Source organism: Zea mays, chromosome 6 (assembly GCF_902167145.1).
Source record: "Zea mays cultivar B73 chromosome 6, Zm-B73-REFERENCE-NAM-5.0, whole genome shotgun sequence".
Lineage (NCBI taxonomy): Eukaryota > Viridiplantae > Streptophyta > Magnoliopsida > Poales > Poaceae > Zea > Zea mays.
In genome coordinates, this window is record NC_050101.1 from 4,941,328 (window position 1) to 5,013,416 (window position 72,089).

Here is a 72,089-nt window from a genome sequence, read left to right on the forward strand (position 1 = left end):
TCGATGATCAATGGCCACACAACCCCCATTTTTGTCGGAAATAGCCATGAACGACCATTTTCAATGACACTGAAGGCTAACACCTACGGATTTTTGACCAAGAACTGGTCTCCACCATAAATCCAAGAATGTCATCTATGGCAAGGAAACATATGTGTAGTGAGATGTATGAGCCTCTGGTCAAAGATCAATGGCCACACAACCCCCATTTTTGTCGAAAATAGCCATGAATGACAATTTTCAATAATACCGAAGGCTAACACATTCAGATTTTTTCCCAAGAAATGGTCTCCACTAGAAATCCAAGAATGTGATCTATGGCAAGGAAACATATGTGGGGTGAGGTGTACGAGCCTCTGGTCGATGATCAATGGCCACATAACCCCCATTTTTGTCGAAAATAGCCATGAACGACCATTTTCAATGACACTGAAGGGTAACACCTACAGATTTTTGACCAAGAAATGGTCTCCACCATAAGTCCAAGAATGTGATCTATGGCAAGGAAACATATGTGGGGTGAGGTGTATGGGCCTCTGGTCGTTGATCAATGGCCACACAACGCCCATTTTTTGTCGAAAATAGCGATCAACGACCATTTTCAATAATACAGAAGGCTAACACGTATGGATTTTTGACCAAGAAATGGTCTCCACCAGAAATCCGAGAATGTGATATATGGCAAGTAAACATATGTGGGGTGAGGTGTACGAACCTCGGGTCGATGATCAATGGCCACACAACCCCCATTTTTGTCGAAAATAGCCATGAACGACCATTTTCAATGACACTGAAGGCTAACACCTAAGGAAATTTGACGAAGAAATGGTCTCCACCATAAATCTAAGAATGTGATCTATGGCAAGGAAACATATGTGTAGTTAGGTGTATGAGCCTCTGGTCGAAGATCAATGGCCACACAACACCCATTTTTGTCGAAAATCGCCATGAATGACCATTTTCAATAATACCGAAGGCTAACACATTCAGATTTTTGCCCAAGAAATGGTCTCCACCAGAAATCCAAGAATGTGATCTATGGCAATGAAACATATGTGGGGTGAGGTGTACGAGCCTCAGGTCGATGATCAATGGCCACACAACCCCCATTTTTGTCAAAAATAGCCATGAACGACCATTTTCAATGACACTGAAGGCTAACACTCACGGATTTTTGACCAAGAAATGGTCTCCACCATAAATCCAAGAATGTGATCTATGGAAAGGAAACATATGTGTAGTGAGGTGTATGAGCCTCTGGTCGAATATCAATGGCCACACAACCCTTATTTCTGTCGAAAATAGCCATGAACGACCATTTTCAATAGTACCGAAGCTAACACATTCGGATTTTTTACCAAGAAATGGTCTCCACCAGAAATCAAAGAATGTGATCTATGGCAAGGAAACATATGTGGGGTGAGGTTTATGAGCCTTTGGTCGATGATCAATGGCCACACAACCCCCATTTTTGTCGAAAATAGACATGAATGGCCATTTTCAATAATACTGAAGGCTAACACGTACGGATTTTTGACCCAGAAATGGTCTCCACCAAAAATCCAAGAAGGTGATCTATGGCAAGGAAACATATGTGGGGTGAGGTGTACGAGCCTCTGGTCATTGATAAATGGCCACACAACCCCCATTTTAGACGAAAATAGCCATGAACGACCATTTTCAATAATACCGAAGGCTAACACCAACGGATTCTTGACCAAGAAATGGTCTCCACCAGAAATCCAAGAATGTGATCAATGGCAAGAAAACATATGTGGGGTAAAGTGTATGAGCCTCTGGTCGATGATCAATGGCCACACAACCCCCATTTTGTCGAAAATTGCCATGAACGACCATTTTCAATGACATGGAAGGCTAACACCTACGGAATTTTGCCCAAGAAATGGTCTCCACCATAAATCCAAGAATGTGATCTATAGCAAGGAAACATATGTAAGGTGAGGTGTATGAGCCTCTGGTCGATGATAAATGGCCACACAACCCCCGTTTTTTTACGAAAATAGCCATGAACGACCATTTTCAATAATACCGAAGGCTAACACCTACGGATTTTTGATCAAGAAATGGTCTCCACCAGAAATCCAAGAATGTGATCTATGGCAAGGAAACATACGTGGGGTGAGGTGTATGAGCCTCTGGTCGATGATCAATGGCCACACAACCCCCATTTTTGTCGAAAATAGCCATGAACGACCATTTTCAATAATACCGAAGGCTAACACCTACGGATTTTTGACCAAGAAATGTTCTCCACCAGAAATCCAAAATGTGATCTATGGCAAGGAAACATATGTGGGGTGAGGTGTACGAGCCTCTGGTCGATGATCAATGGCCACACAACCCCCATTTTTGTCGAAAATAGACATGAACGACCATTTTTAATGTCACTGAAGGCTAACACCTACAGATTTTTGACCAAGAAATGGTCTCCACTAGAAATCCAAGAATGTGATCTATGGCAAGGAAACATATGTGGGGTGAGGTGTATGGGCCTCTGGCCGATGATCAATGGCCACACAACACCCATTTTTATCGAAAATAGCGATCAACATCGGCCCTTCGGTATTATTGAAAATGGTCGTTGATCGCTATTTTCGATAAAAATGGGCATTGTGTGGCCATTGATCATCGGCCAGAGGCCCATACACCTCACCCCACATATGTTTCCTTGCCATAGATCACATTCTTGGATTTCTGGTGGAGACCATTTCTTGGTCAAAAATCCGTAGGTGTTAGCCTTCGGTATTATTGAAAATGGTCGTTCATGTCTATTTTCGACAAAAATGGGGGTTGTGTGGCCATTGATCATCGACCAGAGGCTCGTACAACTCACCCCACATATGTTTCCTTGCCATAGATCACATTTTGGATTTCTGTGGAGAACATTTCTTGGTCAAAAATCCGTAGGTGTTAGCCTTCGGTATTATTGAAAATGGTCGTTCATGGCTATTTTCGTAAAAAACGGGGGTTGTGTGGCCATTTATCATCGACCAGAGGCTCATACACCTCACCTCACATATGTTTCCTTGCCATGGATCACATTCTTGGATTTATGGTGGAGACCATTTCTTGGGCAAAAATCCGTAGGTGTTAGCCTTCCGTGTCATTGAAAATGGTCGTTCATGGCAATTTTCGACAAAATGGGGGTTGTGTGGCCATTGATCATCGACCAGAGGCTCGTACAGTTTACCCCACACATGTTTTATTGCCATTGATCACATTCTTGGATTTCTGGTGGTGACCATTTCTTGGTCAAGAATCCGTTGGTGTTAGCCTTCGGTATTATTGAAAATGGTCGTTCATGGCTATTTTCGTCTAAAATGGGGGTTGTGTGGCCATTTATCATCGACCAGAGGCTCGTACACCTCATCCCACATATGTTTCCTTGCCATAGATCACATTCTTGGATTTTTGGTGGAGACCATTTCTGGGTCAAAAATCTGTATGTGTTAGCTTTCGGTATTATTGAAAATGGCCATTCATGGCTATTTTCGACAAAAATAGGGGTTGTGTGGCCATTGACCATCGACTAGAGGCTCATAAACCTCACCCCACATATGTTTCCTTGCCATAGATCACATTCTTTGATTTCTGGTGGAGACCATTTCTTGGTCAAAAATCTGAATGTGTTAGCTTCGGTACTATTGAAAATGGTCGTTCATGGCTATTTTCGACAGAAATAACGGTTGTGTGGCCATTGATATTCGACCAGAGGCTCATACACCTCACTACACATATGATTCCTTGCCATAGATCACATTCTTGGATTTATGTTGGAGACCATTTCATGGTCAAAAATCTGTGAGTGTTAGCCTTCAGTGTCATTGAAAATGGTCGTTCATGGCTATTTTTGACAAAAATGGGGGTTGTGTGGCCATTGATCATCGACCAGAGGCTCGTACACCTCACCCCACATATGTTTCATTGCCATAGATCACATTCTTGGATTTCTGGTGGAGACCATTTCTTGGGCAAAAATCTGAATGTGTTAGCCTTCGGTATTATTGAAAATGGTCATTCATGGCGATTTTCGACAAAAATGGGTGTTGTGTGGCCATTGATCTTCGACCAAAGGCTCATACACCTCACTACACATGTGTTTCCTTGTCATAGATCACATTCTTGGATATATGGTGGAGACCATTTCTTCGAAAAAATTCCGTGTTAGCCTTCAGTGTCATTGAAAATGGTCGTTCATGGCTATTTTCGACAAAAATGGGGGTTGTGTGGCCATTGATCATTGACCAGAGGCTCGTAAACCTCACCCCACATATGTTTCCTTGCCATATATCACATTCTTGGATTTCTGGTGGAGACCATTTCTTGGTCAAAAATCCTTACGTGTTAGCCTTCTGTATTATTGAAAATGGTCGTTGATCACTATTTTCGACAAAAAATGGGCGTTGTGTGGCCATTGATCAACGACCAGAGGCCCATACACCTCACCCCACATATGTTTCCTTGCCATAGATCACATTCTTGGACTTATGGTGGAGACCATTTCTTGGTCAAAAATCCGTAGGTGTTACCCTTCAATGTCATTGAAAATGGTCATTCATGGCTATTTTCGACAAAAAATGGGGGTTATGTGGCCATTGATCATCGACCAAAGGCTCGTACCCTCACCCCACATATGTTTCCTTGCCATAGATCACATTTTGGATTTCTGGTGGAGACCATTTCTTGGTCAAAAATCCGTAGGTGTTAGCCTTCGGTATTATTGAAAATGGTCGTTCATGGCTATTTTTGACAAAAATGGGGGTTCTTTGGCCATTGATCATCGACCAGAGGCTCATACACCTCACCCCACATATGTTTCCTTTTCATAGATCACATTCTTGGATTTCTGGTGGAGACCATTTCTTGGTCAAAAATCCGTAGGTGTTAGCCTTCTGTATTATTGAAAATGGTCGTTCATGGCTATTTTCACCAAAAATGGGGGTTGTGTGGCCATTTATCATCGACCAGAGGCTCGTACACCTCACCCCACATATGTTTCCTTGCTATAGATCAAATTCTTGGATTTCTGGTGGAGACCATTTCTTGGTCAAAAATTCGTACGTGTTAGCCTTCAGTATTATTGAAAATGATCGTTCGTGGCTATTTTCGACAAAATGAGGGTTGTATGGCCATTGATCATCGACCAGAGGCTCGTACATCTCACCCCACATATGTTTCCTTGCCATAGATCACATTCTTGGATTTCTAGTGGAGACCATTTCTTGGGCAAAAATCCGAATGTGTTAGCCTTCGGTATTATTGAAAATTGTCATTCATGGCTATTTTCGACAAAAATGGGGGTTGTGTGGCCATTGATCTTTGACCAGAGGCTCATACACCTCACTACACATATGTTTCCTTGCCATAGATCACATTCTTGGATTTATGGTAGAGACCAGTTCTTGGTCAAAAATTCGTAGGTGTTAGCCTTTAGTGTCATTGAAAATGGTCGTTCATGGCTATTTCCGACAAAAATGGGGGTTGTGTGGCCATTGATCATCGACCAGAGGCTCGTACACTTCACCCCACATAGGTTTTCTTGCCATAGATCACATTCTTGGATTTCTGGTGGAGACCATTTCTTAGTCAAAAATCCGTTGGTGTTAGCCTTCGGTATTATTGAAAATGGCCGTTCATGGCTATTTTCGACTAAAATGGGGGTTGTGTGGCCATTTATCATTGACCAAAGGCTCGTACACCTCACCCCACATATGTTTCCTTGCCATAGATCACATTCTTGGATTTCTGGTGGAGACCATTTATTGGTCAAAAATCTATACGTGTTAGCCTTCAGTATTATTGAAAATGGTCATTCATGGCTATTTTCGACAAAAATGGGGGTTGTGTGGCCATTGATCATCGACCAAAGGCTCGTACACCTCACCCCACATATGTTTCCTTGCTCTAGATCACATTCTTTGATTTCTGGTGGAGACCATTTCTTGGTCAAAAATCCGAATGTGTTAGCCTTCGGAACTATTGAAAATGGTCATTCATGGCTATTTTCGACAAAAATGGGGGTTGTGTGGCCATTGATATTGGACCAAAGGCTCATACACCTCACTACACATATGTTTCCTTGCTATAGATCACATTCTTGGATTTATGGTGGAGACAATTTCTTGGTCAAAAATCCGTAGGTGTTAGCCTTTAGTGTCATTGAAAATGGTCGTTCATGGCTATTTTCAACAAAAATTAGGGTTGTGTGGCCATTGATCGTCGACCAGAGGCTCATACACCTCACCCCACATATGTTTCCTTGCCATAGATCACATTCTTGGATTTCTGGTGGAGACCATTTCTTGGTCAAAAATCCGTAGGTGTTAGCCTTCGGTATTATTGAAAATGGTCGTTCATGGCTATTTTCGACAAAAATGGAGGTTGTGTGGCCATTGATCATCGACTAGAGGCTCATACACCTCACCCCACATATGTTTCCTTTCCATAGATCACATTCTTGGATTTCTGGTGGAGACCATTTCTTGGTCAAAAATCCGTAGGTGTTAGCCTCTAGTATTATTGAAAATGGTCGCTCATGGCTATTTTCATAAAAAATGGGGATTGTGTGGCCATTTATCATCGGCTAGAGGCTCATAAACCTCACCCCACATATGTTTCCTTGCCATAGATCACATTCTTGGATTTCTGGTGGAGACCATTTCTTGGTCAAAAACTCGTACGTGTTAGCCTTCGGTATTATTGAAAATGGTCGTTCATGGCTATTTTCGGCAAAATGGGGGTTGTGTGGCCATTGATCATCGACTAGAGGCTCGTACACCTCACCCCACATATGTTTCCTTGCCATAGATCACATTCTTGGATTTCTGGTGGAGACCATTTCTTGGGCAAAAATCTGAATGTGTTAGCCTTTGGTATTTTTGAAAATGGTCATTCATGGCTATCTTCGACAAAAATGGGGGTTGTGTGGCCATTGATCTTCGACCAGAGACTCATACACCTCACTACACATAAGTTTCCTTGCCATATATCACATTCTTGGATTTATGGTGGAGATCATTTCTTGGTCAAAAATCCGTAGGTGTTAGCCTTCAGTGTTATTGAAAATGGTCGTTCTTGTCTATTTTCGACAAAAATTAGGGTTGTATGGCCATTGATCGTCGACTAGAGGCTCATACACCTCACCCCACATATGTTTCCTTGCCGTAGATCACATTCTTGGATTTCTGGTGGAGACCATTTCTTGGTCAAAAATCCGTAGGTGTTAGCCTTCGGTATTATTGAAAATGGTCGTTCATGGCTATTTTTGACAGAAATGGGGGTTGTGTGGCCATTTATCATTGACCAAAGGCTCGTACACCTCACCCCACATATGTTTCCTTGCCATAGATCACATTCTTGGATTTCTGGTGGAGACCATTTATTGGTCAAAAATCTATACGTGTTAGCCTTCAGTATTATTGAAAATGGTCATTCATGGCTATTTTCGACAAAAATGGGGGTTGTGTGGCCATTGATCATCGACCAAAGGCTCGTACACCTCACCCCACATATGTTTCCTTGCTCTAGATCACATTCTTTGATTTCTGGTGGAGACCATTTCTTGGTCAAAAATCCGAATGTGTTAGCCTTCGGAACTATTGAAAATGGTCGTTCATGGCTATTTTCGACAAAAATGGGGGTTGTGTGGCCATTGATATTGGACCAAAGGCTCATACACCTCACTACACATATGTTTCCTTGCTATAGATCACATTCTTGGATTTATGGTGGAGACAATTTCTTGGTCAAAAATCCGTAGGTGTTAGCCTTTAGTGTCATTGAAAATGGTCGTTCATGGCTATTTTCAACAAAAATTAGGGTTGTGTGGCCATTGATCGTCGACCAGAGGCTCATACACCTCACCCCACATATGTTTCCTTGCCATAGATCACATTCTTGGATTTCTGGTGGAGACCATTTCTTGGTCAAAAATCCGTAGGTGTTAGCCTTCGGTATTATTGAAAATGGTCGTTCATGGCTATTTTCGACAAAAATGGAGGTTGTGTGGCCATTGATCATCGACTAGAGGCTCATACACCTCACCCCACATATGTTTCCTTTCCATAGATCACATTCTTGGATTTCTGGTGGAGACCATTTCTTGGTCAAAAATCCGTAGGTGTTAGCCTCTAGTATTATTGAAAATGGTCGCTCATGGCTATTTTCATAAAAAATGGGGATTGTGTGGCCATTTATCATCGGCTAGAGGCTCATAAACCTCACCCCACATATGTTTCCTTGCCATAGATCACATTCTTGGATTTCTGGTGGAGACCATTTCTTGGTCAAAAACTCGTACGTGTTAGCCTTCGGTATTATTGAAAATGGTCGTTCATGGCTATTTTCGGCAAAATGGGGGTTGTGTGGCCATTGATCATCGACTAGAGGCTCGTACACCTCACCCCACATATGTTTCCTTGCCATAGATCACATTCTTGGATTTCTGGTGGAGACCATTTCTTGGGCAAAAATCTGAATGTGTTAGCCTTTGGTATTTTTGAAAATGGTCATTCATGGCTATCTTCGACAAAAATGGGGGTTGTGTGGCCATTGATCTTCGACCAGAGACTCATACACCTCACTACACATAAGTTTCCTTGCCATATATCACATTCTTGGATTTATGGTGGAGATCATTTCTTGGTCAAAAATCCGTAGGTGTTAGCCTTCAGTGTTATTGAAAATGGTCGTTCTTGTCTATTTTCGACAAAAATTAGGGTTGTATGGCCATTGATCGTCGACTAGAGGCTCATACACCTCACCCCACATATGTTTCCTTGCCGTAGATCACATTCTTGGATTTCTGGTGGAGACCATTTCTTGGTCAAAAATCCGTAGGTGTTAGCCTTCGGTATTATTGAAAATGGTCGTTCATGGCTATTTTTGACAGAAATGGGGGTTGTGTGTCCATTGATCATCGCCAGAGGCTCATACACCTCACCCCACATATGTTTCCTTGCCATAGATCACATTTTTGGATTTCTGGTGGAGACCATTTCTTGGTCAAAAATCCGTAGGTGTTAGCCTCTAGTATTATTGAAAATGGTCGCTCATGTCTATTTTCATAAAAAATGGGGGTTGTGTGGCCATTTATCATCGACTAGAGGCTCATAAACCTCACCCCACATATGTTTCCTTGCCATAGATCACATTCTTGTATTTCTGGTGGAGACCATTTCTTGGTCAAAAACTCGTACGTGTTAGCCTTCGGTATTATTGAAAATGGTCGTTCATGGCTATTTTCGGCAAAATGGGGGTTGTGTGGCCATTGATCATCGACAAGAGGCTCGTACACCTCACCCCACATATGTTTCCTTGCCATAGATCACATTCTTGGATTTCTGGTGGAGACCATTTCTTGGGCAAAAATCCGAATGTGTTAGCCTTTGGTATTTTTGAAAATGGTCATTCATGGCTATTTTCGACAAAAATGGGGGTTGTGTGGCCATTGATCTTCGACCAAAGGCTCATACACCTCACTATACATATGTTTCCTTGCCATAGATCACATTCTTGGATTTATGGTGGAGACCATTTCTTGGTCAGAAATCCATATGTGTTAGCCTTTAGTGTCATTGAAAATGGTCGTTCATGGCTATTTTCGACAAAAATGGGGGTTGTGTGGCCATTGATCATCGACCAGAGGCTCGTACACTTGACCCCACATATGGTTTCTTTCCATAGATCACATTCTTGGATTTCTGGAGAAGACCATTCCTTCGTCAAAAATCTGTTGGAGTTAGCCTTCGGTATTATTGAAAATGGTCGTTCATGGCTATTTTCGACTAAAATGGGGGTTGTGTGGCCATTTATCATTGACCAAAGGCTCGTACACCTCACCCCACATATGTTTCCTTGCCATAGATCACATTCTTGGATTTCTGGTGGAGACCATTTATTGGTCAAAAATTTATACGTGTTAGCCTTCAGTATTATTGAAAATGGTCATTCATGGCTATTTTCAACAAAAATGGGGGTTGTGTGGCCATTGATCATCGACCAAAGGCTCGTAAACCTCACCCCACATATGTTTCCTTGCCATAGATCACATTCTTTGATTTCTGGTGGAGACCATTTCTTGGTCAAAAATCCGAATGTGTTAGCCTTCGGAACTATTGAAAATGGTCGTTCATGGCTATTTTCGACAAAAATGGGGGTTGTGTGGCCATTGATATTGGACCAAAGCCTCATACACCTCACTACACATATGTTTCCTTGCCATAGATCACATTCTTGGATTTATGGTGGAGACAATTTCTTGGTCAAAAATCTGTAGGTGTTAGCCTTCAGTGTCATTGAAAATGGTCGTTCATGGCTATTTTCGACAAAAATTAGGGTTGTGTGGCCATTGATCGTCGACCAGAGGCTGATACACCTCACCCCACATATGTTTCCTTGCCATAGATCACATTCTTGGATTTCTGGTGGAGACCATTTCTTGGTCAAAAATCCATAGGTGTTAGCCTTCGGTATTATTGAAAATAGTCGTTCATGGCTATTTTCGACAAAAATGGAGGTTGTGTGGCCATTGATCATCGACCAGAGGCTCATACACCTCACCCCACATATGTTTCCTTGCCATAGATCACATTATTGGATTTCTGGTGGAGACCATTTCTTGGTCAAAAAATCCGTAGGTGTTAGCCTCTAGTATTATTGAAAATGGTCGTTCATGGCTATTTTCGACAAAAATTAGGGTTGTGTGGCCATTGATCGTCGACCAGAGGCTCATACACCTCACCCCACATATGTTTCCTTGCCGTAGGTCACATTCTTGGATTTCTGGTGGAGACCATTTCTTGGTCAAAAATTCGTAGGTGTTAGCCTTTGGTATTATTGAAAATGGTCATTCATGGCTATTTTCGACAAAAATGGGGGTTGTGTGGCCATTGATCATCGACCAGAGGCTCATACACCTCACCCCACATATGTTTCCTTGCCATAGATCACATTCTTGGATTTCTGGTGGAGACCATTTCTTGGTCAAAAATCCGTAGGTGTTAGCCTCTAGTATTATTGAAAATGGTCGCTCATGGCTATTTTCATAAAAAATGGGGGTTGGTGGCCATTTATCATCGACTAGAGGCTCATAAACCTCACCCCACATATGTTTCCTTGCCATAGATCACATTCTTGGATTTCTGGTGGAGACCATTTCTTGGTCAAAAACTCGTACGTGTTAGCCTTCGGTATTATTGAAAATGGTCGTTCATGGCTATTTTCGGCAAAATGGGGGTTGTGTGGCCATTGATCATCGACCAGAGGCTCGTACACCTCACCCCACATATGTTTCCTTGCCATAGATCACATTCTTGGATTTCTGGTGCAGACCATTTCTTGCGCAAAAATTCGAATGTGTTAGCCTTTGGTATTTTTGAAAATGGTCATTCATGGCAATTTTCGACAAAAATGGGGGTTGTGTGGCCATTGATCTTCGACCAGAGGCTCATACACCTCACTACACATAAGTTTCCTTGCCATAGATCACATTCTTGGATTTATGGTGGAGACCATTTCTTGGTCAAAAATCCGTAGGTGTTAGCCTTTAGTGTTATTGAAAATGGTCGTTCATGGCTATTTTCGACAAAAATTAGGGTTGTGTGGCCATTGATCGTCGACCAGAGGCTCATACACCTCACCCCACATATGTTTCCTTGCCGTAGATCACATTCTTGGATTTCTGGTGGAGACCATTTCTTGGTCAAAAATCCGTAGGTGTTAGCCTTCGGTATTATTGAAAATGGTCGTTCATGGCTATTTTTGACAGAAATGGGGGTTGTGTGGCCATTGATCATCGCCAGAGGCTCATACACCTCACCCCACATATGTTTCCTTGCCATAGATCACATTTTTGGATTTCTGGTGGAGACAATTTCTTGGTCAAAAATCCATATGTGTTAGCCTCTAGTATTATTGAAAATGGTCGCTCATATCTATTTTCATAAAAAAATGGGGGTTGTGTGGCCATTTATCATCGACTAGAGGCTCATAAACCTCACCCCACATATGTTTCCTTGCCATAGGTCACATTCTTGTATTTCTGGTGGAGACCATTTCTTGGTCAAAAACTCGTACGTGTTAGCCTTCAGTATTATTGAAAATGGTCGTTCATGGCTATTTTCGGCAAAATGGGGGTTGTGTGGCCATTGATCATCGACCAGATGCTCGTACACCTCACCCCACATTTGTTTCCTTGCCATAGATCACATTCTTGAATTTCTGGTGGAGACCATTTTTTGGGCAAAAATCCGAATGTGTTAGCCTTTGGTATTTTTGAAAATGGTCATTCATGGCTATTTTCGACAAAAATGGGGGTTGTGTGGCCATTGATCTTCGACCAGAGGCTCATACACCTCACTATACATATGTTTCCTTGCCATAGATCACATTCTTGGATTTATGGTGGAGACCATTTCTTGGTCAGAAATCCATAGGTGTTAGCCTTTAGTGTCATTGAAAATGGTCGTTCATGGCTATTTTCGACAAAAATGGGGGTTGTGTGGCCATTGATCTTCGACCAGAGGCTCGTACACTTGACCCCACATATGGTTTCTTTCCATAGATCACATTCTTGGATTTCTGGAGGAGACCATTCCTTCGTCAAAAATCTGTTGGAGTTAGCCTTCGGTATTATTGAAAATGGTCGTTCATGGCTATTTTCGACTAAAATGGGGGTTGTGTGGCCATTTATCATCGACCAGAGGCTCGTGCACTTCACCCCACATATGTTTCCTTGCCATAGATCACATTCTTGGATTTCTGGTGGAGACCATTTATTGGTCAAAAATCTGTACGTGTTAGCCTTCAGTATTATTGAAAATGGTCATTCATGGCTATTTTCGACAAAAATGGGGGTTGTGTGGTCATTGATCATCGACCAGAGGCTCGTAAACCTCACCCCACATATTTTTCCTTGCCATAGATCACATTCTTTGATTTCTGGTGGAGACCATTTCTTGGTCAAAAATCTAAATGTTTTAGCCTTCGGTACTATTGAAAATGGTCGTTCATGGTTATTTTCGACAAAAATGGGGGTTGTGTGGCCATTGATATTCGACCAAAGGCTCATACACCTCACTACACATATGTTTCCTTGCCATAGATCACATTCTTGGATTTATTGTGGAGACCATTTCTTGGTCAAAAATCAGTAGGTGTTAGCCTTCAGTGTCATTGAAAATGGTCGTTCATGGCTATTTTCGACAAAAATGGGGTTTGTGTGGCCATTGATCATCGACCAGAGGCTCGTACACTTCACCCCACATATGTTTTCTTGCCAGAGATCACATTCTAGGATTTCTGGTGGAGACCATTTCTTGGTCAAAAATCCGTTGGTGTTAGCCTTCGGTATTATTGAAAATGGTCGTTCATGGCTATTTTCAACTAAAATGGGGGTTGTGTGGCCATTTATCATCGACCAGAGGCTCATACACCTCACCCCACATATGTTTCCTTGCCATAGATCACATTCTTGGATTTCTGGTGGAGACCATTTCTTGGTCAAAAATCCGTACGTGTTAGCCTTCGGTATTATTGAAAATGGTCATTCATGGCTATTTTCAACAAAAATGGGGGTTGTGTGGCCAATGATCATCAACCAGAGGCTCGTAAACCTCACCCCACATATGTTTCCTTGCCATAGGTGTTAGCCTTTAGTGTCATTGAAATTGGTCGTTCATGGCTATTTTCGACAAAAATGGGGGTTGTGTGGCCATTGATCATCGACCAGAGGCTCGTACACTTTACCCCACATATGGTTTCTTTCCATAGATCACATTCTTGGATTTCTGGAGGAGACCATTCCTTCGTCAAAAATCTGTTGGAGTTAGCCTTCGGTATAATTGAAAATGGTCGTTCATGGCTATTTTCGACTAAAATGGGGGTTGTGTGGCCATTTATCATCGACCAGAGGCTCGTGCAATTCACCCCACATATGTTTCCTTGCCATAGATCACATTCTTGGATTTCTGGTGGAGACCATTTCTTGGTCAAAAATCTGTACGTGTTAGCCTTCGGTATTATTGAATATGGTCATTCATGGCTATTTTCGACAAAAATGGGGGTTGTGTGGCCAATGATCATCGACCAGAGGCTCGTACACCTCACCCCACATATGTTTCCTTGCCATAGATCACATTCTTGGATTTCCGGTGGAGACCATTTATTGGTCAAAAATCTGTACGTGTTAACCTTCAGTATTATTGAAAATGGTCATTCATGGCTATTTTCGACAAAAATGGGGGTTGTGTGGCCATTGATCATCGACCAGAGGCTCGTAAACCTCACCCCACATATGTTTCCTTGCCATAGATTACATTCTTTGATTTCTGGTGGAGACCATTTCTTGGTCAAAAATCTAAATGTTTTAGCCTTCGGTACTATTGAAAATGGTCGTTCATGGCTATTTTCGACAAAAATGGGGGTTGTGTGGCCATTGATATTCGACCAAAGGCTCATACACCTCACTACACATATGTTTCCTTGCCATAGATCACATTCTTGGATTTATTGTGGAGACCATTTCTTGGTCAAAAATCCGTAGGTGTTAGCCTTCAGTGTCATTGAAAATGGTCGTTCATGGCTATTTTCGACAAAAATGGGGTTTGTGTGGCCATTGATCCTCGACCAGAGGCTCGTACACTTCACCCCACATATGTTTTCTTGCCAGAGATCACATTCTAGGATTTCTGGTGGAGACCATTTCTTGGTCAAAAATCCGTTGGTGTTAGCCTTCGGTATTATTGAAAATGGTCGTTCATGGCTATTTTCGACTAAAATGGGGGTTGTGTGGCCATTTATCATCGACCAGAGGCTCATACACATCACCCCACATATGTTTCCTTGCCATAGATCACATTCTTGGATTTCTGGTGGAGACCATTTCTTGGTCAAAAATTCGTACGTGTTAGCCTTCGGTATTATTGAAAATGGTCATTCATGGCTATTTTCAACAAATATGGGGTTGTGTGGCCAATGATCATCAACCAGAGGCTCGTAAACCTCACCCCACATATGTTTCCTTGCCATAGGTGTTAGCCTTTAGTGTCATTGAAATTGGTCGTTCATGGCTATTTTCGACAAAAATGGGGGTTGTGTGGCCAGTGATCATCGACCAGAGGCTCGTACACTTCACCCCACATATGTTTTCTTGCCATAGATCACATTCTTGGATTTCTGGAGGAGACCATTTCTTGGTCAAAAATCTGTTGGTGTTAGCCTTCGGTATTATTGAAAATGGTTGTTCATGGCTATTTTTGACTAAAATGGGGGTTCTATAGCCATTTATCATCGACCAGAGGCTCGTACAATTCACCCCACATATGTTTCCTTGCCATACATCACATTCTTGGATTTCTGGTGGAGACCATTTCTTGGTCAAAAATCCGTACGTGTTAGCCTTCGGTATTATTGAAAATGGTCATTCATGGATATTTTCGACAAAAATGGGGGTTGTGTGGCCATTGATCTTCAACCAGAGGCTCATACACCTCACTACACTTATGTTTCCTTGCCATAGATAACATTCTTGGATTTATGGTGGAGGCCATTTCTTGGTCAAAAATCCATAGGTGTTAGCCTTCAGTGTCATTGAAAATGGTCGTTCATGGCTATTTTCGACAAAAATGGGGGTTGTGTGGCCATTGATCATCGACCAGAGGCTCGTACACTTCACCCCACATATGTTTTTTTGACATAGATCACATTCTTGGATTTCTAGAGGAGACCATTTCTTGGTCAAAAATCTGTTGGTGTTAGCCTTCGGTATTATTGAAAATGGCCGTTCATGGCTATTTTTGACTAAAATGGGGGTTGTGTGGCCATTTATCATCGATCGGAGGCTCGTACAATTCACCCCACATATGTTTCCTTGCCATAGATCACATTCTTGGATTTCTGGTGGAGACCATTTCTTGGTCAAAAATCCGTATGTGTTAGCCTTCGGTATTATTTAAAATGGTCATTCATGGCTATTTTCGAAACAAATGGGGGTTGTGTGGCCATTGATCTTCGACCAGAGGCTCATACACCTCACTACACATATGTTTCCTTGCCATAGATCACATTCTTGGATTTATGGTGGAGACCATTTCTTGGTCAAAAATCCATAGGTGTTAGCCTTCTGTGTCATTGAAAATGGTCGTTCATGGCTATTTTCAACAAAAATGGGGTTGTGTGGCCATTGATCATCGACTAGAGGCTCGTACACTTCACCCCACATATGTTTTCTTGCCATAGATCAGAATCTTGGATTTCTCGTGGAGACCATTTGTTGGTCATAAATTCGTAGGTGTTAGCCTTCAGTGTCATTGAAAATGGTCATTCATGGCTATTTTCGACAAAGATGGGGGTTGTGTCGCCATTGATCATCGACCAGAGGATCGTACACCTCACCCCACATAAGTTTCCTTGCCATATATCACATTCTTGGATTTCTAGTGGAGACCATTTCTTGGTCAAAAATCCGTAGGTGTTAGCCTTCGGTATTATTGAAAATGGTAGTTCATGGCTATTTTCGACAAAATGGGGGTTGTGTGGCCATTGATCATCGACCAGAGGCTCGTACACCTCACCCACATATGTTTCCTTGCCGTAGATCACATTCTTGGTTTTCTGGTGGAGACCATTTCTTGGTCAAAAATCCGTACGTGTTAGCCTTCGGTATTATTGAAAATGGTCGTTCATGGCTATTTTTGACAAAATAGAGGTTCTGTGGCCGTTGATCATCGACTAGAGGCTCATACACCTCACCCCACAAATGTTTCCTTGACATAGATAACATTTTTTGGATTTCTGGTGGAGACCATTTCTTGGGCAAAAATCCGAATGTGTTAGCCTTCGGTATTATTGAAAATGGTCATTCATGGCTATTTTCGACAAAAATGGGGGTTGTGTGGCTATATATCTTCAACCAGATGCTCATACACCTCACTACACATATGTTTTCTTGCCATAGATCACATTCTTGGATCTATGGTGGAGACCAGTTCTTGGTCAAAAATCCATAGGTGTTAGCCTTCAGTGTCATTGAAAATAGTCGTTAATGGCAAATTTCGACAAAAATGGGGGTTCTGTGGCCATTGATAATCGACCAGGGGCTCGTACACCTCACCCCACATATGTTTCCTTGCCATAGATCACATTCTTGGATTTCTGGTGGAGACCATTTCTTGGTCAAAAATCCGTAGGTGTTAGCCTTCGGTATTATTGAAAATGGTCGTTCATGGCTATTTTCGACAAAAATGGGGGTTGTGTGGACATTTATCATCGACCAGAGGCTCGTACACCTCACCCCACTTATGTTTATTTGCCATAGATCACAATCTTGGATTTCTCGTGGAGACCATTTCTTGGTCAAAAATCCGTACGTGTTAGCCTTCGGTATTATTGAAAATGGTCGTTCATGGCTGTTTTCGACAAAAATGGGGGTTGTGTGGCCATTGATCATCGACTAGAGGCTCGTACACATCACCCCAAATATGTTTCCTTGCCATAGATCATATTCTTGGATTTTTGGTGGAGACGATTTCTTGGTCAAAAATCCGTAGGTGTTAGCCTTCGGAATTATTGAAAATGGTCGTTCATGGCTATTTTCGACAAAAATGGGGGTTGTGTGGCCATTGATCATCGACCAGAGGCTCGTACACCTCACCCCACATATGTTTCCTTGCCATAGATCATATTCTTGGATTTCTGGTGGAGACCATTTCTTGGTCAAAAATCCGTAGGTGTTAGCCTTCGGTATTATTGTAAATGGTCGTTCACGGCTATTTTCGACAAAAATGGGGGTTGTGTGGCCATTGATCATCGACCAGAGGCTCATACACCTCACCCCACATATGTTTCCTTGCCATAGATCACATTCTTGGATTTCTGGTGGAGACCATTTCTTGGTCAAAAATCCGTACGTGTTAGCCTTCGGTATTATTGAAAATGGTCATTCATGGTTATTTTTGACACAAATGGGGGTTGTGTGGCCATTGATCTTCGACCAGAGGCTCATACACCTCACTACACATATGTTTCCTTGCCATAGATCACATTCTTGGATTTATTTGTGGAGACCATTTCTTTGTCAAAAATCCATAGGTGTTAGCCTTCAGTGTCATTGAAAATGGTCGTTCATGGCTATTTTCGACAAAAATGGGGGTTGCGTGGCCATTGATCATCGACCAGAGGCTCGTACACTTCACCCCACATATGTTTTCTTGCCATATATCCCAATCTTGGATTTCTCGTGGAGACCATTTGTTGGTCAAAAATTCGTAGGCGTTAGCCTTCAGTGTCATTGAAAATGGTCATTCATAGCTATTTTCGACAAAAATGGGGGTTGTGTCGCCATTAATCATCGACTAGAGGCTCGTACACCTCACCCCACATAAGTTTCCTTGCCATAGATCACATTCTTGGATTTCTGGTGGAGACCATTTCTTGGTCAAAAATCCGTAGGTGTTAGCCTTCGGTATTATTGAAAATGGTCGTTCATGGCTATTTTCGACAAAAATGGGGTTGTGTGGCAATTGATCATCGACCAAAGGCTCATACACCTCACCCCACATATGTTTCCTTGCCATAGACCACATTATTGGATTTCTGGTGAAGACCATTTCTTGGTCAAAAATCCATAGGTGTTAGCCTTCAGTGTCATTGAAAATGGTCGTTCATGGCTATTTTCGACAAAAATGGGGTTGTGTGGCCATTGATCATCGACCAGAGGCTTGTACACTTCACCCCACATATGTTTTCTTGCTATAGATCACATTCTTGGATTTCTGGTGGAGACCATTTCTTGGTCAAAAATCCGTACGTGTTAGCCTTCAGTATTATTGAAAATGGTCGTTCATGGCTATTTTTTGACAAAATAGAGGTTCTGTGGCCATTGATCATCGACCAGAGGCTCATACACCTCACCCCACATATGTTTCCTTGACATAGATCACATTTTTGGATTTCTGGTGGAGACCATTTCTTGGGCAAAAATTCGAATGTGTTAGCCTTCGGTATTATTGAAAATGGTCATTCATGGCTATTTTCGACAAAAATGGGGGTTGTGTGGCCATTTATCTTCAACCAGAGGCTCATACACCTCACTACACATATGTTTTCTTGCCATAGATCACATTCTTGGATCTATGGTGGAGACCAATTCTTGGTCAAAAATCCATAGGTGTTAGCCTTCAGTGTCATTGAAAATAGTCGTTCATGGCAATTTTCGACAAAAATGGGGGTTGTGTGGCCATTGATAATCGACCAGGGGCTCGTACACCTCACCCCACATATGTTTCCTTGCCATAGATCACATGCTTGGATTTCTGGTGGAGACCATTTCTTGGTCAAAAATCCGTAGGTGTTAGCCTTCGGTATTATTGAAAATGGTCGTTCATGGCTAATTTTGACAAAAATGGGGGTTGTGTGGCCATTTATCATCGACCAGAGGCTCATACACCTCACCCCACATATGTTTAATTGCCATAGATCACAATCTTGGATTTCTCGTGGAGACCATTTCTTGGTCAAAAATCCGTACGTGTTAGCCTTCGGTATTATTGAAAATGATCGTTCATGGCTGTTTTCGACAAAAATGGGGGTTGTGTGGCCATTGATCATCGACCAGAGGCTCGTACACCTCACCACAAATATGTTTCCTTGCCATAGATCATATTCTTGGTTTTCTAGTGGAGACGATTTCTTGGTCAAAAATCCGTAGGTGTTAGCCTTCAGAATTATTGAAAATGGTCGTTCATGGCTATTTTCAACAAAAATGGGGGTTGTGTGGCGATTGATCATCGATCAGAGGCTCGTACACCTCACCCCACATATGTTTCCTTGCCATAGATCACATTCTTGGATTTCTGGTGGAGACCATTTCTTGGTCAAAAATCCATAGGTGTTAGCCTTCGGTATTATTGTAAATGGTCGTTCATGGATATTTTCGACAAAAATGGGGGTTGTGTGGCCATTGATCATCGACAAGAGGCTCATACACCTCACCCCACATATGTTTCCTTGCCATAGATAACATTCTTGAATTTCTGGTGGAGACCATTTCTTGGTCAAAAATCCGTAGGTGTTAGCCTTCGGTATTATTGTAAATGGTCGTTCATGGCTATTTTCGACAAAAATGGGGGTTGTGTGGCCATTGATCATCGACCAGAGGCTCATACACCTCACCCCACATATGTTTCCTTGCCATAGATAACATTCTTGAATTTCTAGTGGAGACCATTTCTTGGTCAAAAATCCATACGTGTTAGCCTTCGGTATTATTGAAAATGGTCATTCATGGCTATTTTCGACACAAATGGGGGTTGTGTGGCCATTGATCTTCGACCAGAGGCTCATACACCTCACTACACATATGTTTCCTTGCCATAGATCACATTCTTGGATTTATGGTGGAGACCATTTCTTGGTCAAAAATCCATAGGTGTTAGCCTTCAGTGTCATTGAAAATGGTCGTTCATGGCTATTTTCGACAAAAATGGGGGTTGTGTGGCCATTGATCATCGACCAGAGGCTCGTACACCTCACTACACATATGTTTTCTTGCCATAGATCACATTCTTGGATCTATGGTGGAGACCAGTTCTTGGTCAAAAATCCATAGGTGTTAGCCTTCAGTGTCATTAAAAATAGTCGTTCATGGCAATTTTCGACAAAAATGGGGGTTGTGTGGCCATTGATAATCGACCAGGGGCTCGTACACCTCACCCCACATATGTTTCCTTGCCATAGATCACATGCTTGGATTTTTGGTGGAGACCATTTCTTGGTCAAAAATCCGTAGGTGTTAGCCTTCGGTATTATTGAAAATGGTCGTTCATGGCTAATTTTGACAAAAATGGGGGTTGTGTGGCCATTTATCATCGACCAGAGGCTCATACACCTCACCCCACATATGTTTAATTGCCATAGATCACAATCTTGGATTTCTCGTGGAGACCATTTCTTGGTCAAAAATCCGTACGTGTTAGCCTTCGGTATTATTGAAAATGATCGTTCATGGCTGTTTTCGACAAAAATGGGGGTTGTGTGGCCATTGATCATCGACCAGAGGCTCGTACACCTCACCACAAATATGTTTCCTTGCCATAGATCATATTCTTGGATTTCTAGTGGAGACGATTTCTTGGTCAAAAATCCATAGGTGTTAGCCTTCAGAATTATTGAAAATGGTCGTTCATGGCTATTTTCAACAAAAATGGGGGTTGTGTGGCGATTGATCATCGATCAGAGGCTCGTACACCTCACCCCACATATGTTTCCTTGCCATAGATCACATTCTTGGATTTCTGGTGGAGACCATTTCTTGGTCAAAAATCCGTAGGTGTTAGCCTTCGGTATTATTGTAAATGGTCGTTCATGGATATTTTCGACAAAAATGGGGGTTGTGTGGCCATTGATCATCGACCAGAGGCTCATACACCTCACCCCACATATGTTTCCTTGCCATAGATAACATTCTTGAATTTCTGGTGGAGACCATTTCTTGGTCAAAAATCCGTAGGTGTTAGCCTTCGGTATTATTGTAAATGGTCGTTCATGGCTATTTTCGACAAAAATGGGGGTTGTGTGGACATTGATCATCGACCAGAGGCTCATACACCTCACCCCACATATGTTTCCTTGCCATAGATAACATTCTTGAATTTCTGGTGGAGACCATTTCTTGGTCAAAAATCCATACGTGTTAGCCTTCGGTATTATTGAAAATGGTCATTCATGGCTATTTTCGACACAAATGGGGGTTGTGTGTCCATTGATCTTCGACCAGAGGCTCATACACCTCACTACACATATGTTTCCTTGCCATAGATCACATTCTTGGATTTATGGTGGAGACCATTTCTTGGTCAAAAATCCATAGGTGTTAGCCTTCAGTGTCATTGAAAATGGTCGTTCATGGCTATTTTCGACAAAAATGGGGGTTGTGTGGCCATTGATCATCGACCAGAGGCTCGTACACCTCACCCCACATATGTTTTCTTGCCATAGATCATATTCTTGGATTTCTGGTGGAGACGATTTCTTGGTCAAAAATTCGTAGGTGTTAGCCTTCGGTATTATTGTAAATGGTCGTTCATGGCTATTTTCGACAAAAATGGGGGTTGTGTGGCCATTGATCATCGACCAGAGGCTCATACACCTCACCCCACATATGTTTCCTTGCCATAGATCACATTCTTGGATTTCTGGTGGAGACCATTTCTTGGTAAAAAATCCGTACGTGTTAGCCTTCGGTATTATTGAAAATGGTCATTCATGGCTATTTTCGACACAAATGGGGGTTGTGTGGCCATTGATCTTCGACCAGAGGCTCATACACCTCACTACACATATGTTTCCTTGCCATAGATCACATTCTTGGATTTATGGTGGAGACCATTTCTTTGTCAAAAATCCATAGGTGTTAGCCTTCAGTGTCATTGAAAATGGTCGTTCATGGCTATTTTCGACAAAAATGGGGGTTGCGTGGCCATTGATCATCGACCAGAGGCTTGTACACTTCACCCCACATATGTTTTCTTGCCATAGATCACAATCTTGGATTTCTCGTGGAGACCATTTGTTGGTCAAAAATTCGTAGGTGTTAGGCTTCAGTGTCATTGAAAATGGTCATTCATAGCTATTTTCGACAAAAATGGGGGTTGTGTCGCCATTAATCATCGACTAGAGGCTCGTACACCTCACCCCACATAAGTTTCCTTGCCATAGATCACATTCTTGGATTTCTGGTGGAGACCATTTCTTGGTCAAAAATCCGTAGGTGTTAGCCTTCGGTATTATTGAAAATGGTCGTTCATGGCTATTTTCGACAAAAATGGGGTTGTGTGGCAATTGATCATCGACCAAAGGCTCATACACCTCACCCCACATATGTTTCCTTGCCATAGACCACATTCTTGGATTTCTGGTGAAGACCATTTCTTGGTGAAAAATCCATAGGTGTTAGCCTTCAGTGTCATTGAAAATGGTCGTTCATGGCTATTTTCGACAAAAATGGGGTTGTGTGGCCATTGATCATCGACCAGAGGCTTGTACACTTCACTCCACATATGTTTTCTTGCTATAGATCACATTCTTGGATTTCTGGTGGAGACCATTTCTTGGTCAAAAATCCGTACGTGTTAGCCTTCGGTATTATTGAAAATGGTCGTTCATGGCTATTTTTGACAAGATAGAGGTTCGGTGGCCATTGATCATCGACCAGAGGCTCATACACGTCACCCCACATATGTTTCCTTGACATAGATCACATTTTTGGATTTCTGGTGGAGACCATTTCTTGGGCAAAAATCCGAATGTGTTAGCCTTCGGTATTATTGAAAATGGTCATTCATGGCCATTTTCGACAAAAATGGGGGTTGTGTGGCCATTTATCTTCAACCAGAGGCTCATACACCTCACTACACATATGTTTTCTTGCCATAGATCACATTCTTGGATCTATGGTGGAGACCAGTTCTTGGTCAAAAATCCATAGGTGTTAGCCTTCAGTGTCATTGAAAATGGTCGTTCATGGCTATTTTCGACAAAAATGGGGTTGTGTGGCCATTGATCATCGACCAGAGGCTTGTACACTTCACCCCACATATGTTTTCTTGCTATAGATCACATTCTTGGATTTCTGGTGGAGACCATTTCTTGGTCAAAAATCCGTACGTGTTAGCCTTCGGTATTATTGAAAATGGTCGTTCATGGCTATTTTTGACAAAATAGAGGTTCTGTGGCCATTGATCATCGACCAGAGGCTCAGACACCTCACCCCACATATGTTTCCTTGACATAGATCACATTTTTGGATTTCTGGTGGAGACCATTTCTTGGGCAAAAATCCGAATGTGTTAGCCTTCGGTATTATTGAAAATGGTCATTCATGGCTATTTTCGACAAAAATGGGGGTTGTGTGGCCATTGATCATCGACCAGAGGCTCGTACACCTCACCACAAATATGTTTCCTTGCCATAGATCATATTCTTGGATTTCTGGTGGAGATGATTTCTTGGTCAAAAATCCGTAGGTGTTAGCCTTCAGAATTATTGAAAATGGTCGTTCATGGCTATTTTCAACAAAATGGGGGTTGTGTGGCGATTGATTATCGATCAGAGGCTCGTACACCTCACCCCACATATGTTTCCATGCCATAGATCACATTCTTGGATTTCTGGTGGAGACCATTTCTTGGTCAAAAATCCGTAGGTGTTAGCCTTCGGTATTATTATAAATGGTCGTTCATGGCTATTTTCGACAAAAATGGGGGTTGTGTTACCATTGATCATCGACCAGAGGCTCATACACCTCACCCCACATATGTTTCCTTGCCATAGATAACATTCTTGAATTTCTGGTGGAGACCATTTCTTGGTCAAAAATCCGTACGTGTTAGCCTTCGGTATTATTGAAAATGGTCATTCATGGCTATTTTCGACACAAATGGGGGTTGTGTGGCCATTGATCTTCGACCAGAGGCTCATACACCTCACTACACATATGTTTCCTTGCCATAGATCACATTCTTGGATTTCTGGTGGAGACCATTTCTTGGTCAAAAACCCGTAGGTGTTAGTCTTCGGTACTATTGAAAATGGTCGTTCATGGCTATTTTCGACAAAATGGGGGTTGTGTGGCAATTGATCATCGACCAAAGGCTCATACACCTCACCCCACATATGTTTCCTTACCATAGACCACATTCTTGGATTTCTGGTGGAGACCATTTCTTGGTCAAAAATCCATAGGTGTTAGCCTTCAGTGTCATTGAAAATGGTCGTTCATGGCTATTTTCGACAAAAATGGGGGTTGTGTGGCCATTGATCATCGATTAGAGGCTCGTACACATCACCCCACATATGTTTTCTTGCTATAGATCACATTCTTGGATTTCTGGTGGAGACCATTTCTTGGTCAAAAATCTGTTGGTGTTAGCCTTCGGTATTATTGAAAATGGTCGTTCATGGCTATTTTCGACTAAAATGGGGGTTGTGTGGCCATTTATCATCGACCAGAGGCTCGTACACCTCACCCCACATATGTTTACTTGCCATAGATCACATTCTTGGATTTCTGGTGGAGACCATTTCTTGGTTAAAAATCCGTACGTGTTAGCCTTCGGGATTATTGAAAATGGTCATTTATGGCTATTTTCGACAAAAATGGGGGTTGTGTGGCCATTGATTATCGACCAGAGGCTCGTACACCTCACCCCACATATGTTTCCTTGCCATAGATCACATTCTTGGATTTCTGGTGGTGACCATTTCTTGGTCAAAAATCCGTAGGTGTTAGCCTTCGGTATTATTGAAAATGGTCGTTCATGGCTATTTTCATCAAAAATGGGGGTTGTGTGGCCATTTATCATCAACCAGACGCTCGTACACCTCACCCCACATATGTTTCCTTGCCATAGATCACATTCTTGGATTTCTAGTGGAGACCATTTCTTATTCAAAAATTCGTACGTGTTAGCCTTCGGTATTATTGAAAATGGTCATGGTCGTTCATGGCTATTTTCGACAAAATGGGGGTTGTGTGGCAATTGATCATCGACCAGAGGCTCGTACACCTCACCCACATATGTTTCCTTGCCGTAGATCACATTCTTGGATTTCTGGTGGAGACCATTTCTTGGTCAAAAATCCGTACATGTTAGCCTTCGGTATTATTGAAAATGGTTGTTCATGGTTATTTTCGACAAAATAGAGGTTCTGTGGCCATTGATCATCGACCAGAGCCTCATACACCTCACCCACATATGTTTCCTTGCCGTAGATCACATTCTTGGATTTCTGGTGGAGACCATTTCTTGGGCAAAAATCCGAATGTGTTAGCCTTCGGTATTATTGAAAATGGTTATTCATGGCTATTTTCGACAAAAATGGGGGTTGTGTGGCCATTTATCTTCAACTAGAGGCGAATACACCTCACTACACATATGTTTTCTTGCCATAGATCACATTCTTGGATCTATGGTGGAGACCAGTTCTTGGTCAAAAATACATAGGTGTTAGCCTTCAGTGTCATTGAAAATAGTCGTTCATGGCTATTTTCGATAATAATGGGGGTTGTGTGGCCATTGATAATCGACCAGAGGCTCATACACCTCACCTCACATATGTTTCCTTGCCATAGATCACATTCTTGGATTTCTGGTGGAGACCATTTCTTGGTCAAAAATCCATAGGTGTTAGTCTTCGGAATTATTGAAAATGGTCGTTCATGGTTGTTTTCGACAAAAATGGGGGTTGTGTGGCCATTGATCATCGACCAGAGGCTCATACACCTCACCCCACATATGTTTTATTTCCATAGATCAAAATCTTGGATTTCTCGTGGAGACCATTTCTTGGTTAAAAATCCGTACGTGTTAGCCTTCGGTATTATTGAAAATGGTCGTTCATGGCTATTTTCGACAAAAATGGGGGTTGTGTGGCCATTGATCATCGACCAGAGGCTCGTACACCTCACCCGACATATAATTCCTTGCCATAGATCATATTCTTGGATTTCTGGTGGAGACCATTTCTTGGTCAAAAATCCGTAGGTGTTAGCCTTCGGTATTATTGAAAATGGTCGTTCATGGCTATTTTCGACAACATGGGGGTTCTGTGGCCATTGATCATCGACCAGAGGCTCGTACACCTCACCCCACATATGTTTCCTTGCCATAGATCAAATTCTTGGATTTCTGGTGGAGACCATTTCTTGGTCAAAAATCCGTAGGTGTTAGCCTTCGATATTATTGTAAATGGTCGTTCATGGCTATTTTCGATAAAAATGGGGGTTGTGTGGCCATTGATCATCGACCAGAGGCTCATACACCTCACCCCACATATGTTTCCTTGCCATAGATCACATTCTTGGATTTCTGGTGGAGGCCATTTCTTGGTCAAAAATCTGTAGGTGTTAGCCTCTGGTATTATTGAAAATGGTCGTTCATCGCTATTTTGATAAAAAATGGGGGTTGTATGGCCATTTATCATCGACCAGAGGCTCGTACACCTCACCCCACATATGTTTCTTGCCATAGATCACATTCTTGGATTTCTGGTGGAGACCATTTCTTGGTCAAAAATTCGTACGTGTTAGCCTTCGGTATTATTGAAAATGGTCGTTCATGGCTATTTTCGACAAAATGGGGGTTGTGTGGCCATTGATCATCGACGAGAGGCTCGTACACCTCACCCCACATATGTTTCCTTGCCATAGATCACATTCTTGGATTTCTGGTGGAGACCATTTCTTGGGCAAAAATCCGAATGTGTTAGCCTTCGATATTTTTGAAAATGGTCATTCATGGCTATTTTCAAAAAAATGGGGGTTTTTCGCCATTGATCTTCGACCAGAGGCTCATACACCTCACTACACATATGTTTCCTTGCCATATATCACATTCTTAGATTTATGGTGGAGACCATTTCTTGGTCAAAAATCCATAGGTGTTAGCCTTCAGTGTCATTGAAAATGATCGTTCATGGCTATTTTCGACAAAATAGAGGTTCTGTAGCCATTGATCATCGACCAGAGGCTCATACACCTCACCCCACATATGTTTCTTTGCCATAGATCACATTCTTGGATTTCTGGTGGAGACCATTTCTTGGTCAAAAATCCGTAGGTGTTAGCCTTCGGTATTATTGAAAATGGTCATTCATGGCTATTTTCGACAAAAATGGGGGTTGTGTGGCCATTGATAATCGACTAGAGGCTCGTACACCTCACCCCACAAATGTTTCCTTGCCATAGATCACATTCTTGGATTTCTGGTGGAGACCATTTCTTGGTCAAAAATGAACAACCATTTTCAATAATACCAGAGGCTAACACCTACGGATTTTTGACAAAGAAATGGTCTCCACCAGAAATCCAAGAATGTGATCTATGGCAAGGAAACATATGTGGGGTGAGGTGTGTGAGCCTCTGGTCGATGATCAATGGCCACAGAACCCCGATTTTTGTCGAAAATAGCCATGAACGACCATTTTCAATAATACTGATGGCTAACACCTAGGGATTTTTGACCAAGAAACGGTCTCCACCAGAAATCCAAGAATGTGATCTATTGCAAGGAAACATATGTGGGGTGAGGTGTACGAGCCTCTGGTCGATGATCAATGGCCACACATCCCCCATTTTTGTCGAATATAGCCATGAACGACCATTTTCAATAATAAAGAAGGCTAACACCTACGGATTTTTGACCAAGAAATCGTCTCCACCAGAAATCCAAGAATATTATCTATGCAAGGTAACATATGTGGGGTGAGGTGTACGAGCCTCTGGTCGATGATCAATGGCCATGCAACCCCCATTTTTGTCGAAACTAGCCATGAACGACCATTTTCAATAATACCGAAGGCTAACACGTACGGATTTTTGACCAAGAAATGGTCTCCACAAGAAATCCAAGATTGTGATCTATGGCAATGAAACATATGTGGGGTGAGGTGTACGAGCCACTGGTCGAAGATAAATGGCCACACAACCCCCATTTTTGTCGAAAATAGCCATGAATGACCCTTTTCAATAATACCGAAGGCTAACACATACGGATTTTTGACCAAGAAATGGTCTCCACCAGAAATCCAAGAATGTGATCTATGGCAAGGAAACATTTGTGGGGTGAGGTGTACGAGCCTCTGGTCGATTATCAATGGCCACACAACCCCCATTTTTGTCGAAAATAGCCATGAACGACTATTTTCAATGACACTAAAGGCTAACACCTACGGATTTTTTGACCAAGAACTGGTCTCCACCATAGATCCAAGAATGTGATATATGGCAAGAAAACATATGTGTAGTGAGGTGTATGAGCCTCTGGTTGAAGATAAATGGCCACACAACCCCCATTTTTGTCGAAAATAGCCATGAATGACCATTTTCAATAATACCGAAGGCTAACACCTACGGATTTTTGACCAAGAAATGGTCTCCACCAGAAATCCAAGAATGTGATCTATGGCAAGGAAACATATGTGGGGTGAGGTGTATGAGCCTCTGGTCGATGATCAATGGCCACAGAACCTCTATTTTTTCGAAAATAGCCATGAACAACCATTTTCAATGACACTGAAGGCTAACACCTATGGATTTTTGACCAAGAAATGGTCTCCACCATAAATCCAAGAATGTGATATATGGCAAGGAAACATATGTGTAGTGAGGTGTATGAGCCTCTGGTCGAAGATCAATGGCGAAACAACCCCCATTTTTATCGAAAATAGCCATGAATGACCATTTTCAAAAATACCGAAGGCTAGCACATTCGGATTTTTGCCCAAGAAATGGTCTCCACCAGAAATCCAAGAATGTGATCTATGGAAAGGAAACATATGTGGGGTGAGGTGTACGAGCCTCTGGTCGATGATCAATGGCCACACAACCCCCATTTTGTCGAAAATAGCCATGAACGACCATTTTCAATAATACCGAAGGCTAACACGTACGAATTTTTGACCAAGAAATGGTCTCCACCAGAAATCCAAGAATGTGACTATGGCAAGAAACATATGTGGGGTGAGGTGTACGAGCCTCTGGTCGATGATAAATGGCCATACAACCCCCATTTTTTATCAAAATAGCCATGAACGACCATTTTCAATAATACTAGAGGCTAACACCTACAGATTTTTGACCAAGAAATGGTCTCCACCAGAAATCCAAGAATGTGATCTATGGCAAGGAAACATATGTGGGGTGAGGTGTATGAGCCTCTGGTCGATGATCAATGGCCACACAACCCCCATTTTTGTCGAAAATAGCCATGAACGACAATTTACAATAATATCGAAGGCTAACACCTACATATTTTTGACCAAGAAATGGTCTCCACCAGAAATCCAAGAATTTGATCTATGGCAAGGAAACATATGTGGGGTGAGGTGTACGAGCCTCTGGTTGATGATCAATGGCCACACAACCCCCATTTTTGTCGAAAATAGCCATGAACGATCAATTTCAATAATACCAAAGGCTAACACCTACGGATTTTTGACCAAGAAATCGTCTCCACCAGAAATCAAAGAATATGGTCTATGGCAAGGAATTATATGTCGGGTGAGGTGTACGAGCCTCTTGTCGATGATCAATGGCCACACAACCCCCATTTTTGTCGAAAATAGCCATGAACGACCTTTTTCAATAATACCGAAGGCTAACACGTACGGATTTTTGACCAAGAAATGGTCTCCACGAGAAATCCAAGATTTTGATCTATGGCAATAAAACATATGTGGGGTGAGGTGTACGAGCCTCTGGTCGATGATCAATGGCCACACAACCCCCATTTTTGTCGAAAATAGCCATGAACGACCATTTTCAATGATACCGAAGGCTAACACCTACGGATTTTTGACCAAGAAATGGTCTCCACCAGAAATCCAAGAATGTGATCTATGGCAAGGAAACATATGTGGGGTGAGGTGTACGAGCCTCTGGTCGATTATCAATGGCCACACAACCCCCATTATTGTCGAAAATAGCCATGAACGACTATTTTCGATGATACTGAAGGCTAACACCTATGAATTTTTGAGCAAGAACTGGTCTCCACCATAGATCCAAGAATGTGATATATAGCAAGAAAACATATGTGTAGTGAGGTGTATGATCCTCTGGTTGAAGATAAATGGCCACACAACCCCCATTTTTTGTCGAAAATAGCCATAAATAACCATTTTCAATAATACCGAATGCTAACACATTCAGATTTTTGCCCAAGAAATGGTCTCCACCATAAATCCAAGAATGTGATCTATGACAAGGAAACATATGTGGGTGAGGTATATGAGCCTCTGGTTGATGATCAATGGCCACAGAACCTCTATTTTGTCGAAAATAGCCATGAACGACCATTTTCAATAATACCGAAGGCTAACACGTACGGATTTTTGACCAAGAAATGGTCTCCACCAGAAATCCAAGAATGTGATCTACGGCAAGGAAACATATGTGGGTAAGGTGTACGAGCCTCTGGTCGATGATCAATGGCCACACAACCCCCATTTTGTCGAAAATAGCCATGAACGACCACGACCATTTTCAATAATACCGAAGGCTAACACGTACGAATCTTTGACCAAGAAATGTCTCCACTAGAAATCCAAGAATGTGATCTATGGCAAGGAAACATATGTGGGGTCAGGTGTACGAGCCTCTGGTTGATAATAAATGGCCACACAACCCCCATTTTTGATGAAAATAGCCATGAACGACCATTTTCAATAATACCGAAGGCTAACACCTACGGATTTTTAACCAACAAATGGTCTCCACCAGAAATCCAAGAATGTGGTCTATGGCAAGGAAACATATGTGGGGTGAGGTGTATGAGCCTTTGGTCGATGATCAATGGCCACACAACCCCCATTTTTGTCGAAAATAGCTATGAACGACCATTTTCAATAATACCGAAGGCTAACACCTACGGATTTTTGACCAAGAAATGGTCACCACCAGAAATCCAAGAATGTGACCTATGGCAAGGAAACATATGTGGGGTGAGGTGTACGAGCCTCTGGTCGATAATCAATGGCCACACAACCCCATTTTTGTCGAAAATAGCCATAAATGACCATTTTCAATAATACCGAAGGCTAACACGTACGGATTTTTAACCAAGAAATGGTCTCCACCAGCAATCCAAGAATGTGATCTATGGCAAGTAAACATATGTGGGGTGAGGTGTACGAGCCTCTGGTCGATGATAAATGGCCACACAACCCCCATTTTAGTCGAAAATAGCCATGAACGACCATTTTCAATAATACCGAAGGCTAACACCAACAGATTTTTGACCAAGAAATGGTCTCCACCAGAAATCCAAGAATGTGATCTATAGCAATAAAACATATGTGGGGTGAAGTGTACGAGCCTCTGGTCGATGATCAATGGCCACACAACCCCCATTTTTGTCGAAAATAGCCATGAACGACCGTTTTCAATGACACTGAAGGCTAACACCTATGGATTTTTACCAAGAAATGGTCTCCACCAGAAATCCAAGAATGTGGTCTATGGCAAGGAAACATATGTGGGGTGAGGTGTATGAGCCTTTGGTCGATGATCAATTGCCACACAACCCCCATTTTTGTCGAAAATAGCCATGAACGACCATTTTCAATAATACCGAAGGCTAACACCTACGGATTTTTGACCAAGAAATGGTCTCCTCCAGAAATCCAAGAATGTGATCTATGGCAAGGAAACTTATGTGGGGTGAGGTGTACGAGCCTCTGGTCGATGATCAATGGCGACACAACCCCCATTTTTGTCGAAAATAGCCATGAATGACCATTTTCAATGACACTGAAGGCTAACACCTACGAATTTTTGACCAACAAATGGTCTAAACGAGAAATCCAAGATTGTGATCTATGGCAAGAAAACATTTGTGGGGTGAAGTGTACGAGCCTCTGGTCGATGATCAATGGCCACACAACCCCCATTTTTGTCGAAAATAGCCATGAACGACCATTTTCAATGACACTAAAGGCTAACACCTATGGATTTTTGACCATGAAATGGTCTCCACCATAAATCCAAGAATGTGATCTATGGCAAGGAAACATATGTGTAGTGAGGTGTATGAGCCTCTGGTCGAAGATCAATGGCCACACAACCCCCATTTGTGTCGAAAATAGCCATGAATGACCATTTTCAATAATACCGAAGGCTAACACGTACGGATTTTTTACCAAGAAATGGTCTCCACCATAAATCCAAGAATGTGATCTATGGCAAGGAAACATATGTGGGGTGAGGTGTATGAGCCTCTGGTCGATGATCAATGGCCACACAACCCCCATTTTTGTTGAAAATAGCCATGAACGACCATTTACAATAATACCGAAGGCTAACACCTATAGATTTTTGACCAAGAAATGGTCTCCACCAGAAATCCAAGAATGTGATCTATGGCAAGGAAACATATGTGGGGTGAGGTGTACGAGCCTCTGATCGATGATCAATGGCCACACAACCCCCATTTTTGTCGAAAATATCCATGAACGACCATTTTCTATAATTCCGAAGGCTAATACCTAAGGATTTTTGACCAAGAAATCGTCTCCACCAGAAATCCAAGAATATGATCTATGGCAAGGAAACATATTTGGGGTGAGGTGTACGAGCCTCTGGTCGATGATCAATGGCCACACAACCCCCATTTTTGTCGAAAACTGCCATGAACGACCATTTTCAATAATACCGAAGGCTAACACGTACGGATTTTTGACCAAGAAATGGTCTCCACGAGAAATCCAAGATTGTGATCTATGGCAATTAAACATATGTGGGGTGAGGTGTACGAGCCTCTGGTCGATGATAAATGGCCACACAACCCCCATTTTTGTCGAAAATAGCCATGAACGACCATTTTCAATAATACCGAAGGCTAACATCTACGGATTTTTGACCAAGAAATGGTCTCCACCAGAAATCCAAGAATGTTATCTATGGCAAGGAAACATATGTTGGGTGAGGTGTACGAGCCCCTGGTCGATTATCAATGGCCACACAACCCCCATTTTTGTCGAAAATTGCCATGAACGACTATTTTCAATGACACTGAAGGCTAACATGTATGGATTTTTGACCAAGAACTGGTCTCCACCATAGATCCAAGAATGTGATATATGGCAAGAAAACATATGTGTAGTAAGGTGTATGAGCCTCTGGTTGAAGATAAATGGCCACACAACCCCCATTTTTGTCGAAAATAGCCATGAATGACCATTTTCAATAATACTGAAGGCTAACACATTCGGATTTTTTCCCAAGAAATGGTCTCCACCAGAAATCCAAAAATGTGTTCTATGTCAAGGAAAAATATGTGGGGTGAGGTGTATGAGCCTCTGGTCGATGATCAATGGCCACAGAACCTTTATTTTGTCAAAAATAGCCATGAACGACCATTTTCAATAATATCGAAGGCTAACACGTACGGATTTTTGACCAAGAAATGGTCTCCACCAGAAATCCAAGAATGTGATCTACGACAAGGAAACATATGTGGGTGAGGTGTACGAGCCTCTGGTCGATGATCAATGGCCACACAACCCCCATTTTGTCGAAAATAGCCATGAATGACCATTTTCAATAATACCGAAGGCTAACACGTACGAATTTTTGACCAAGAAATGGTCTCCACCAGAAATCCAAGTGTGTGCTCTATGGCAAGGAAACATAAGTGGGGTGAGGTGTACGAGCCTCTAGTCGATGTTAAATGGCCACACAACCCCCATTTTTGATGAAAATAGCCATGAACGACCATTTTCAATAATACCGAAAGCTAACACCTACGGATTTTTGACCAACAAATGGTCTCCACCAGAAATCCAAGAATGTGGTCTATGGCAAGGAAACATATGTGGGGTGAGGTGTATGAGCCTTTGGTCGATGATCAATGGCCACACAACCCCCATTTTTGTCGAAAATAGCCATGAACGACCATTTTCAATAATATCGAAGGCTAACACCTACGTATTTTTGACCAAGAAATGGTCACCACCAGAAATCCAAGAATGTGGTCTATGGCAAGGAAACACATGTGGGGTGAGGTGTATGAGCCTTTGGTCGATGATCAATTGCCACACAACCCCCATTTTTGACGAAAATAGCCATGAACGACCATTTTCAATAATACCGAAGGCTAACACCTACAGATTTTGGACCAAGAAATGGTCTCCACCAGAAATCCAAGAATGTGATATATGGCAAGGAAACTTATGTGGGGTGAGGTGTACGATCCTCTGGTCGATGATCAATGGCGACACAACCCCCATTTTTGTCGAAAATAACCATGAATGACCATTTTCAATGACACTGAAGGCTAACACCTACGAATTTTTGACCAACAAATGGTCTCCACGAGAAATCCAAGATTCTGATCTATGGCAAGAAAACATATGTGGGGTGAAGTGTACGAGCCTCTGGTCGATGATCAATGGCCACACAACCCCCATTTTTGTCGAAAATAGCCATGAACAACCATTTTCAATGACACTGAAGGCTAACACCTATGGATTTTTGACCAAGAAATGGTCTCCACCATAAATCCAAGAATGTGACCTATGGCAAGGAAACATATGTGTAGTGAGGTGTATGAGCCTCTGGTCGAAGATCAATGGCCACACAACCCCCATTTGTGTCGAAAATAGCCATGAATGACCATTTTCAATAATACCGAAGGCTAACACGTCTGGATTTTTGACCAAGAAATGGTCTCCACCAGAAATCCAAGAATGTGATCTATGGCAAGGAAACATTTGTGGGGTGAATTGTACGAGCCTCCGGTCGATGATAAATGGCCACACAACCCCCATTTTAGTCAAAAATAGCCATGAACGACTATTTTCAATAATACCGAATCCTAACACCAACAGATTTTTGACCAAGAAATGGTCTCCTCTAGAAATCCAAGAATGTGATCTAAGGCAAGAAAACATATGTGGGTGAAGTGTACGAGCCTCTGGTCGATGATCAGTGGCCACACAACCCCCATTTTTGTCGAAAATAGCCATGAACGACCATTTTCAATGACACTAAAGGCTAACACCTATGGATTTCTGACCAAGAAATGGTCTCCACCATAAATCTAGGAATGTGATCTATGGCAAGGAAACATATGTGTAGTGAGGTGTATGAGCCTCTGGTCGAAGATCAATGGCCACACAACCCCCATTTTTGTCGAAAATAACCATGAATGACCATTTTCAAAAGGCTAACACATTCGGATTTTTTCCCAAGAAATGGTCTCCACCAGAAATCCAAGAATGTGATCTATGGCAAGGAAACATATGTGGGGTGAGGTGTACGAGCCTCTGGTCGATGATCAATGGCCACACAACCCCCATTTTGTCGAAAATAGCCATGAATGACCATTTTCAATAATACCGAAGGCTAACACGTACGAATTTTTTACCAAGAAATGGTCTCCACCAGAAATCCAAGAATGTGATCTATGGCAAGGAAACATATGTGGGTGAGGTTTACGAGCCTCTAGTCGATGATAGATGGCCACACAACCCCCATTTTTGATGAAAATAGCCATGAGCGACTGTTTTCAATAATACTAGAGGCTAACACCTACGGATTTTTGACTAAGAAATGGTCTCCACCAGAAATCCAAGAATGTGATCTATGGCAAGGAAACATATGTGGGGTGAGGTGTATGAGCCTCTGGTCGATGATCAATGGCCACACAACCCCCATTTTTGTCGAAAATAGCCATGAACGACCATTTTCAATAATACCGAAGGCTAACACCTATGGATTTTTGACCAAGAAATGGTCTCCACCAGAAATCCAAGAATGTGATCTACGGCAAGGAAACATATGTGGGGTGAGGTGTACGAGCCTCTAGTCGATGATCAATGGCCAAACAACCCCTATTTTTGTCGAAAATAGCCATGAACAACCATTTTCAATGACACTGAAGGCTAACAACTACGGATTTTTGACCAAAAAATGGTCTCCACCATAAATCCAAGAATGCGACCTATGGCAAGGAAACATATGTGGGTTGAGGTGTACGAGCCTCTGGTCGATGATCAATGGCCACACAACCCTAATTTTTGTCGAAAATAGCCATGAACGACCATTTTCAATGACACTGAAGGCTAACACATTCGGATTTTTGACCAAAAAATAGTCTCCACCAGTAATCAAAGAATGTGATCTATGGCAAGGAAACATATGTGGGGTGAGGTTTACGAGCCTCTGGTTGATGATCATTGGCCACACAACCCCTATTTTTTGTCGAAAATAGCCATGAATGACCATTTTCAGTAATACCGAAGGCTAACACGTATGGATTTTTGACCAAGAAATGGTCTCCACCAGAAATCCAAGAATGTGATCTATGGCAAGGAAACATATGTAGGGTGAGGTGTATGAGCCTTTGGTCGATTATAAATGGCCACACAACCCCCATTTTAGTCGAAAATAGCCATGAACGACCATTTTCAATAATACCGAAGGCTAACACCAACGGATTTTTGACCAAGAAATGGTCTCCACCAGAAATCCTAGAATGTGATCTCTGGCAAGAAAACATATGTGGGGTGAAGTGTACGAGCCTTTGGTCGATGATCAATGGCCACACAAACCCCATTTTTGTCGAAACTAGCCATGAACGACCATTTTCAATGACAATGAAGGCTAACACATACGGATTTTTGACCAAGAAATGGTCTCCACAATAAATCCAAGAATGTGATCTATGGCAAGGAAACATATGTGTAGTTAGGTGTATGAGCCTTTGGTCGAATATCAATGGCCACACAACCCCCATTTTTGTCGAAAATAGCCATGAACGACCATTTTCAATAGTACCGAAGGCTAAAACATTCAGATTTTTGACCAAGAAATGGTCTCCACCAGAAATCAAAGAATGTGATCTATGGCTAGAAAACATATGTGGGGTGAGGTTTACGAGCCTCTGGTCGATGATCAATGGCCACACAACCCCCATTTTTGTCGAAAATAGCCATGAATGACCATTTTCAATAATACTGAAGGCTAACACGTACAGATTTTTGACCAATAAATGGTCTCCACCATAAATCCAAGAATGTGATCTATGGCAAGGAAACATATGTGTAGTGAGGTGTATGAGCCTCTGGTCGAAGATCAATGGCCACACAACCCCCATTTTTGTCGAAAATAGCCATGAATGACCATTTTCAAAAATACCGAAGGCTAACACATTTGGATTTTTTCCCAATAAATGGTCTCCACCAGAAATCCAAGAATGTGATCTATGGCAAGCAAACATATGTGGGGTTAGGTGTACGAGCCTCTGGTCGATGATCAATGGCCACACAACCCCCATTTTGCCGAAAATAGCCATGAACGACCATTTTCAATAATACCGAAGGCTAACACGTACGAGTTTTTCACCAAGAAATGGTCTCCACCAGAAATCCAAAATGTGTTCTATGGCAAGGAAACATATGTGGGGTGAGGTTTATGAGCCTCTAGTCGATGATAAATTGCCACACAACCCCCATTTTTTATGAAAATAGCCATGAGCGACCATTTTCAATAATACTAGAGGCTAACACCTACGGATTTTTGACCAAGAAATGGTCTCCACCAGAAATCCAAGAATGTGATCTATGGCAAGGAAACATATGTGGGGTGAGGTGTATGAGCCTCTGGTCGATGATCAATGGCCACACAACCCATATTTTTGTCGAAAATAGCCATGAACGACCATTTTCAATAATACCGAAGGCTAACACCTACGGACTTTTGCCCAAGAAATGGTCTCCACCAGAAATCCAAGAATGTGATCTACAGCAAGGAAACATATGTGGGGTGAGGTGTATGAGCCTCTGGTCGACGATCAATGGCCACACAACCCTAATTTTTGTCGAAAATAGCCATGAACGACCATTTTCAATGACACTGAAGGCTAACACCTAATGTTTTTTGACCAAGAAATGGTCTCCACCATAAATCCAAGAATGTGATCTATGGCAAGGAAACATATGTGTAGTGAGGTGTATGAGCCTCTGGTCGAAGATCAATGGCCACACAACCCCCATTTTTGTCAAAAATAGCCATGAATGACCATTTTCAAAAATACCAATGGCTAACACATTCGGATTTTTGCCCAAGAAATGGTCTCCACCAGAAATCCATGAATGTGATCTATGGCAAGGAAACATATGTGGGGTGAGGTGTACGAGCCTCTGGTCGATGATCAATGGACACACAACCCCCATTTTGCCGAAAATAGCCATGAACGACCATTTTCAATAATACCGAAGGCTAAAACGTACGAGTTTTTGACCAAGAAATGGTCTCCACTAGAAATCCAAGAATGTGATCTATGGCAAGGAAACATATGTGGGATGAGGTTTATGAGCCTCTAGTCGATGATAAATGGCCACACAACCCCCATTTTTTATGAAAATAGCCATGAGCGACCATTTTCAATAATACTAGAGGCTAACACCTACGGATTTTTGACCAAGAAATGGTCTCCACCAGAAATCCAAGAATGTGATCTATGGCAAGGAAACATATGTGGGGTGAGGTGTATGAGCCTCTGGTCGATGATCAATGGCCACACAACCCTTATTTTTGTCGAAAATAGCCATGAACGACCATTTTCAATAATACCAAAGGCTAACACCTACGGATTTTTGACCAAGAAATGGTCTCCACCAGAAATCCAAGAATGTGATCTACGGCAAGGAAACATATGTGGGGTGAGGTGTATGAGCCTCTGGTCGACGATCAATGGCCACACAACCCTAATTTTTGTCGAAAATAGCCATGAACGACCATTTTCAATGACATTGAAGGCTAACACCTAATGTTTTTTGACCAAGAAATGGTCTCCACCATAAATCCAAGAATGTGATCAATGGCAAGGAAACATATGTGTAGTGAGGTGTATGAGCCTCTGGTCGAAGATCAATGGCCACACAAACCCCATTTTTGTCGAAAATAGCCATGAATGACCATTTTCAAAAATACCAAAGGCTAACACATTCGGATTTTTGCCCAAGAAATCGTCTGCACCAGAAATCCAAGAATGTGATCTATGGCAAGGAAACATATGTGGGGTGAGTTTTATGAGCCTCTAGTCGATGATAAATGGCCACACAACCCCCATTTTTTATGAAAATAGCCATGAGCGACCATTTTCAATAATACTAGAGGCTAATACCTACGGATTTTTGACCAAGAAATGGACTCCACCAGAAATCCAAGACTGTGATCTATGGCAAGGAAACATATGTGGGGTGAGGTGTATGAGCCTTTGGTCGATGATCAATGGCCACACAACCCTTATTTTTGTCGAAAATAGCCATGAACGACCATTTTCAATAATACCAAAGGCTAACACCTACGGATTTTTGATCAAGGAATGGTCTCCACCAGAAATCCAAGAATGTGATCTATGACAAGGAAACATATGTGGGGTGAGGTGTATGAGCCTCTGGTCGACGATCAATGGCCACACAACCCTAATTTTTGTCAAAAATAGCCATGAACGACCATTTTCAATGGCACTGAAGGCTAACACCTACGGATTTTTGACCAAGAAATGGTCTCCACCATAAATCCAAGAATGTGATCTATGGCAAGGAAACATATGTGTAGTGAGGTGTATGAGCCTCTGGTCGAAGATCAATGGCCACACAACCCCCATTTTTGTCGAAAATAGCCATGAATGACCATTTTCAAAAATACCAAAGGCTAACACATTCGGATTTTTGCCCAAGAAATGGTCTCCACCAGAAATCCAAGAATGTGATCTATGGCAAGGAAACATATGTGGGGTGAGGTGTACGAGCCTCTGGCCGATGATCAATGGCCACACAACCCCCATTTTGTCGAAACTAGCCATGAATGACCATTTTCAATAATACCGAAGGCTAACACGTACGAATTTTTTACCAAGAAATGGTCTCCACCAGAAATCCAAGAATGTGATCTATGGCAAGGAAACATATGCGGGGTGAGGTTTATGAGCCTCTAGTCGATGATAAATAGCCACACAACCCCCATTTTTTATGAAAATTGCCATGAGCGACCATTTTCAATAATACTAGAGGCTAACACCTATAGATTTTTGACAAAGAAATGGTCTCCACCAGAAATCCAAGAATGTGATCTATGGCAAGGAAACATATGTGGGGTGAGGTGTACGAGCCTCTGGTCGATGATCAATGGCCACACAACGCCTATTTTGCCGAAAATAGCCATGAACGACCATTTTCAATAATACCGAAGGCTAACACGTACGAGTTTTTGACCAAGAAATGGTCTCCACCAGAAATCCAAGAATGTGATCTATGGCAAGGGAACATATGTGGGGTGAGGTTTATGAGCCTCTAGGCGATGATAAATTGCCACACAACCCCCATTTTTTATGAAAATAGCCATGAGCGACCATTTTCAATAATACTAGAGGCTAACACCTACGGATTTTTGACCAAGAAATGGTCTCCACCGGAAATCCAAGAATGTGATCTGTGGCAAGGAAACATATGTGGAGTGAGGTGTATGAGCCTCTGGTCGATGATCAATGGCCACACAACCCATATTTTTGTCGAAAATAGCCATGAACGACCATTTTCAATAATACTGAAGGCTAACACCAACGAATTTTTGACCAAGAAATGGTCTCCACCAGAAATCCAAGAATGTGATCTACGGCAAGGAAACATATGTGGGGTGAGGTGTATGAGCCTCTGGTCGACGATCAATGGCCACACAACCCTAATTTTTGTCGAAAATAGCCATGAACGACCATTTTCAATGACACTTAAGGCTAACACCTAATGTTTTTTGACCAAGAAATGGTCTCCACCATAAATCCAAGAATGTGATCTATGGCAGGAAACATATGTGTAGTGAGGTGTATGAGCCTCTGGTCGAAGATCAATGGCCACACAACCCCCATTTTTGTCGAAAATAGCCATGAATGACCATTTTCAAAAATACCAAAGGCTAACACATTCGGATTTTTGCCCAAGAAATGGTCTCCACCAGAAATCCAAGAATGTGATCTATGGCAAGGAAACATATGTGGGGTGAGGTGTACGAGCCTCTGGTCGATGATCAATGGCCACACAACCCCCATTTTGCCGAAAATAGCCATGAACGACCATTTTCAATAATACCGAAGGCTAACACGTACGAGTTTTTGACCAAGAAATGGTCTCCACCAGAAATCCAAGAATGTGATCTATGGCAAGGAAACATACGTGGGGTGAGGTTTATGAGCCTCTAGTCGATGATAAATTGCCACACAACCCCCATTTTTATGAAAATAGCCATGACCGACCATTTTCAATAATACTAGAGGCTAACACCTACGGATTTTTGACCAAGAAATGGTTTCCACCAGAAATCCAAGAATGTGATCTATGGCAAGGAAACATATGTGGGGTGAGGTGTATTAGCCTCTGGTCGATGATCAATGGCCACACAACCCATATTTTTGTCGAAAATAGCCATGAACGACCATTTTCAATAATACCGAAGGCTAACACCTACGGATTTTTGACCAAGAAATGGTCTCCACCAGAAATCCAAGAATGTGATCTAAGGCAAGGAAACATATGTGGGGTGAGGTGTATGAGCCTCTGGTCGACGATCAATGGCCACACAACCCTAATTTTTGTCGAAAATAGCCATGAACGACCATTTTCAATGACATTGAAGGCTAACACCTAATGTTTTTTGACCAAGAAATGGTCTCCACCATAAATCCAAGAATGTGATCTATGGCAAGGAAACATATGTGTAGTAAGGTGTATGAGCCTCTGGTCGAAGATCAATGGCCACACAACCCCCATTTTTGTCGAAAATAGCCATGAATGTCCATTTTCAAAAATACCAAAGGCTAACACATTCGGATTTTTGCCCAAGAAATCGTCTCCATCAGTAATCCAAGAATGTGATCTATGGCAAGGAAACATATGTGGGGTGAGGTGTACGAGCCTCTGGTCGATGATCAATGGCCACACAAGCCCCATTTTGCCGAAAATAGCCATGAACGACCATTTTCAATAATACCGAAGGCTAACACGTACGAGTTTTTGACCAAGAAATGGTCTCCACCAGAAATCCAAGAATGTGATCTATGGCAAGGAAACATATGTGGTGTGAGTTTTATGAGCCTCTAGTCGATGCTAAATGGCCACACAACCCCCATTTTTTATGAAAATAGCCATGAGCGACCATTTTCAATATTACTAGAGGCTAACACCTACGGATTTTTGACCAAGAAATGGTCTCCACTAGAAATCCAAGAATGTGATCTATGGCAAGGAAACATATGTGGGGTGAGGTGTATGAGCCTCTGGTCGATGATCAATGGCCACACAACCCTTATTTTTGTCGAAAATAGCCATGAACGACCATTTTCAATAATACCGAAGGCTAACACCTACGGATTTTTGACCAAGAAATGGTCTCCACCAGAAATCCAAGAATGTGATCTATGGCAAGGAAACATATGTGGGGTGAGGTGTATGAGCCTCTGGTCGACGATCAATGGCCACACAACCCTAATTTTTGTCAAAAATAGCCATGAACGACCATTTTCAATGACACTGAAGGCTAACACCTACAGATTTTTGACCAAGAAATGGTCTCCACCATAAATCCAAGAATGTGATCTATGGCAAGGAAACATATGTGTAGTGAGGTGTATGAGCCTCTGGTCGAAGATCAATGGCCACACAACCCCCATTTTTGTCGAAAATAGCCATGAATGACCATTTTCAAAAATACCAAAGGCTAACACATTCGGATTTTTGCCCAAGAAATGGTCTCCACCAGAAATCCAAGAATGTGATCTATGGCAAGGAAACATATGTGGGGTGAGGTGTACGAGCCTCTGGTCGATGATCAATGGCCACACAACCCCCATTTTGCCGAAAATAGCCATGAACGACCATTTTCAATAATACCGAAGACTAACACGTACGAGTTTTTGACCAAGAAATGGTCTCCACCAGAAATCCAAGAATGTGATCTATGGCAAGGAAACATATGCGGGGTGTGGTTTATGAGCCTCTAGTCGATGATAAATAGCCACACAACCCCCATTTTTTATGAAAATTGCCATGAGCGACCATTTTCAATAATACTAGAGGCTAACACCTACAGATTTTTGACCAAGAAATGGTCTCCACCAGAAATCCAAGAATGTGATCTATGGCAAGGAAACATATGTGGGGTGAGGTGTATGAGCCTCTGGTCGATGATCAATGGCCACACAACCCCCATTTTTGTCGAAAATAGCCATGAACGACCATTTTCAATAATACCGAAGGCTAACACCTACGATTTTTTGACCAAGAAATGGTCTCCACCAGAAATCCAAGAATGTGATCTACAGCAAGGAAACATATGTGGGGTGAGGTGTATGAGCCTCTGGTCGACGATCAATGGCCACACAACCGTAATTTTTGTCGAAAATAGCCATGAACGACCATTTTCAATGACACTGAAGGCTAACACCTACGGATTTTTGACCAAGAAATGGTCTCCACCATAAATCCAAGAATTTGATCTATGGCAAGGAAACATATGTGTAGTGAGGTGTCTGAGCCTATATCAATGGCCACACAACCCCCATTTTTGTCGAAAATAGCCATGACCGACCATTTTCAATAGATCCGAAGGCTAACACATTCGGATTTTTAACCAACAAATGGTCTCCACCAGAAATCAAAGAATGTGATCTATGGCAAGGAAACATATGTGGGGTGAGGTGTACGAGCCTTTGGTCGATGATCAATGGCCACACAACCCCCATTTTTGTCGAAAATAGCCGTGAATGACCATTTTCAATAATAACGAAGGCTAACACGTACGAATTTTTGACCAAGAAATGGTCTCCACCAGATATCCAAGAATTTGATCTATGGCAAGGAAACATATGTGGGGTGAGGTGTATGAGCCTCTGGTCGATGATAAATGGCCACACAACCCCCATTTCAGTCAAAAATAGCCATGAACGACCATTTTCAATAATACCGAAGGCTAACACCAACAGATTTTTGACCAAGAAATGGTCTCCACTAGAAATCCAAGAATGTGATCTATGGCAAGAAAACATATGTGGGGTGAAGTGTACGAGCCTCTGGTCGATGATCAATGTCCACACAACCACCATTTTTGTCGAAAATAGCCATGAACGACCATTTTCAATGACACTGAAGGCTAACACTTATGGATTTTTGACCAAGAAATGGTCTCCACCATTGTTGGGGACTTGTTCTCAAAAGCTATGAATTAAGAACAAGGCAACATAAAATGTTAAATATTAATGACCTTCGTCCGCTGAAGCATTATCTCCCCAAGGATTTAATGAACTTTGGACGAAGACCACGAGTAGAATATCACGAAGGTTATACCTTCGTGATTAAACTTACAAAATAATACAAAGTAATATAAAATATGAAACATTAAAGATAAATATATCAGAAATAGATGACATCATTCACATATCTTCTTATATGAATCTAAAATGTTTGAACATAATGTTTAGGTACATTTATACCATTGCCTTGACAAATAATAATTCCCGAGTGATGCGTTTGCAATTACAGTAATGCGTGAACAGTAAAGGAATACTGTTCACTATTTATAAGCACAGGACACATCTTGTAAGGAATTACAATTATGCCCCTTATAAAAGTTTACAACAATGACTCAGACCCTTATGGACTAAACTGTCATTCTATCTTTAAGTCGGTTCGACACTTCATCTTCGGATACGCTATAACACCGAAGCTTCATGAGTGGTAGCTTCGGTCATCATGTATAAGCAGCTTTAGCCGAAGCTGTTTCTTCCTGCAGGACCTTCGGTGACGAAGCATGGTCCCAACAGTAGCCCCTTCGCGGTGCTAGATCGTTTTTCGTAATGAGCTTGGTCCGTGAAAAAAGTCTCTTAGGCTTCGGGAAGCTCAAGGTCCGAAAAACACCTTCCCTGAGCTCGTTGCCGAGAAACGATGCAGTTTCCGAGCGCGGAGCGGTCCCACCATGCAGGTTCACTTTCTTGGTTTTTGCGGCCCACCATGCAGTGGGTGCGGGCGACTGTTTGCCCAGTGGAAAAAATCCTGATGATTCACCTTCTTACCTGCAGCACTATATAAACAGACAGGTAGGTGTGAAGTTACCACAGCATTCATTGCTATTGCACTGTTTTGCTGCAAAAAATTTAACCATAGTCGAAGCTTGATTTTTGCATTCAAATGAAGCTCCAGTTTGGATTGTGCTTCGTCACGATAAGAGCTTCGGAAAAAAGGTTATTGACTTCCAAAGAATTTTTCAAGAAAATTTAAAATCAAATGGCCAGAATATGCTCCACTGCTAGGGTTGAGCGTGATGGAGACAAAACCGAAGCCGTTGAAACTGTTCCGATTTCTGAAGTAATGAGGCGCTCTGGGCTGGTTCCATCAGAGGATACACCTGCTGCCGAAGCAACGCAAGCTGACGTCGAAGAAGTTGGTTCCGAAGATGAATACAGCTGCGGGATGCCAAGCAAACCTAGTCATTTGGACTTTGGAAAGTCCACCATCTCTGAAGCTGATCTTCCAAAAATGGTGAAGCTGGGCTACTTTAGTGAGGCAAAAAAGGAGCTGGTTCGTTTGGGCGGGGAGGAAACTATTCCGAAGCCGGAAAAGAATGAGGTTGTGGTGTTCAAAAGTTTCTTTAAAGCTGGCCTAAGATTCCCCCTGAATGGGATGATTGCTATTGTGTTGAAGAAGTTTGGGGTTTACCTTCATCAGCTGACCCCTAACGCTATTGTTAGATTAAGTGTTTATATTTGGGCCCTTTGTAGCCAGGGAGTAGAACCATTTGGTGAAGGTTTCTGCCGAGTCCATGAACTACACTATCAGACTAAAGCCAGAGGAGATGGTCTTCATGAGAATTTTGGATGTTACAACTTTGCTTATCGCATGACTATGAAGTTTCCAGTGATAAGCTACCAAAGCAAATGGACAGTCGGATGGAAATCTGAGTGGTTTTATGTTAAAGTTGATAAAGATGAAGATAAATTGGTCCAGAGTCCACTAGAGCTAACCTTCGGAGAAACGAGGCCCCGATGCAACATGATAAGGGGGAGCCCGAGCCAAATTGCTATGGCTGAATTTCGCGTGATTTCAGATCACATTGGCACTAGAGACTTGGTGCAGGAATTTCTGGCTTTTAAAGTGTTCCCAACAATGAGGGATTGGGAGATGCCGAAGCTGGAGGGAGAAAAGAAAAAGGGAGAACTTGTTCGATTGCCTTATTATTACAAGTTTAAGAAACACTTTAAAAAACCCTGCCAGGAGTGGTTGGACACAATCGAGATTATGTGCAACGATATCCTCGGAAATTATTCTAAGAAAGAAGATCAGTTGATGACAGCAGCCTTCGGCAGTCGCCCCAAACGAAGGTTGAATCGGGTGCTAGATGCCTTGAACTTTGACTATCCTGATTATGAGCAACTGGGCAGAGATGCCGAAGGCCCAAAGAAGAAAAGAATTGCCAGCGCAATTGACAAAGAAAGCACCAAACTGGCCAAAAAGGAACAAGAAATTTCTAAAAATATGAGCCTAGAGCTGAAGGTAACTGCTCCAAGGAAAAGAAAAGTTGTATCTCCAAAACCAAAGACATTGGTCCGAGAGGAGGAAACTCCTGCGACACCTTCTACTGCAAAAGTAGAAGAAATTCTGAAGGTAATGACTAAACATTTGCCTGTCAAGTTAAGTCCGCTGGCGCCAGAACTGACGAAGTTTTTTCAGAAGAACAAAGAAGCTTCGGCAACAGAAAGTCCTGCAAAGCCGAAAAAACCAAGAATTATCCAAGTGGCAGATGTGATTCATCAGACACCGCCACCGACATTGGTGTCAAAAATTGTCATTGCCGAGACCACCGAAGCCGAAGCCACCGCAGCCGAAGCTACCGGAGCCAAAACCACTGAGGCTGAAACCGTCGGAGCCGAAGCTACCGGAGCCGAAGCCACCGGAGCTGAAGCCGGGACCACCGAAGATCCTAACCTGGAAACCACACTTGATGATATTGACAATATACTTCTGAAAATGGCTGAAGAAGAAGCTGCTGTGGTTGCGGTGAACACGGCAACTGAAAAAGGAAAAGAGCAGATTGAAGACATTTTGGAAGAAGGAAATTTTAACTTTCAAGATTTGCTTGGACAAGAGTTAACAGGCGCTGAAAAAGAAGAGCTGAAGAAATATGCCATATCTTGTGGATACAAACCAGGGTCTCTTCTATTTGGTGGGGTCAACGAAGGGAAGCTAAGATGCCTTCGGAATCGAACCGAGGCCAAAGTTGTTAGAACCTTCTCCAAAAGTGTTGGCCTGCCGAAGATAGAAGCGGACCTCTGCAGGTATCAACGACAACATATCGCCGGTAGCCTGCTCTATGCTAATTTCAAGGTAACAAACTCTCAATTTTTTATTATTGTTATTATTATAAGAAGGAAATTTGAGTTGTTTTCTGATGAAGGTTATTTTGGCAGAGTATACTATTAAGTAAAGTGCTGAGAATGCAACAAGATCTTGAAGAGGAAAAGAACAAAACTATCATCAAAGATCTAGAAGACAAAGTTGAAAATTACGAGGCTGCTCTAAAGAATTCAAGACCTTGAAATCATAATTAAAGAACACGAAGCTGCCTTAGAAAAGAAAGACTTCGTTATTCATTCTATGGAAGGCTCACTAGCTGAGGTCCAAGCCGAAAATGACTGGTTAAAGATTGAATTACTCAAAATGTCAGAAAAATCTGAGCAGGAAAAGAAGAACCTCGAAACAAGTCTCAAGACTGAGATCGAGAAGAATTCAAATTTGCAAAAATCATTGAAGGAACTTCAAGAGAAATGCCTAAATTTCGGCAGCCGATGCGTGCAACGGCTGAAGGATGTGTTTCACTCTATCGGAGCCAGCTCTGAAAAATTTACACCTTCAGCTGAAAACCTGCCCAGCAACTTGGAATACATTGAAGGCGAGGTTGATGCACTTAACGAAGTTATTGCTGGGCATGCTGACTTCTGCACCCTGGTAGCTTCTCGAGGCACAGCTACCGCTTTTCTGAAGGCTGGCTTTACGCACGGAAAAATTGTAAATAGGCCAAACTTTAGCTTGTAAGCAGCAGATTTGGTTGATATCCCAAGCCTAGCCCGAAGCATCGGAGACAGATTTATGACCCAGATTTTGGTAAATGGCGGGCGAAAAATGGCTGGTGACGAAGCTCAGAGCCACCTTAAGCCGGTGAGAAACTTATATTTGTTACTTTTACCTTCTCCTTGAAATTTGCACCTTTCTTATTCTGCTTTTTAATATGTGCAGGATGACGAAGCTGAAGAATGACGGGCTGAAGCTTAACAGTTGCTATAAAAGATTTTCCTGCAAAAATTTTTGGACAAATCTTTGTAATATAATTGTGGAAAAAACTTATGTAAATTTGTACATACCTTGTAATATATCTTGTCTCCTTTATCCGTGTACAATCTGCTTTGCTGTGAACGAAACTTCACTTTTGAGCCGAAGGCGAAAAACACCTTCCCTTCTTTTCGTACACAACGAAGCATGAAAATTTCCTCTTTCTTCGAAGTTTTTTCTCATAGCCGAAGCATCTGTCTTTTGTGGTATGATGATGATGATTCTATATATGTCTAAATGAATGTTTATGAATGCAAATGTCATGATGTAATGTATCGTGCAAATGAATATCGGAATATATTCCAAACCATAATCATAGCCTTCATTACCTTGGGAATGACTCAAATCTTTTTGTCGTTTATTTTTCGGCTTCACCGTTTACTTTTCGGTGTATCAGCGCTGACTTTTCGCTGTAAGCCTCCCTTAGGAGCTTCTTCGCCTTTTACTTTCGGCGGAATCAGCGTTTATTTTTCGCTGTAAGCCTCCCTTAGGAGCTTCTTCGCCTTTTACTTTCGGCGGAATCAACGTTTATTTTTCGCTGTAAGCTCTGCATTCCCTTAGGAACGACTTTTGAGCTTCTCCCTGTTTTCTTTTCTTTTTCTTTTGCATTTACATTTACATTTTTTGGGGGATATCACTCTTATAGAATTGAAATAAGGAAAAGAAAAATTACATGTTGTGGCCCCATTAAAAACCTTTCTCCCCCTTTGGAAAGGAAAAGGGTGCCACAAAAAAGAATAGAAAAAATTACATCAAGCTAAACATAGTATCGTCGAAGCTCATCCGCATTCCACGATCTAGGAATATCGTTGTCGTCCATATCCTTCAATCTGTATGAACCGGGTCTTGACGAAGATACTACTAAAAAAGGTCCTTCCCACTTCAGCTATAATTTGCCTACTGTCTCAGGGTTGGCTACTCTTCGAAGCACCAAGTGTCCTGGTTCAATGTTCTTTAGCTTAACCTTTCTATCACGCCATTTTATTGTTTCAGCTTGATATTTGTTGATGTTTTCCACAGCTTGAAGCCTGATCCCCTCTATAGCATCTTTTTCCACAGAGTAATCAGCTTCAGCTTCGCCTTCTGCCGAAGCTACTATTCTTATTGATCCTGCTTTGGCCTCTTCCGGAGTTATTGCTTCGTCACCAAACAATAGTTTGAATGGTGTAAAGCCTGTTGATCTTGATACTGTTGTATTGTGGCTCCACACCACTTTGATTAATTCATCTAGCCAGTTTCCCCTGCGCTGATTGAAGATTAACTTCATTATTCCTGTCATTATGATGACATTAGCTCTTTCAACAAGTCCATTTGACTCCGGATGTCGAACTGATGCAAAATGGATCTTCGTGCCAATTTGATCGCAAAATTCTCTGAAAGCTTCGGAATCAAACTGTGTCCCATTATCCACAGTGATTGCCTTCGACACTCCGAAGCGACAAACAATGTTTTGCTAGAAAAACTTTTGAATAGTGACCGAAGTTATTGTGGCTAAAGGCTTTGCCTCAATCCATTTAGAAAAATATTCCACTGCCACTACAACATATCTTAAGTTCCCTTGTGCTGGTGGTAATGGACCTAACAAATCAAGGCCCCACCTTTGCAACGACCAAGTGGGTTGTATTAACTAAGTTAAAGACGAAGGTTGTTTTTGATCTCTTGCACATTTCTGACAACCTTCGCACTTTTGGACTAATTCCGCTGCATCCGAAGCTACCTTTGGCCAATAAAATCCTTGACGAAAAACTTTCCCAAGCAAAGGTCTAGATCCAATGTGAAATCCACATAGGCCTGCGTGTATTTCCTTCATCAATTCTATACCTTCGGCTCTGGATAAACACTTGAGTAACGGAGAACAGACCCCACGCTTGTATAGTTCCCCTTCTATTATAACATATGATCGAGCTCTTGCCTCTATCCTCCTGTTATAAGCTTCGTCATCTGAAAGAAAGTTACTCTAGAGGAAAGAGATGATCTCAGTTCTCCAGTCCTCACTATAAACAGGGGATATGTTGAGGACTGCTCTTTCAAGAAGCTCAACCGAAGGTGCTTTTATTGTTTCGAAAAATACTTCCGAAGGTAATGGCAGCCCCTGTGCTGCTGACTTAGCTAATAAATCAGCATATTCATTGTCTCCACGAGGAATATTTTTAACAGAAAACCCTTCGAAGGAAGCCTCGATCCTTCGGACCGTGTCTAAATATTTTTCAAGCTTCGGATCTCTTGCTTTATAACTTTTGTCAATATGACCAGAAATAACCTGGGAATCAGTTTTATGAACCGCCCTTCTGATTCCCATCGCCTTTAGCTTCCGAAGACCAAGGAGTAAAGCTTCGTACTCAGCAATGTTATTTGTGCAACTGAAATCAAGCCTTGTTGCATAACAAGTTTTAACTTTGGAAGGTGCAACCAACACAGCAGCTGCTCCTGCTCCGAAGGTTCCCCAAGTTCCATCGCAAAATACTGTCCAAACTTCAGCATCTTTACTCGCTTCTTCTTCCTGAGCCCCTGGCGTCCAGTCAGCAATGAAGTCTGCCAATGCTTGGGACTGAATTGAAGATCTATGCGCATAATCAATACAAAATTCATTGAGTTCCGCAGCCCATTTTCCAACCCTTCCAGTAGCTTCTCTATTTCTCATAATATCCTTCAACGGTTGTGAAGAAGGAACAACTATATTGTATGCCTGAAAATAGTGCCGAAGCTTCCTGGAGGGCATCAAAACAGCATACAACACCTTCTCCAATTCTGTATAATTTTTCTTTGATAAACTAAGAACTTCGGATACAAAGTATATTGGGGCTTGCTTTTTGACTTGGCCTTCAAGCCTCTCCTGGACAAGTGCTGCACTTACCGCTGAGTGCGAAGCTGCCACATATAATAACTGAGGAGCCCCTGGCGTTGGTGGAGTTAGTGTTGTTAGGTCTATCAAATATTGCTTCAGCTCTTCCAAGGCTCTCTGCTGAACTGGTCCCCATTGAAAAACTTCGGCTGATTCCAGCACTTCGAAAAATGGTAAATTTCTCTCTGCTGATCTAGATATAAATCTATTAAGAGATGTCAGTCTTCCTGTCAATCTTTGAGCCCCCTTTTTTGTACTTGGTGTTTCCATTCGAAGGATAGCTTCAAATTTATTTGGATTAGCCTCAATCCCTTTTGTTGAAACTAGACAGCCAAGAAATTTCGCTTTCTTCACTCCGAAGACACATTTTTCTGGATTCAACTTTAAACCGGCTTGTCTAAAATTAGCGAAGGTCTCCTGCAGATCAGCAATGTGATTATCTTGCTTCGTGCTTTTTACAATGATATCATCAACATATGTAAGCACATTTCTGCCTATCTAAGAATGAAGAACCTTCGCTGTCATTCTGCTGAAGCTTCCTCCAGCATTTTTGAGCCCCTCAGGCATCCGAAGGTAACAATATGTTCCACTAGGGGTTATGAAGCTGGTTTTTGGCTCATCCTCCTTCTTCATCCAAATTTGATGATAGCCTGAATAACAATCCAGCAGACTCATAAGCTCTGATGAAGCTGCTGCATCGACTAGAGAATCTATCCTTGGCAATGGAAACTCGTCCTTCGGACAGGCCTTGTTGAGATCAGTAAAATCAATACACATTCTCCATTTACCATTGGCCTTTTTTACCATAACAGTGTTAGCCAGCCATTCTGGGTATTTTACCTCTCTGATAACTCCGGCACTGAGGAGCCTTTTCACTTCATTCCGAGCACCTTCGACCTTGTCATCAGACATCTTCCGAAGCCTCTGCTTTCTGGGTCTAAAGGATGGGTCAACGTTGAGCGAGTGTTTAATAACATCCTTGTTGACTCCACAAAGATCATTGGCTGACCATGCAAAAACATCTTTGTTGTTGAACAGAAACCTTATGAAGGTTTTCTCCTGTTCTTCAGACAGTTGGGATCCCAATAGCACCTTCTGCTCTACTGTGTCCTCACATAAAAGCATGGGCTTCGACTGATCGACCGAAGCAGCTTTCTCCCTTCTAAACTTGTACTGCTCACAAGCTTCAACTCCATCTATGCTATGGATTGCTTTTGAGTCTGTCCAGTTTCCTTCGGCCCTTCTGGCAGCTTCCTGACTTCCATGAATGGCAATAGGTCCTTGGTCCGAAGGTATCTTCATGCAAAGATATGCTGGATGAAGAATTGCTTCGAAAGCATTGAGAGTACCACGACCAATGATTGCATTGTAAGGGTATTCCATGTCAACAATGTCGAACACAACTTGTTCAGTCCTTGTGTTGTTGATAAATCCGAAGGTTACTGGCATTGTGATTTTTCCAAGTGCTACAATCTGCCTTCCTCCGAAGCCACAAAGGGGATGTGTGGCATTATGGATCTTGTCTTCGGGCTCTTGCATCTGTCTGAAGGCCTTAACAAATATGATATCAGCTGCACTGCCTGTATCAACCAAAACATTATGGACCAGAAATCCTTTGATCACACAAGAGATAACCATAGCATCATTGTGTGGGTAATCCTTGAGCTGAAGATCCTCTTGGGAGAAGGTAATTGGAATGTGAGACCATCTTGACTTGATGAAGGGTCCATGTACCCCTACATGTTGTACTCTTCTCTGTGCCTCCTTCTTCTGTTTCTTGTTAGCCGGCTCTGAGCATGAACCGCTTATTATCGGGAGAATTAGCTTCGGAGCCGAAGCAGTTCCAACTTGGTTCTTGAACGAAGCCATTGTCTCAGGAAAGTGGAAGTGAGTTCACCGGAGGTGGGCGCCAATGTTGGGGACTTGTTCTCAAAAGCTATGAATTAAGAACAAGGCAACATAAAATGTTAAATATTAATGCCCTTCGTCCGCTGAAGCATTATCTCCCCAAGGATTTAATGAACTTCGGACGAAGACCACGAGTAGAATATCACGAAGGTTATACCTTTGTGATTAAACTTACAAAATAATACAAAGTAATCTAAAATATGAAACATTAAAGATAAATATATCAGAAATAGATGACATCATTCACATATCTTCTTATATGAATCTAAAATGTTAGAACATAATGTTTAGGTACATTTATACCTTTGCCTTGACAAATAATAATTCCCGAGTGATGTGTTTGCAATTATAGGAATGCGTGAACAGTAAAGGAATACTGTTCACTATTTATAAGCACAGGACATAGCATGTAAGGAATTACAATTATGCCCCTTATAAAAGTTTACAACAATGACTTAGACCCTTACGGACTAAACTGTCATTCTATCTTTAAGTTAGTTCGACCCTTCATCTTCGGATACGCTATAACACCGAAGCTTCATAAGTGGTAGCTTTGGTCATCATGTATAAGCAGCTTTAGCCGAAGCTGTTTCTTCCTGCAGGACCTTCGGTGACGAAGCATGGTCCCAACAACCATATATCCAAGAATTTGATCTATGGCAAGGAAACATATGTGTAGTGAGGTGTATGAGCCTCTGGTCGAAGATCAATGGCCACACAACCCCCATTTTTGTCGAAAATAGCCATGAATGACCATTTTCAAAAATACCGAAGGCTAACACATTCGGATTTTTGCCCAAGAAATGGTCTCCACCAGAAATCCAAGAATGTGATCTATGGCAAGGAAACATATGTGGGGTGAGGTGTACGAGCCTCTGGTCGATGATCAATGGCCACACAACATCCATTTTGTCGAAAATAGCCATGAACGACCATTTTCAATAATACCGAAGGCTAACACGTACGAATTTTTGACTAAGAAATGGTCTCCACCAGAAATCCAAGAATGTGATCTATGGCAAGGAAACATATGTGGGGTGAGGTGTACGAGCCTCTGGTCGATGATAAATTGCCACACAACCCCCATTTTTGATGAAAATAGCCATGAACGACCATTTTCAATAATACCAGAGGCTAACACCTACGGATTTTATACCAAGAAATGGTCTCCACCAGAAATCCAAGAATGTGATCTATGGCAAGGAAACATATGTGGGGTGTGGTGTATGAGCCTCTGGTCGATGATAAATGGCCACACAACCCCCATTTTTGTCGAAAATAGCCATGAACGACCATTTTCAATTATACCGAAGGCTAACAACAACGTATTTTTGACCAAGAAATTGTCCCCACCAGAAATCCAAGAATGTGATCTATGGCAGGAAAACATATGTGGGGTGAAGTGTACGAGCCTCTGGTCGATGATCAATGGCCACACAAACCCCATTTTTGTCGAAAATAGCCATGAACAACCATTTTCAATGACATTGAACGCTAACACCTACGGATATTTGACCAAGAAATGGCCTCCACCATAAATCCAAGAATGTGATCTATGGAAAGGAAACATGTGTAGTGAGGTGTATGAGCCTTTGGTCGAATATTAATGGCCACAGAACCCCCATTTTTGTCGAAAATAGCCATGAACGACCATTTTCAATAGTACCGAAGGCTAAAACATTCAGATTTTTGACCAAGAAATGGTCTCCACCAGAAATCAAAGAATGTGATCTATGGCAAGGAAACATATGTGGGGTGAGGTTTACGAGCCTCTGGTCGACGATCAATGGCCACACAACCCCCATTTTTGTCGAAAATAGCCATGAATGACCATTTCCAATAATACTGAAGGCTAACACGTACAGATTTTTGACCAATAAATGGTCTCCACCAGAAATCCAAGAATGTGATCTATGGCAAGGAAACATATGTGGGGTGAGGTGTACGAGCCTCTGGTCGATGATAAATGGCCACACAACCCCCATTTTAGTCGAAAATAGCCATGAACGACCATTTTCAATAATACCGAAGGCTAACACCAACGGATTTTTGACTAAGAAATGGACTCCACCAGAAATCCAAGAATGTGATCTATGGCAAGAAAACCTATGTGGGGTGAAGTGTACGAGCCTCTGGTCGATGATCAATGGCCACACAACCCCCATTTTGTCGGAAATAGCCATGAACGACCATTTTCAATGACACTGAAGGCTAACACCTACGGATTTTTGACCAAGAAATGGTCTCCACCATAAATCCAAGAATGTGATCTATGGCAAGGAAACATATGTGGGGTGTGGTGTATGAGCTTCTGGTCGATGATAAATGGCCACACAACCCCCATTTTTGTCGAAAATAGCCATGAACGACCATTTTCAATAATACCGAAGGCTAACAACAACGTATTTTTGACCAAGAAATGGTCCCCACCAGAAATCCAAGAATGTGATCTATGGCAGGAAAACATATGTGGGGTGAAGTGTACGAGCCTCTGGTCGATGTTCAATGGCCACACAAACCCCATTTTTGTCGAAAATAGCCATGAACAACCATTTTCAATGACATTGAACGCTAACACATACGGATATTTGACCAAGAAATGGCCTCCACCATAAATCCAAGAATGTGATCTATGGAAAGGAAACATGTGTAGTGAGGTGTATGAGCCTTTGGTCGAATATCAATGGCCACACAACCCCCATTTTTGTCGAAAATAGCCATGAACGACCATTTTCAATAGTACCGAAGGCTAAAACATTCAGATTTTTGACCAAGAAATGGTCTCCACCAGAAATCAAAGAATGTGATCTATGGCAAGGAAACATATGTGGGGTGAGGTTTACGAGCCTCTGGTCGACGATCAATGGACACAACCCCCATTTTTGTCAAAAATAGCCATGAATGACCATTTTCAACAATACTGAAGGCTAACACGTACAATTTTTTGACCAATAAATGGTCTCCACCAGAAATCCAAGAATGTGATCTATGGAAAGGAAACATATGTGGGGTGAGGTGTACGAGCCTCTGGTCGAAGATAAATGGCCACACAACCCCCATTTTAGTCGAAAATAGCCATGAACGACCATTTTCAATAATACAGAAGGCTAACACCAACGGATTTTTGACTAAGAAATGGTCTCCACAAGAAATCCAAGAATGTGATCTATGGCAAGAAAACCTATGTGGGGTGAAGTGTACGAGCCTCTGGTCGATGATCAATGGCCACACAACCCCCATTTTTGTCGGAAATAGCCATGAACGACCATTTTCAATGACACCGAAGGCTAACACCTACGGCTTTTTGACCAAGAAATGGTCTCCACCATAAATCCAAGAATGTGATCTATGGCAAGGAAACATATGTGTAGTGAGGTGTATGAGCCTCTGGTCAAAGATCAATGGCCACACTACCCCCATTTTTGTCGAAAATAGCCATGAATGACAATTTTCAATAATACCGAAGGCTAGCACATTCGGATTTTTGCCCAAGAAATGGTCTCCACTAGAAATCCATGAATGTGATCTATGGCAAGGAAACATATGTGGGGTGAGGTGTACGAGCCTCTGGTCGATGATTAATGGCCATACTGAAGGCTAACATATGTTTCCTTAGCTTTCGGTATTATTGAAAATGGTCGTTCATGGCTATTTTCGACAAAATGGGGGTTGTGTGGCCATTGATCATCGACCAGAGGCTCGTACACCACACCCCACATATGTTTCCTTGCCATATATCACATTCTTGGATTTCTGGTGGAGACCATTTCTTGGTCAAAAATCTATACGTGTTTGCCTTATGTATTATTGAAAATGGTCGTTGATCGCTATTTTCGACAAAAAATGGGCGTTGTGTGGCCATTGATCAACGACCAGAGGCCCATACACCTCACCCCCACATACGTACAAATTTTTGACCAAGAAATGGTCTCCACCAGAAATCCACGAATGTGATCTATAGCAAGGAAACATATGTGGGGTTAGGTGTACGAGCCTCTGGTCGATGATAAATGGCCACACAACCCCAATTTTGGATGAAAATAGCCATGAACGACCATTTTCAATAATACCGAAGGCTAACACCTACGGATTTTTGACCAAGAAATGGTCTCCACCAGAAATCCAAGAATGTGATCTATGGAAAGGAAACATATGTGGGGTGAGGTGTATGAGCCTCTGGTCGGAATTATTGAAAATGGTCGTTCATGGCTATTTTCGACAAAAATGGGGGTTGTGTGGCCATTGATCATCGACCAGAGGCATCTACACCTCACCCCACATATGTTTTCTTGCCATATATCACATTCTTGGATTTCCAGTGGAGACCGTTTCTTGGTCAAAAATCCGCAGGTGTTAGCCTTCGGTATTATTGAAAATGGTCGTTCATGGCTATTTTCGACAAAAATGGGGGTTGTGTGGCCGTTGATCATCGACAAGAGGCTCGTACACCTCACCCCACATATGTTTCATTGCCATAGATCACATTCTTGGATTTCTGGTGGAGACCATTTCTTGGGCAAAAATCTGAATGTGTTAGCCTTCGGTATTATTGAAAATGGTCATTCATGGCGATTTTCGACAAAAATGGGTGTTGTGTGGCCATTGATCTTCGACCAGAGGCTCATACACCTCACTACACATATGTTTCCTTGCCATAGATCACATTCTTGGACTTATGGTGGCGACCATTTCTTGGTCAAAAATCCGTAGGTGTTACCCTTCAGTGTCATTGAAAATGGTCGTTCATGGCTATTTTCGACAAAAATGGGGGTTATGTGGCCATTGATCATCGACCAAAGGCTCGTACACCTCACCCCACATATGTTTCCTTGCCATAGATCACATTTTGGATTTCTAGTGGAGACCATTTCTTGGTCAAAAATCCGTAGGTGTTAGCCTTCGGTATTATTGAAAATGGTCGTTCATGGCTATTTTTGACAAAAATGGGGGTTCTTTGGCCATTGATCATCGACCAGAGGCTCATACACCTCACCCCACATATGTTTCCTTTCCATAGATCACATTCTTGGATATCTGGTGGAGACCATTTCTTGGTCAAAAATCTGCAGGTGTTAGCCTTCGGTATTATTGAAAATGGTCGTTCATGGCTATTTTCATCAAAAATGGGGGTTGTGTGGCCATTTATCATCGACCAGAGGCTCGTACACCTCACCCCACATATGTTTCCTTGCTATAGATCACATTCTTGGATTTCTAGTGGAGACCATTTCTTGGTCAAAAATTCGTACGTGTTAGCCTTTAGTATTATTGAAAATAATCGTTCATGGCTATTTTCGACAAAATGGGGGTTGTGTGGCCATTGATCATCGACCAGAGGCTCGTACACCTCACCCCAGATATGTTTCCTTGCCATAGATCACATTCTTGGATTTCTAGTGGAGACCATTGTTTGGGCAAAAATCCGAATGTGTTAGCCTTCGGTATTATTGAAAATTGTCATTCATGGCTATTTTCGACAAAAATGGGGGTTGTGTGGCCATTGATCTTTGACCAGAGGCTCATACACCTCACTACACATATGTTTCCTTGCCATAGATCACATTCTAGGATTTACGATGGAGACCATTTCTTGGTCAAAATTCCGTAGGTGTTAGCCTTTAGTGCCATTGAAAATGGTCGTTCATGGCTATTTCCGACAAAAATGGGGGTTGTGTGGCCATTGATCATCGACCAGAGGCTCGTACACTTCACCCCACATAGGTTTTCTTGACATAGATCACATTCTTGGATTTCTGGTGGAGACCATTTCTTAGTCAAAAATCCGTTGGTGTTAGCCTTCGGTATTATTGAAAACGGTCGTTCATGGCTATTTTCGACTAAAATGGGGGTTGTGTGGCCATTTTTCATCGACTAGATGCTCATACACCTCACCCCACATATGTTTCCTTGCCATAGATCACATTCTTGGATTTCTGGTGGAGACCACTTATTGGTCAAAAATCTGTACGTGTTAGCCTTCAGTATTATTGAAAATGGTCATTCATGGCTATTTTCGACAAAAATGGGGGTTGTGTGGCCATTGATCATCGACTAGAGTCTCGTAAACCTCACCCCACATAAGTTTCCTTACTATAGATCACATTCTCTGATTTCTGGTGGGGACCATTTCTTGGTCAAAAATCTGAATGTTTTAGCCTTCGGTACTATTGAAAATGGTCGTTCATGGCTATTTTCGACAAAAATGGGGGTTATGTGGCCATTGATATTCGACCAAAGGCTCATACACCTCACTACACATGTTTCCTTTCCATAGTCACATTCTTGGATTTATGGTGGAGACCATTTCTTGATCAAAAATCCGTAGGTGTTAGCGTTCAGTGTCATTGAAAATGGTCGTTCATGGCTATTTTCGACAAAAATGGGGTTTGTGTGGCCATTGATCATCGACCAGAGGCTTGTACACTTCACCCCACATATGTTTTCTTGCCATAGATCACATTCTTGGATTTCTGGTGGGGACCATTTCTTGGTCAAAAATCCGTTGGTGTTAGGCTTCGGTATTATTGAAAATGGTCGTTCATGGCTATTTTCGACAACAATGGGGGTTGTGTGGCCATTTATCATAGACCAGAGGCTCATACACCTCACCCCACATATGTTTCCTTGCCATAGATCACATTCTTGGATTTCTGGTGGACACCATTTCTTGGTAAAAAATCCGTAGGTGTTAGCCTCTGGTATTATTGAAAATGGTCGTTCATGGCTATTTTCATCAAAAATGGGGGTTGTGTGGCCATTTATCATCGACCAGAGGCTCGTACACCTCACCCCACATATGTTTCCTTGCCATAGATCACATTCTTGGATTTCTGGTGGAAACCATTTCTTGGTAAAAAATTTGTACGTGTTAGCCTTCAGTATTATTGAAAATGGTCGTTCATGGCTATTTTCGACAAAATGGGGGTTGTGTGGCCATTGATCATCGACCAGAGGCTCATACACCTCACCCCACATATGTTTCCTTGCCATAGATCATATTCTTGGATTTCTGGTGGAGACCATTTCTTGGGCAAAAACCCGAATGTGTTAGCCTTCGGTATTTTTGAAAATGGTCATTCATGGCTATTTTCGACAAAAATGGGGGTTGTGTGGCCATTGATCTTAGACCAGAGGCCCATACACCTCACCGCACATATGTTTCCTTGCCATAGATCAAATTCTTGGACTTATGGTGGAGACCATTTCTTGGTCAAAAATCCATAGGTGTTAGCATTCAGTGTCATTGAAAATGGTCGTTCATGGCTATTTTCGACAAAAATGGGGGTTGTGTGGCCATTGATCATCGACCAGAGGCTCGTACACTTCACCCCACATATGTTTTCTTGCCATAGATCACATTCTTGGATTTCTGGTGGAGACCATTTCTTGGTCAAAAATCTGTTGGTGTTAGCCTTCGGTATTATTGAAAATGGTCGTTCCTGGCTATTTTTGACTGAAATGGGGGTTGTGTGGCCATTTATCATCGACCAGAGGCTCATACACCACACCCCACATATGTTTCCTTGCCATAGATCACATTCTTGGATATCTGGTGGAGACCATTTCTTGGTCAAAAATCCGTACGTGTTAGCCTTCGGATTATTGAAAATGGTCATTCATGGCTATTTTCGAAAAAATGGGGGTTGTGTGGCCATTGATCATCGACCAAAGGCTCGTACACCTCACCCCACATATGTTTCCTTGCCATAGATCATATTCTTTGATTTCTGGTGGTGACCATTTCTTGGTCAAAAATCGGAATGTGTTAGCCTTCGGAACTATTGAAAATGGTCGTTCATGGCTATTTTCGACAAAAATGGGGGTTGTGTGGCCATTGATAATGGACCAGAGGCTCATACACCTCACTACACATATGTTTCCTTGCCATATATCACATTCTTGGATTTATGGTGGAGACCATTTCTTGGTCAAAAATCCGTAGGTGTTAGCCTTCAGTGTCATTGAAAATGGACGTTCATGGCTATTTTTGACAAAAATTAGGGTTGTATGGCCATTGATCTTCGACCAGAGGCTCATACACCTCACCCCACATATGTTTCCTTGCCGTAGATCACATTCATGGATTTCTGGTGGAGACCATTTCTTGGTCAAAAATCCGTAGGTGTTGGCCTTCGGTATTATTGAAAATGGTCGTTCATGGCTATTTTCGACAAAAATGGGGGTTGTGTGGCCATTGATCATCGACCAGAGGCTCAAACACCTCACCCACATATGTTTCCTTTCCATAGATCACATTCTTGGATTTCTGGTGGAGAACATTTCTTGGTCAAAAATCCATAGGTGTTAGCCTCTAGTATTATTGAAAATGGTCGCTCATGGCTATTTTCATAAAAAATGGGGGTTGTGTGGCCATTTATCATCGACTAGAGGCTCATAAACCTCACCCCACATATGTTTCCTTGCCATAGATCACATTCTTGGATTTCTGGTGGAGACCATTTCTTGGTCAAAAACTTGTACGTGTTAGCCTTCGGTATTATTGAAAATGGTCGTTCATGGCTATTTTCGGCAAAATGGGGGTTGTGTGGCCATTGATCATCGACCAGAGGCTCGTACACCTCACCCCACATATGTTTCCTTGCCATAGATCACATTCTTGGATTTCTGGTGGAGACCATTTCTTGGGCAAAAATCCGAATGTGTTAGCCTTTGGTATTTTTGAAAATGGTCATTCATGGCTACTTTCGACAAAAATGGGGGTTGTGTGGCCATTGATCTTCGACCAGAGGCTCATACACCTCACTACACATATGTTTCCTTGCCATAGATCACATTCTTGAATTTATGGTGGAGACCATTTCTTGGTCAAAAATCCGTAAGTGTTATCCTTCAGTGTCATTGAAAATGGTCGTTCATGGCTATTTTCGACAAAAAATAGGGTTGTGTGGCCATTGATCGTCGACCAGAGGCTCATACACATCACCCCACATATGTTTCCTTGTCGTAGATCACATTCTTGGATTTCTGGTGGAGACCATTTCTTGGTCCAAAATCCGTAGGTGTTATCCTTCGGTATTATTGAAAATGGTCGTTCATGGCTATTTTCGACAAAAATGGGGGTTGTGTGGCCATTGATCATCGACCAGAGGCTCATACACCTCACCCCACATATGTTTCCTTGCCATAGATCACATTCTTGGATTTCTGGTGGAGACCATTTCTTGGTCAAAAATCCGTAGGTGTTAGCCTCTAGTATTATTGAAAATGGTCGCTCATGGCTATTTTCATAAAAAATGGGGGTTGTGTGGCCATTTATCATCGACTAGAGGCTCATAAACCTCACCCCACATATGTTTCCTTGCCATAGATCACATTCTTGGATTTCTGGTGGAGACCATTTCTTGGTCAAAAACTCGTACGTGTTAGCCTTCGGTATTATTGAAAATGGTCGTTCATGGCTATTTTCGGCAAAATGGGGGTTGTGTGGCCATTGATCAACGACCAGAGGCTCGTACACCTCACCCCACATATGTTTCCTTGCCATAGATTACATTCTTGAATTTCTGGTGGAGACCATTTCTTGGGCAAAAATCCGAATGTGTTAGCCTTTGGTATTTTTGAAAATGGTTATTCATGGCTATTTTCGACAAAAATGGGGGTTGTGTGGCCATTGATCTTCGACCAGAGGCTCATACACCTCACTACACATATGTTTCCTTGCCATAGATCACATTCTTGGATTTCTGGAGGAGACCATTCCTTGGTCAAAAAATTGTTGGTGTTAGCCTTCGGTATTATTGAAAATGGTCGTTCATGGCTATTTTCGGCTAAAATGGGGGTTGTGTGGCCATTTATCATCGACCAGAGGCTCGTGCAATTCACCCCACATATGTTTCCTTGCCATAGATCACATTCTTGGATATCCGGTGGAGACCATTTCTTGGTAAAAAATCCGTAGGTGTTAGCCTTCAGTGTCATTGAAAATGGTCGTTCATGGCTATTTTCGACAAAAATGGGGTTTGTGAGCCTCTGGTCGATAAATAGCCATGAACGACCATTTTCAATAGTACCGAAGGCTAAAACATTCAGATTTTTGACCAAGAAATTGTCTCCACCAGAAATCAAAGAATGTGATCTATGGCAAGGAAACATATGTGGGGTGAGGTTTACGAGCCTCTGGTCGATGATTAATGGCCACACAACCCCCATTTTTGTCGAAAATACCATGAATGACCATTTTGAATAATACTGAAGGCTAACACGTACAGATTTTTGACCAATAAATGGTCTCCACCAGAAATCCAAGAATGTGATCTATGGCAAGGAAACATATGTGGTGTGAATTGCACGAGCCTCTGGTCGATGATAAATGGCCACACAACACCCATTTTAGTCGAAAATAGCCATGAACCACCATTTTCAATAATACCAAAGGCTAACACCAACAGATTTTTGACCAAGGAATGGTCTCCTCCAGAAATCCAAGAATGTGATCTATGGAAAGAAAACATATGTGGGGTGAAGTGTACGAGCCTCTGGTCGATGATTAATGACCACACAACCCCCATTTTTGTCGAAAATAGCCATGAACGACCATTTTCACTGACACTAAAGGTTAACACCTATGGATTTCTGACCAAGAAATGGTCTCCACCATAAATCCAAGAATGTGATCTATGGCAAGGAAACATATGTGTAGGTGTATGAGCCTCTGGTCGAAGATTAATGGCCACACAACCCCCATTTTTGTCGAAAATAGCCATGAATGACCATTTTCAAAAATACCAAAGGCTAACACATTCGGAATTTTGCCCAAGAAATGGTCTCCACCAGAAATCCAAGAATGTGATCTATGGCAAGGAAACATATGTGGGGTGAGGTGTACGAGCCTCTGGTCGATGATCAATGGCCACACAACCCCCATTTTGCAGAAAATAGCCATGAACGACCATTTTCAATAATACCGAAGGCTAACACGTACGAGTTTTTGACCAAGAAATGGTCTCCACCAGAAATCCAAGAATGTGATCTATGGCAAGGAAACATATGTGGGGTGAGGTTTATGAGCCTCTAGTCGATGATAAATGGCCACACAACCCCCATTTTTTATGATAATAGCCATGAGCGACCATTTTCAATAATACTAGGCTAACACCTACGGATTTTTGACCAAGAAATGGTCTCCACCAGAAATCCAAGAATGTGATCTATGGCAAGGAAACATATGTGGGGTGAGGTGTATGAGCCTCTGGTCGATGACCAATGGCCACACAACCCCCATTTTTGTCGAAAATAGCCATGAACGACCATTTTCAATAATACCAAAGGCTAACACCTACGGATTTTTGACCAAGAAATGGTCTCCACCAGAAATCCAAGAATGTGATCTACGGCAAGGAAACATATGTGGGGTGAGGTGTATGAGCCTCTGGTCGACGATCAATGGCTACACAACCCTATTTTTTGTCGAAAATAGCCATGAACGACCATTTTCAATGACACTGAAGGCTAACACCTACGGATTTTTGACCAAGAAATGGTCTCCACCATAAATCCAATAATGTGATCTATGGCAAGGAAACATATGTGTAGTGAGGTGTATGAGCCTCTGTTCGAAGATTAATGGCCACACAACCCCCATTTTTGTCGAAAATAGTCATGAATGACCATTTTCAAAAATACCAAAGGCTAACACATTCGGATTTTTGCCCAAGAAATGGTCTCCAGAAGAAATCCATGAATGTGATATATGGCAAGGAAACATATGTGGGGTTAGGTGTACGAGCCTCTGGTCGATGATCAATGGCCACACAACCCCCATTTTGCCGAAAATAGCCATGAACGACCATTTTCAATAATACCGAAGGCTAACACGTACGAGTTTTTGACCAAGAAATGGTCTCCACCAGAAATCCAAGAATGTGATCTATGGCGAGGAAACATATGTGGGGTGAGGTTTATGAGCCTCTAGTCGATGATAAATGGCCACACAACCCCCATTTTTTTATGAAAATAACCATGAGCGACCATTTTCAATAATACTAGAGGCTAACACCTACGGATTTTTGACCAAGAAATGGTCTCCACCAGAAATCCAAGAATGTGATCTACGGCAAGGAAACATATGTGGGGTGAGGTGTATGAGCCTCTGGTCGACGATCAATGGCCACACAACCCTATTTTTTGTCGAAAATAGCCATGAACGACCATTTTCAATGACACTGAAGGCTAACACCTACGGATTTTTGACCAAGAAATGGTCTCCACCATAAATCCAATAATGTGATCTATGGCAAGGAAACATATGCGTAGTGAGGTGTATGAGCCTCTGGTCGAAGATCAATGACCACACAACCCCCATTTTTGTCGAAAATAGCCATGAATGACCATTTTCAAAAATACCAAAGGCTAACACATTCGGATTTTTGCCCAACAAATGGTCTCCACCAGAAATCCATGAATGTGATATATGGCAAGGATACATATGTGGGGTGAGGTGTACGAGCCTCTAGTCGATGATCAATGGCCACACAACCCCCATTTTGCCGAAAATAGCCATGAACGACCATTTTCAATAATACCGAAGGCTAACACGTACGAGTTTTTGACCAAGAAATGGTCTCCACCAGAAATCCAAGAATGTGATCTATGGCGAGGAAACATATGTGGGGTGAGGTTTATGAGCCTCTAGTCGATGATAAATGGCCACACAACCCCCATTTTTTATGAAAATAACCATGAGCGACCATTTTCAATAATACTAGAGGCTAACACCTACGGATTTTTGACCAAGAAATGGTCTCCACCAGAAATCCAAGAATGTGATCTACGACAAGGAAACATATGTGGGGTGAGGTGTATGAGCCTCTGGTCGACGATCAATGGCCACACAACCCTATTTTTTGTCGAAAATAGCCATGAACAACCATTTTCAATGACACTGAAGGCTAACACCTACGAATTTTTGACCAAGAAATGGTCTCCACCATAAATCCAATAATGTGATCTATGGCAAGGAAACATATGCGTAGTGAGGTGTATGAGCCTCTGGTCGAAGATCAATGGCCACACAACCCCCATTTTTGTCGAAAATAGCCATGAATGACCATTTTCAAAAATACCAAAGGCTAACACATTCGGATTTTTGCCCAAGAAATGGTCTCCACCAGAAATCCATGAATGTGATATATGGCAAGGATACATATGTGGGGTGAGGTGTACAAGCCTCTGGTCGATGATCAATGGCCACACAACCCCCATTTTGCCGAAAATAGCCATGAACGACCATTTTCAATAATACCGAAGGCTAACACGTACGAGTTTTTGACCAAGAAATGGTCTCCACCAGAAATCCAAGAATGTGATCTATGGCGAGGAAACATATGTGGGGTGAGGTTTATGAGCCTCTAGTCGATGATAAATGGCCACACAACCCCCATTTTTTATGAAAATAACCATGAGCGACCATTTTCAATAATACTAGAGGCTAACACCTACGGATTTTTGACCAAGAAATGGTCTCCACCAGAAATCCAAGAATGTGATCTATGGCAAGGAAACATATGTGGGGTGAGGTGTATGAGCCTCTGGTCGATGATCAATGGCCACACAACCCCCATTTTTGTCGAAAATAGCCATGAACGACCATTTTCAATAATACCGAAGGATAACACCTTCGAATTTTTGACCAAGAAATGGTCTCCACCAGAAATCCAAGAATGTGATCTACGGCAAGGAAACATATGTGGGGTGAGGTGTATGAGCCTCTGGTCGACGATCAATGGCCACACAACCCTAATTTTTGTCGAAAATAGCCATGAACGACCATTTCCAATGACACTGAAGGCTAACACCTACATATTTTTGACCAAGAAATGGTCTCCACCATAAATCCAAGAATGTGATCTATGGCAAGGAAACATATGTGTAGTGAGGTGTATGAGCCTCTGGTCGAAGATCAATGGCCACACAACCCCCATTTTTGTCGAAAATAGCCATGAATGACCATTTTCAAAAATACCAAAGGCTAACACATTCGGATTTTTGCCCAAGAAATGGTCACCACCAGAAATCCAAGAATGTGATATATGGCAAGGAAACATATGTGGGGTGAGGTGTACGAGCCTCTAGTCGATGATCAATGGCCACACAACCCCCATTTTGCCGAAAATAGCCATGAACGACCATTTTCAATAATACCGAAGGCTAACACGTACGAGTTTTTGACCAAGAAATGGTCTCCACCAGAAATCCAAGAATGTGATCTATGGCAAGGAAACATATGTGGGGTGTGGTTTATGAGCCTCTAGTCGATGATAAATGGCCACACAACCCCCATTTTTAATGAAAATAGCCATGAGCGGCCATTTTCAATAATACTAGAGGCTAACACCTACGGATTTTTGACCAAGAAATGGTCTCCACCAGAAATCCAAGAATATGATCTATGGCAAGGAAACATATGTGGGGTGAGGTGTATGAGCCTCTGGTCGATGATCAATGGCCACACAACCCCCATTTTTGTCGAAAATAGCCATTAACGACCATTTTCAATAATACCGAAGGCTAACACCTACGGATTTTTGACCAAGAAATGGTCTCCACCAGAAATCCAAGAATGTGATCTACAGCAAGGAAACATATGTGGGGTGAGGTGTATGAGCCTCTGGTCGACGATCAATGGCCACACAACCCTATTTTTTGTCGAAAATAGCCATGAACGACCATTTTCAATGACACTTAAGGCTAACACCTACGGATTTTTGATCAAGAAATGGTCTCCACCATAAATCCAAGAATGTGATCTATGGCAAGGAAACATATGTGTAGTGAGGTGAATGAGCCTCTGGTCCAATATCAATGGCCACACAACCCCCATTTTTGTGGAAAATAGCCATGAACGACCATTTTCATTAGTTCCAAAGGCTAACACATTCGGATTTTTGACCAAGAAATCGTCTCCACCAGAAATCAAAGAATGTGATCTATGGCAAGGAAACATATGTGGGGTGAGGTGTACGAGCCTTTGGTCGATGATCAATGGCCACACAACCCCCATTTTTGTCGAAAATAGCCATGAATGACCATTTTCAATAATACCGAAGGCTAACACGTACGGATTTTTGATCAAGAAATGGTCTCCACCAGATATCCAAGAATGTGATCTATGGCAAGGAAACATATGTGGGGTGAGGTGTATGAGCCTCTGGTCGATGATAAATGGCCACACAACCCCCATTTCAGTCGAAAATAGCCATGAACGACCATTTTCAATAATACCGAAGGCTAACACCAACAGATTTTTGACCAAGAAATGGTCTCCACCAGAAATCCAAGAATGTGATCTATGGCAAGAAAACATATGTGGGGTGAAGTGTACGAGCCTCGGGTCGATGATCAATGGCCACACAACCCCCATTTTTGTCGAAAATAGCCATGAACGACCATTTTCAATGACAATGAAGGCTAACACCTATGGATTTTTGACCAAGAAATGGTCTCCACTATAAATCCAAGAATTTGATCTATGACAAGGAAACATATGTGTAGTGAGGTGTATGAGCCTCTGGTTGAAGATCAATGGACACACAACCCCCATTTTTGTCGAAAATAACCATGAATGACCATTTTCAAAAATACCGAAGGCTAACACCAACAGATTTTTGACCAAGAAATGGTCTCCTCTAGAAATCCAAGAATGTAATCTATGGCAAGAAAACATATGTGGGGTGAAGTGTACGAGCCTCTGGTCGATGATCAATGGCCACACAACCCCCATTTTTGTCGAAAATAGCCATGAATGACCATTTTCAATAATACCGAAGGCTAACACGTACGGATTTTTTATCAAGAAATGGTCTCCACCAGATATCCAAGAATGTGATCTATGGCAAGGAAACATATGTGGGGTGAGGTGTATGAGCCTCTGGTCGATGATAAATGGCCACACAACCCCCATTTCAGTCGAAAATAGCCATGAACGACCATTTTCAATAATACCGAAGGCTAACACCAACAAATTTTTGACCAAGAAATGGTCTCCTCTAGAAATCCAAGAATGTGATCTATGGAAAGAAAACATATGTGGGGTGAAGTGAACTAGCCTCTGGTCGATGATCAATGGCCACACAACCCCCATTTTTGTCGAAAATAGCCATGAATGACCATTTTCAATAATACCGAAGGCTAACACGTACGGATTTTTGATCAAGAAATGGTCTCCACCAGATATCCAAGAATGTGATCTATGGCAAGGAAACATATGTGGGGTGAGGTGTATGAGCCTCTGGTCGATGATAAATGGCCACACAACCCCCATTTCAGTCGAAAATAGCCATGAACGACCATTTTCAATAATACCGAAGGCTAACACCAACAGATTTTTGACCAAGAAATGGTCTCCTCTAGAAATCCAAGAATGTGATCTATGCCAAGAAAACATATGTGGGGTGAAGTGTACGAGCCTCTGGTCGATGATCAATGGCCACACAACCCCCATTTTTGTCGAAAATAGCCATGAATGACCATTTTCAATAATAACGAAGGCTAACACCAACAGATTTTTGACCAAGAAATGGTCTCCTCTAGAAATCCAAGAATGTGATCTATGGCAAGAAAACATATGTGGGGTGAAGTGTACGAGCCTCTGGTCGATGATCAATGGCCACACAACCCCCATTTTTGTCGAAAATAGCCATGAATGACCATTTTCAATAATACCGAAGGCTAACACGTACGGATTTTTGATCAAGAAATGGTCTCCACCAGATATCCAAGAATGTGATCTATGGCAAGGAAACATATGTGGGGTGAGGTGAATGAGCCTCTGGTCTAAGATCAATGGACACACAATCCCCATTTTTGTCGAAAATAGCCATGAATGACCATTTTCAAAAATACCGAAGGCTAACATATTCGGATTTTTGCCCAAGAAATGGTCTCCAACAGAAATCCAAGAATGTGATCTATGGCAAGGAAACATATGTGGGGTGAGGTGTACGAGCCTCTGGTCGATGATCAATGGCCACACAACCCGCATTTTGCCGAAAATAGCCATGAACGACCATTTTCAATAATACCGAAGGCTAACACGTACGAGTTTTTGACCAAGAAATGGTCTCCACCAGAAATCCAAGAATGTGATCTATGGCAAGAAAACATATGTGGGGTGAGGTATACGAGCCTCTGGTCGATGATAAATGGCCACACAACCCCCATTTTTGATGAAAATAGCCATGAATGACCATTTTCAATAATACCAGAGGCTAACACCTACGGATTTTTTTACCAAGAAATGGTCTCCACCAGAAATCCAAGAATGTGATCTATTGCAAGGAAACATATGTGGGTTGAGGTGTATGAGCCTCTGGTCGATGATAAATGGCCACACAACCCCTATTTTTGACGAAAATAGCCATGAAAGACCATTTTCAATAATACCGAAGGCTAACACCAACGGATTTTTGACCAAGAAATGGTCCCCACCAGAAATCCAAGAATGTGATCTATGGCAAGAAAACATATGTGGGGTGAAGTGTACAAGCCTCTGGTCGATGATCAATGGCCACACAAACCCCATTTTTTGTCGAAAATAGCCATGAACGACCATTTTCAATGACACTGAACGCTAACACCTACGGATTTTTGACCAAGAAATGGTCTCCACCAGAAATCCAAGAATGTGATCTATGGAAAGGAAACATGTGTAGTGAGGTGTATGAGCCTTTGGTCGAATATCAATGGCCACACAACCCCCATTTTGTCGAAAATAGCCATGAACGACCATTTTCAATAGTACCGAAGGCTAAAACATTCAGATTTTTTACCAAGAAATGGTCTCCACCAGAAATAAAAGAATGTGATCTATGGCAAAGAAACATATATGGGATGAGGTTTACGAGCCTCTGGTCGATGATCAATGGCACAGAACCCCCATTTTTTTCGAAATTAGCCATGAATGACCATTTTCTATAATACTGAAGGCTAACACGTACAGATTTTTGACCAATAAATGGTCTCCACAAGAAATCCAAGAATGTGATGTATGGTAGGGAAACATATGTGGGGTGAGGTGTACGAGCCTCTGGTCGATGATAAATGGCCACACAACCCCCATTTTAGTCGAAAATAGCCATGAACGACCATTTTCAATAATACCGAAGGCTAACACCAACGGATTTTTGACTAAGAAATGGTCTCCACCAGAAATACAAGAATGTGATCTATGGCATGAAAACCTATGTGGTGAAGTGTACGATCCTCTGGTCGATGATCTATGGCCACACAACCCCCATTTTTGTTGGAAATAGCCATGAACGACCATTTTCAATGACACTGAATGCTAACACCTACGGATTTTTGACCAAGAAATGGTCTCCACCATAAATCCAAGAATGTGATCTATGGCAAGGAAACATATGTGTAGTGA